We start from the raw sequence: 72,089 nt of genomic DNA on the forward strand, positions 1-72,089 counted from the left end.
AATTGTAATTAAAATAAAAACACCCAAATATTAATTTAACCAAGGAAGTGAAAAACATGTACACTAAGACTATAAAACATTAATGAAAGAAATTAAAGACAATGCAAATAATTTAAAATATATTCTATACTCATAGACTAGAAGACATAATTTTGTTAAAATGTCCATTGTACCCAGAGCAATCCATAGGTTCAATGCAATTTCTATAAAAATTCCAAAGGCATTTTTCACAGAAATAAAGCAAATAATCCTGAAATTTGTATGGAACTACTAGAAGAGACCCCAAATAGTCAAAGCAATCTTGAGAAAGAAGAAGAAAGCTGGAGTCATCAATGCTTTCTAATTTTAAACTATATTATAAAACTATAGTCATCAAAACGTTTTGGTAATGGCATATTTGGTAATGGAATGATATTCCCAGTCTGTATTTTACAACCCCATAACTATTTTGTAACTACCCATTTGTGGCTCTTAATACCTTCACCTTTTTCACCTAGCCCCCCAATTCCCCTCTCCTCTGGCAACCATTAGTGTGTTCTCTGTATCTATGAATCTGTTTCTATTTTGTTGGTTAATTTATTATGCTCTTTAGAGTTCACCAAGAAGTGAAATTATATGTTATTGTAGTGTAAGGTAGTACCAAGAGAGGCAGACTCAGGTTATAATTGTTAAGGTCATTGAGCTACAAAGACTATTGAATGCTAGCCTAAGCAGGTCTGGAATGCTATGTTTAGGACCCTGGCTGAGAAAACTTAATATAGAAAACTCTGTATGGATGGATCCTTTCTAAGATTCTAACTCTGAACCCTCAGAGTCTTTAGAGGAAGATTACCCTTTTCTATTAAGCATTAGCAATTCCCTAATTTGGGAACACTGTGCTAAGGCCCCTTCTCTGCAAGGCAACAGGTGTCACATCCTCTCTTCTGGCAGCCAGATTGATAAGTACATTTAAATTCTAGAGTAACCTAGATGGATATACGGCCATTTTGATGACCCATGAGGTCATCATCAAATTGAGCATCTCTAGCAACAATTCCTTGTAGGATAAAATGATACATCTAGAATTGAGCCAGAAAAGGACCAGAAGGCATAAATAAATTGCATGAGCATGTACCTAGATTCCCATGTCACTCACTATATTTGCATTCCTCGCTCACCTTGTATCTATGGGTATATCGAGGGGATGTAGAAATTAAACCTTGGTGTATGGATAGATTGGCTTCATATATAAAGCAAAGCAAAAATAAATAGAGGTTATCCTGCAGCCACATTCAGTGGTAGCTTTTAATGACAGCGAGTGAAAATCTTCCCAATAGACGGAACTTCTATTGTTACAACTGTTCCTTACTTTAAGGGAAAGGAGATGTGGCCAGAGATGAGAATACCTGTGAGATTATTGGCAGTGGTGAATGGCCTGAAAGTTGAAGGACTGGAATATCAGATGAAAGTAGGTCTGGAGAGAGGCATGTGGATGGACAATTGTAAATGGGCATCAAGTGTAGAAATTGTCATGTCTGGTATGAATGTCTACCAAAGAGCACTCCCCTTGGAAGAGCAATGAACAATTAAGTAGACAATAACACTCAGTTGATTGATATTAAATAGCCATTATCATTGGTTATACCACATCTGGCATGGGATGTAGGTACAGAAATATAAATATTGGGTTAGAGATGGAGACCACACATAAGCCCAACATCATGGACTTTCATCATCTAGCTTCTGCCTCCTCAGAATGTTCAATCTCTCAGAAAGAAAGACCAATTTTGAAGTACCCAGAAGGCACTTTTCCTTCAGAAGAAAAAAACATTCATTTGGTGGCAATTTGATTCTATTCGATTCTTCCACCCTGGAAGGGGTAACAAGTCATTCTTACAGGGATTGACATTTATTTTGGGTTTGGGTTTGTTTTGTTTTAGCTGCAGAACCTCAGCCAGCACCACTATCTAGGGTCTTAAAGTGCCTGATATACAGACATAAAATTTCACAGAATATAACGTCTAGCCAGGAACATATTCACACGGAAGGAGGTTTAAGACAATCCAACTGACACGTACACTCAATAGAAAATAATTAGTGTAGTTATTTCTTGGGGAAGGAAGCCCAATAAAATTCACATTACCATTACACACATCTTAAGCTTTCCCAGTGGGCCCATGAAAATTCAGAATTACAGTGGAAGTGCCCTCTACATAATAATTGTAGTAGAGTTTTAAGTGCTAGATAGAAGGCTAAAGATAGAATCCAATTGTGCAATTATGTTTTCTAAATAGAGATCATGACTTAAACTTTATTAAATATTATATTAAAAATTTAGATGGATGAGCAGAATTAAACATATTGAACAGTATATAAGCAAAATAAATATGACTGTCAATTGAGTCATTAAATATATTTTCTGTTAGGAAAAAAAGGTAACCAAAAAGATAAACTATCAGATTAACAAACATTTTCACTCTCAATTCTCACAGATAATACTGGACCAAAAAATTGTGTGCCACAGGAAATAGGAAGATAGACAAATGTGGACATACAATGAATTAACTAGAAACTGCATAATTTCAGGTCTGAGGAACTTTAGAGAAATTATGTTTACCCAAAATATATAGCAAAATGTGCTGAAATGCTACATGAAGTTTCACCACTTGCTTTTTGTTTCAGAGCAATACTCTCTATATGCATACTATATGCATATTATATTTAAGTTCAGTGTTTTTAGAGATGGATTAGAGGTAAAGGTACTGCTTCCAAAAATAGTTAGAGCCAATCACATGCATGTATACAGGGTGTCCCCCAAAATGTATAAACATTTTAACAGTCCCTGCTGGCATGTCTCAGTGGTTGAACATCGACCTATATACCAGGAGATCAAGGTTAGATTCCCGGTCAGGGCACATGCTCAGGTTGTGGGCTCGATCTCCAATGTGGGGCATGCAGGAGGCAGCCAATCAATGATTCTCTCTCATCGTTGATGTTTCTATCTCTCTCTCCCTTTCCCTCTCCCTTCCTCTCTGTAATCAATATAAATATATTTTTTAAAAAACCACACACTTTAACAGCTGATAGGTCAGTTTTGAAAGTGAAACATATTTTAACAAACACTGCCTTTATAATTATTCAAAGTGCGTGTATACATTTTTTGGGACACCCTATATATTGTTGAGAAAAGTACATAATCCCATCAACAAAATTCCTTTTCCTACCATTGCAGGAGTGGACAATTTTATATTTGAGTAAGTAGTAACAGATTACATGCAGGTAAAGTAAAACAAGAATGGTTACAAAATAGATCCAGAGACAGAGAAGCATGGAACAGACTGCAGAATCTCAGAGGGAATGCGGGGATGGGTGGGTGGGTGGGAGGACCTCAACCAAAGAACTTGTATGCATATATGCATAACTCATAGACACAGAAAATAGTGTTGTGAAGGCCTAGGGGGTGGGGGTGGGGTAAGGGCAAGCTAGAAGGGGTCAATGGGGAAAAATGGGGACACATGTAGTACTTTCAACAATAAAGATTTTTTAAAAAGAATGCTTACAGAATCTGGACAAAATTTAATGCAATTCATACAGAAAAGCGAAAACAGAAAAAGAAAAGAATAAAAATTTCTCTCATTTCTTTGAGAAACAAAACACACTTTGTGATTGCTTCTAATACCCCTCTTGGGGGCCTTGTACATTGATCTTAGAGATTTGTGTTTACAGTTCTAAGAATCAGAAGGCCATGGGTATTATGTTGTAAAATTCAAGAAGACATCCTAAGAGAAAAGAGTGGGGGGAAAAGTTATTCCCTCTTCTTTAAACAAAAAAGGTTTAGTCACCATCCACTTTACACACACACATTTTTACTAAGGCTGTGTAAAATATAGGTATAAAAATATTAAAATATTTATGCTTTTTTCACTCCCATATGTCTTTTTATTGTGAGTCAATGCTCTCAAATTCTCATTTGATATCCTTTAAATATAAAAATAAAAATTTTATTAATATGAACAGATGGCATGGGTTTCCTCACCAGCTATGTAGTTCTGTTTCTTTAAGAGATCTCTCCCCTGAACGAAAGAATTGACTGAGAATTCTGTTTAATGAAGTTGGCTCATTTAATAGATTGGTTCATATCGAAATAAAAACCACTCTTCAATGCCACAGGAAGGGTGCCTTTTTTCTGACGAACCTCTCCCACAGAGCCCAGTCCCTTCCCAGGTAGATCATATCTTTATGATTGCAACCTGAGGACCAACACTGATGTCGCCAGTGTTCTTATTTTGCTAAAATTGTGGAATAGGCGAACGATTAGTTCTGCTATTCGTATTCAGTCCTTTGTTTAATCGTCTGCATTTCTGTCACCCAGCACATTCTGCTTTCCATACCAAACGTAACTCTCACAGTCTCTCGCCACCTGCATTATCAGTCAGTGGCACTTCTGTCTTCTAAAATGAAAACAAACAGAAAACACGGGTCTCCTCCTCTTTCTCCTGTTTCTGTTCTGCATAGGGTTATACATTTACCAGTTCTCTCTGTCATATTGTCTGTCATTTCCTTCAGATTTTGGTAAAAGGGAAAGTAGGGGTTGGTAGTTGTCATCTTAAATCAGAATCCTAAACTATAATTCCGATGTGTGTGCCCTCTGGTGCTTTATTTCCTCTGCCTGGAATACTTTTTCTCCCCTGCCATTTCCCTAACACAGTGGTCGGCAAACTGCAGCTCGCGAGCCACATGTGGCTCTTTGGCCCCTTGAGTGTGGCTCTCCCACAAAATACCACGTGCGGGTGCACATGTACACTGCGATTGAAACTTCATGGCCCATGCGCAGAAGTCAGTTTTCGGCTCTCAAAAGAAATTTCAATCGTTGTACTGTTGATATTTGGCTCTGTTGACTATGAGTTTGCCGACCACTGCTTTAACATATACCTGAGAAAAGTCTTAGGTAAATTTGAAGACACAATGAATTCTCCCTCCAGAGTGACAAATGATTCCCATTTCCTCCCATTTTTGAGGAATACACTCCCTCCAGAGTGACAAATGATTCCCATTTTTGAGGAATACATCAGCGTATAGTTCTTAGGGGGAAGCAGCACCCTGCTTTCTACTACGAAAGCCAAATGTCTCAGATGCTAGACTTATTTTTCCCTTTGACAACTGATACATATAGGATGGTATCTAACCTAAGATTAGGCAATTTATTATATTACCTAGGGCTTTGAATTCAGATAATGGTACATGGAAGCATCATATCAGCTACAGAATATATATCTAATAAGTTCATGTTCTGTGTATTTAACACTAGTTGATTTCTGATATATTCAACCAAGGTTGAACACAAACACTGGTACAGGGCTTCCAGCAAGGGATCCTCAGGAAGTCCCTACTTTGAGATTGGGTATTCTGCTTAATTCAGACTGAATGCAGTACAATTAGTGTCAGTATTAGAACCTGACAGTCTAAGACTTGCACTAATGAAAGAATTCATTAAATCGATATAGAGGATCTACTAGAATGAGGCGCTCATTGAAGCCTTTGGGGTTTTCCTTGGCTACTCCTTACATAGAGAAAAGGACAGGAGAACTTTAATAACTGCGGGATGGATTGGCTGCCACCAATGACATAGAAAAAGACAATACCAAGCTAAAATCCTTTTGTTATTCATCAACCGGGGAACTACCCTGTGACCTGTCTAAATAATAGCTCATGTAGCCTCAGGGTAAAGAAAGCAAATGAAAAATTTTATCTTGTAATTTGCTGAATTACTGCTCCATTCATCCAAGTGAAGACCCTCGTCACTATTAACATACCATTGTTTTACATACCACTAGGAAAAAAGAAGCGAAAATCACTGACCTCAATTGCTTTGGAAAGCTGGGTGTGTGTCCCCTGTCACACTCAGGACCACAGGGAACACACACCCAGCTTTCCAAAGGATTCTCATTGGGAGCAGTGGTGAGAGCCAGGAGATGCACCAGACCCACATGACTTTTGGGGCGTCCAGCAGGTCAGGCCCTAGAGAATTTCCACAGCTATTTATTGACCATGTGCACGAGGGCATGAACTTTGTTCCTGCGCCCAACAGAAGGGGTGTCAGCTGTTCTTAACCACTGTAGGAATAATTGAAGGAGGGCCACTGAGAGGCTCTCCTGTTCAAAAGATTAAAAAAAAAAAAGGTAGAAAATAATGGTTAGTCTGTAAAAAAAATAGAAAGAACATAATTTATGTGGAGAGCTTCATCGACTACAACCACAAGGTGGCTGAAGTGACAGCTGGTCCTGAAAGAGTGGGATGTCGTTGGCACCTGGCAGGTCTTCAAGCTCCTGCAGACTTCAGAGCCACCCTCAAAGCTGAAGCTTTTCCCCCAGATGATGAACAGCTGGTGCCGGGGAAGCACCTGGGCATACCCCGGGCCTTGGGCACGTCCACAGCTGCTGCTGCGTGGAGGAGAAGGAGCGGTTCCTGCACCTTCATCATGACTCCTCCATTGACCACGTTTGTCACTGGGAGATGATCTGTGGCACCAATGTGCTCCAGAACCCCTTCTCCTTCAAGCGGTGGAACTTGCTGCCCCGAGGCCATCCCCTGGTGTCACCTCTATTGGAAGCCTCCTGGCTGGAGGCTCAGGTCCCCTGCAGTGTGGCTGTGTAGAGGCTCTTGGGGACATTTTGGCTCCCTAGGGGTGGCCCTCCTCCTGCCAGTGGCCTGTTTCCTTCCACTGTGCCCTGACCCCTGGGATCCCCTCCTGAGGATTCCTAGAAGAGCCTCTCATGGCACATTCAGTTTTGCTGTGATAAGCAGCAATGAAGTTTTATTTAAAATACAACTTAACTATGGCATCAAGTTCGGATATAACTTATTGTTTTATACTTATGAAAGAGGTATAGATTTATTTAGACAAAATGTTTTCATGTATTAAGGCCTCTTATAAGTCCATAGAGGAAACTGTAATGGAATAGACTAGGTAAGGTGTTTCAAATAAATCTTTAGATTCATTGTCTGAATTTTTGAATCACACTTCAGCTTGGAGTCATTAATATATTGGTGTTTTGTTTTTTTTCATGCAATATTTTTTCTTGTGTCCACAAGACTAGTAACGGTGCAGCAGCATTTCTGTTTTTGAGAGTGTCTATTGCAGCCTCCTGGTATTCTTCCTAGCTTCTGACACTCTCCTTCAAGTTTTAAAGCTGGTCCATTCCAAATTTACAAAGCTCATACATTTGTTCGGTTGAATCGCATGGAAATTAAACAGCTCTGTGTAGAATGCAAATTTTCTGACAAATTGAGTGTCAACAAATGAACGATGATTCTACCTGTCCCATGAATTTACCTTACTAACTTCTTGGCTCTTTAAATATTAATTTATCTCTTCTAAAGGATTTGGCAATTTTCGTCTGCCTCCAGTTGCATTACACTGACTTTGATAGGCTACCCCGTTGAACCCAATTTGGTACTAAAAGTTAGCAGAGCTTCTACTTGTGGGATGCATTATTTGTGATAGCTTAAACTAGTTTTTCTCATGTGTATATAAATTATGAGTTGATGCTAATTTTACATGTCCACTTGACTGGGCTGTAGGGTGCCCTGATATGTGGTTAGACATTATTTTGGGTGTGTCTGTGAGGGTATTTCTGGATGAGATTAACATTTGAATTGGGACACTGAGCAAAGCTGATTGAACTCCTGAATATTCTGGGTGCACCTCATCCAATCTGTTAAACACGTGTATAGAATAAAAGGCAGAGTAAAGGAGAGTTTACTCTCTCTGCCTGATTGTCTTACTAGTAGAGCTGACACATCTGCCTTCTCCTTCTGCCTTTACACTGGGAGTTGAACTGGAACTATACCATGTACTTGCCCAGGTCTTCAGCTTGCTAACTGCAGATCTTGGGACTTTTCAGCCTCCATAACCACATGAGCCAATTCCTTCTAATAAATCATATACATATTGTATAATAAATTATATATACACTAGAGGCCCAGTGCATGAAATTCGTGCACGGGGTGTGTGTGTGGGGGGGTCCTTAGCCCAGCCTGCAACCTCTTCAATCAGAGACCCCTTGGGGATTGGGCCTAAACCAGCAGTCGGACATCCTACTTGCAATCTGGGACCGCTGGCTCCTAACTGCTCACTTGCCTGCCTGCCTGATTGCCCTTAACCGCTCTGCCTGCCTGCCTGATTGCCCCCAATTGCTCTCCCCTGCTGACCTGGTTGCCGCCAACTGCCCTCCCCTGCCTAAACACTCCTAACTGCCTCTGCCTCAGCCCCCACCACCATGGCTTTGTCTGGAAGGAAGTCATGGATGTCCAGAAGATGGCCAGTCGACCCGGTCTAATTAGCGTATTACCCTTTTATTAGTATAGATAGATTATATAGAATAGGATTGCTTAAATGGGGTGGGGGATCCTTTTTCAGCAGGAGGAGATGCTCTTGGCAGACAAAAATACATAATCCCTATATCTGAGCTGATAGCCAGCCATATGCCCTATACTGCCAAACTGGTTATTAAAAAATTGAACCTCTTTCTTACACCTTACACCAAACAGCTGTTGCCCTTAAAACCCCTCCTCAGCCCCCACCTTAGGTTCTGCCTTCACAGTTCACCCAGATTAGGTTCTGATTGGTTGGTTTCTATGCCAGTCAGCGTCAAAAGCTCCGCCTCCTAGGCAGCCATTGGCTCCTTGCACTTCACCCAGATTTGGTTCTGATTGGTTGGTTTCTATGCCAGTCAGAGTTTCCGGGCCTATCTCCAGGCATGATCCACAGCCTCACTGCCAGCTGCTCATCAGGCCCCACCTCTCTCTCTCTCTGGGCCTTACCAGTAGCCACCGTGGCTACAGATCAGGCCCTGCCTCTCTCTCCAGGTCTCTCTCTGGGCCTGATCCATAGCCGCCATGACAGCAGTGAGGTCTTTAGGCCTCTGGCCTGGCCCCAAGCCAGAGGCTAATGACCTCTCCATGCTCGCGTTGCCCCTCCTACCCCCCCATGTCCCGCCCACCTGCTGCTGCCAGCCTTGCTGTGATAGGGCTGTGGGGGAGGGATCTTGAGGTGCTCCATGCACTTCCTGGTGACTGGTCGTCCATCTGGTCATTTAGGTCTGACGGCCCCTGGCCTTTTATAATGTAGACTAGGGGCCCGGTGCACGAAATTTGTGCACGGAGGGGGGGTTGTCCCTCAGCCCAGCCTGTACCCTCTCCAATACGGGACCCCTTGAGGGATGTCCGACTGCCCGTTTAGGCCCGATCCCTGGGATTGGGCCTAAACGGGCAGTCGGACATCCCTCTCACAATCCAGGACTGCTGGCTCACAATTGCTTGCCTGCCTGCCTTCCTGATTGCCCCTAACCGCTTCTGCCTGCCAGCCTGATCACCCCCTAACCACTCTGCTACCAGCCTGTTTGCCCCCAACTTCCCTCCTCTGCCGGCCTGGTTACCCCTAACTGCCCTCTCCTGCAGGGTTGATCACCTCCAACTGCCCTCCCTTGCAGGCCTGGTCCTTCTCAACTGCCCTCCCTTACAGGCCGGGTATCTCCCAACTGCCCTCTCCTGCTGGCCATCTTGTGGTGGCCATCTTGTGTCCACATGGGGGCAGGATCTTTGACCACATGGGGGCAGCTATATTGTGTGTTGCAGTGATGATCAATCTGCATAGTACTCTTTTATTAGATAGGATAGAGGCCTGGTACAGGGGTGGGGCCAGCTGGTTTGCCCTGAAGGGTGTCCCTGATCAGGGTGGGGTTCCATTGGGGCGTGGGGCGGCCTGAGCGAGGGGCCTGTGGTGGTTTGCAGGCCGGCCATGGCCCCTGGCAACCCAAGCGGAGGCCCAGGTATCTGGAATTTATTTTCCTTCTACAATTGAAACTTTGTAGCCTGGAGGGGAGCCAAGCCTGGGGCTCCCTCCAAGGCCTGCAGCCATTTGTGTTGGGGTTATAATTGAAACTTTGTTGCCTTAAGCGGGTGGGCCCGGCCAGGGTGTGTGGAAAGCTTTGCTTCCCCTGTTGCCGGCGGCAACCCTGGCCTGCTCTCTCAAGCTCCATTCTGCCGCCATTTGTTTGAATTTGTTTACCTTCTATAATTGAAACTTTGTAGCTTGAGTGCAGGCTTAGGCCTGCAATGGCTGGCAGAAAGCTTGGCTTCCTCTGTTACCTAGGAAACCTTGCTCTCTATGGCTGTAGCCATCTTGGTTTGGGTTAATTTGCATACTCGCTCTGATTGGATGGTGGGTGTGGCTTGTGGGTGTGGCTTGTGGTGTGTCGGAGGGATGGTCAATTTGCATATTTGTCTATTATTAGATAGGATACACACATATACATATATATTATTGGTCTGTTTCTCTTGAGAACCCATACTAATACAAATTATGATCTGTTTCAATGCACGTTTTGATTTATTAATGTTGAGGGTGGAGAGATGGCAGCTCTGAGTATGCATTTGCTACAAATCCCAGATGATGCCCATGCTTGAGGAACAAGAAGCAGGGATTTCAAGCTTTTGCCTTTTTCATAACAGATTATGGAATTGTAGTAATGTCCCCATTAGTATAAAATATACACTTTCTGTGAACAGTAAACTTTAGTTTTAAAAACAAATCGAGATAACCTATATCCCATGATTTTAAAGTTTGTTTCAAAAAAGGTAAATCTGTAAACCCAAAAATTACTTTACAATTTGTTTCAGGAAATTCTTTTGTTGTTTGTTATTTTTTTTGTTAATCCTAACCTGAGGATATTTTTCCATTGATTTTTTAAGAAAGAGTGGAAGTGAATGAGTGAGATAGAGAGACAGAAACATCGATGTGAGAGAGACACATTGATTGGTTGCTTCCCACATGTGCCCCAGCCAGGACCTAGGATCAAGTCTTTAACCTAGGTATAAGCCACCACTGGAATAGAACCCGAGACCCTTCAGTCTGTAGGCTGACTCTCTATCCACTGAGCCAAACCGGCTAGGACATGCTTCAGGAAATTATTAAAACCCAACATGAATAAGACAGAAGCCTCACAAACTTTGCTCTGTCCCAATCACTTCTCTGCCTTAAAAGATATACCTTAACCCATGTGAGCCAAGACTCCCCAGAACCCTAGATATGCCCCACTCTGACTTCCCCCTACTGAGATAGTTCAAAGACTCTGTCAAGGTAGTCTTTCCCCTTACTGCAGTGAGGTCAAATAAACCAAGGTTTGCTTTCTAACAAGCTGTCTGGTGATAATTCATAGAGTTTTGTTTTGTTTTGTTTTGTTTTTAAATCATAGCTTAATCTTTTTGAAAACATATTTGTGGTAATTAAACACAACACGAGTTGTTCCAACAATGTAGATAACTTGATTTAATGATAATAAGAAAAGCAATGATTATCTCTGCACAAATGTAGATAATAGCAACTAAATTATGACTACTACCTGACCTACAGTGAATGTTAGATGCCATTTTTTTAAAGGTGCTTTAGGAAATCAATGATGTTAAGTCCTGCCAGCGTGGCTCAGTGGTTGAGCATCGACCTATGAACCAGGAGGTCATGGTTCAATTCCCAATAAAGGCACATGCCTGGGTTGCAGGCTTGATCCCAAGTGTGGGGCATGCAGGAGGCAACCGATCAATGATTCTCTCTCATCATTGATGTTTCTATATCCTTCTCCCTTCCTCTCTGAAATCAATAAAAATATAAATATAAGAAAATCAGTGATTTAAAGTATACATTCAGAATCTCTGAAATGTTGTTCTCCATAATCTATTACTAGATGTCATGTGCACATATATGCTTTGTATAGTAAGGAATGGAAACCTGAGACTAGAATTAAACTATTTAGGAGAATTCCAAAGGCTCAGAGCAGAACTGGCTACATAATTGGTAGGGGCATACAAAACTAATCTATATTGAAAAATTAAGATTTAAAGAAGCATTAAACCAATCATGGGACCCTTTTAAATTTGAGGTCACATGCCCAGGAAAATGGCCCTGGGTCACCACATCTGACACTGAAACCTGAGTCTCCATTGCTGCAGGGTAGCCTTGTGGCTAAGAGCATGGGTGGGGGGCCAGTCTACCTCTTTCAAATCTCAGCTCCACCATTGACATTTTCATGGCATTGAGCAAGTTAAGTAACTACTGTGAGCCTCATTTCCCCGTGTGTAAGTGATAAATGGGGATAATAATAATACCTATGAAATAGTGATGTTGAGAGAATTAAATCAGTTTAAAATACACAAAGTGCTAAAAGGAGATAAACTGATGGGCCTGGGAGACTTATTTCTTCTCTTCATTCGGTCATTTAGCAAAAGGCTAGTTAAACAGAATCTCTGACTAATAGCATCAATATTACTATTTCAACTCTCTAGTTGAGCTCCACAGCTCAATTTCCTGAAGATTTATTCCTGTGCCAGGAGTGTTCAGTCCATTATTACATAGTTGGATGTATGGTCTATTTTTCACAGTGAATATTATAAAAAATCTGGGAATGGCAGATAGGGGGGATTCAAATTATATAATTACAGATATTGTTGAAATAATATTGTCTTTGTGCTAGAGTTTCTGGATTCACAATGGTAGTGTAAACAACTGCAGGTGGTTCACCTTATTAATCAGGTGTCACTGATAGCTATGCTAAATTAAATGAGAATGCCAGCAAATCCAAGTATTCTGCTGAGAAATATATCCAAAGAATTTTGTTAGAAAAAAAATGTTGGGGTGAATTTAATATAGCCCACCCACTTCATAAAGACACTCCATGGGAGGGCCCAGAGGACATTCTCTTCACCAAGAGGGTTGTCGTCATCTTTGAAAAGAGATGCCATGCAATTTTGTATAGCCTGGTAGGATGTTCTGTAGTTGAAATGCATTCCATCCAACTGCATTCAAGAGAATGAGAGGACCCCAAGGGGGTAGAGATCAAATAGTGTAGTGTAAGTCCTAGGCCAAGTGGGTGTGGTTGCCACAATAGATTTCAGAGCTGGCATAGTCACCACAATAGCCTGCCTGAAAAGGGTCTTTGTAGAGGCTAATTGTTCATGACCCAAAGGACTGAAATAGTGGGCAGGCTCACAAAGGTCATCTTTATATTAGCTACAAATTATTTTTTTTTTATTGTATAACTGAAAAACATGTATGTGTGTGTAAGATCCTAACTAATTTTAAGGAATATGTGAATTCAGAGCCTCATTTCTCACTGAATGAAAGGGAGATTAGATAGCCCTGTGAGACTCTCCTCTAATAAGTTATGCTGCATGGACTTTGGTACTTCCCCTTAGCCTTTCTCAGTGAAACCAGGGGACATTCTTCAAGGTCACTATGCATACAGAGAGAGAAATGCTAAGATATTTAAAGGAATTTTACACTCTCAAGTAACATTTTAGATATTGTCACATTTTTATGTGAAACAGCTGTATTATTGTACACATCACCAGAAATATAAACTAGGTACCATTGTTCCACATACTTTTCAACTTATTATTATGATTATTATGAATATTATAATTAATGTGGTGAAAAACATGGAAACACTTTAGAAAACATGGTTTTGATTCACATTTCCTCTTGAGAAATAGAATATTTTTTATATTCATTCATCTTTCTTTTTTATGTCTTGTCTAATCTTTTTGATCGGGTAGTTTGTCTTTCTAAATTTACACTTAGAAAAGTTTGATAGATTCTAGCTATTAATTTATTTTCAGCTATATTTGTACTAATTATTTTCTATAATTTAGAGATTGTTTTAATAGGCTCTTTTCTAGAATAGCTTCAGGTTCACAGCAACATTGAACAAAAATTGCAGACAATTCCCATATACTCCTTACCCCCATACACAGCCTCTGCCACTATCAATATCCCTTACCAGGGTTGTACATTTGTTACACGTGATGAATCTACATTGACATGTCATTATCACCCTAGGTCCATAGTTTGCACTGAAGGTTCACTTTTGGTGCTGCACTTCCTATGGGTTTTGACAAATGTGTAATGTATATCAATCCAACATCCTATATAATAAAAGCCTAATATGCAATCGACTGAATGGCAAAACGACCAGTTGGTGGGGGGTGGGGCCTGCCAACAGGCAGCACCAGGCTAGCTAAGGTAGGAGCCAGCAGGCAGAGGAAGGGGATGATGATTGGGAGGGGTGGTGGCAATCGGCAGTGGCGGGAGTGGGGTGATAGAGGGCAGGGCCAGCCGCTCCCTGGCAGTGCTGGCCCCCAATCAGCCCACCAGTTACCTCCCGCAGACGGAGGCCAGACTGCAGCTTAGGCCCACTCCCCACCTAAGCTGTCAGTTGGACATTCCCCAAGGGCTCCCAGACTGTGAGAGGGCGTGGGCTGTGCTGAGGGACCCCACCCTGAGTGCACAAATTTTCCTGCACCAGGCCTCTAGTTATAGTATAACACAGAATAGTTTCACTGCCCTGAAAAGCTTTTTGTGACTTGCCTCTTCATCCTCCTTTCTCTCCTTGCCCAAGTGTAGTTTATTTTTCTTGTAGAAGAGAGGCAAACAATAGAAAATACATGTAAAGGAGTAATTGCTACTTGATGTTTTCCTTGGAATAAAATAGAGTGGGGTGAGTGAATTAGGAATTTCAGGGCAAGAGGGCTGATTGTATTTTGAAACTGCAGAGACTTGAGGGAGAAGAGGGAGTTAGTCCTGTGGACATCTGAGGAGGAGCATTTTCTGAAAGGGCCTAGCAGTGAGAGGCCTAAAGGGAGCATGCCTGCCTTTATGCAGGAATGGCAAGGACACCAGTAGGACTGAAACAAGGTTGGAACTGAACAGGAAACCAGATTACTCAGGCCCCGGTGTCCAGCAATTCCATAAGCTTTGCCAAGGATTTGGGTGTCTTCTGAGAGAAATAGCAAGACATTGGAGAGATTTGAGCAGAAGAATTATATGATTAGACTTATGATTTAAAGGCTCATGCTGGATGTATCATTGAGGATAGACAGCAATGCATTAAATGTAAAAGTTATGAGATCACTCAAGAGACTAATTGAAATCCCGGCAAGAGATCTCAGCACACTTGGATTGGGATGCATGGAGATAGTGAAATGTGGTTAGATACTGCATAGATTCTGAAATTAAAGACAACAGAATTTCCTAAAGATTAGATGTGGAGTGAAAGAAAGAGAATGACTCTGTCTTTCTGAATTCAGCTTGGAATGATTGATGCAAAGAACCTGGGACTCTTTAAAAAAATATATATATATATATATATATATATATATATATATATATATATATCTCCTCACTGGAAGATATTTTTCCATTGATTTTTTAGAAAGAGTGGAAAAGAGAGGGAAAGACAGAGAGAAATATCGATGTAAGAGAAACATATCGATTGGTTGCCTCCTGCACTATCCCTGACCAGAGCCCAATCTCTGACCAGGGCCTGGACCCTGGAGGAGCCTGCAACCAAGGTACATGCCTTTGACCAGGATCAAACCCGGGGCCCTTTGGTCCTCAGGCCAACACTCTATCCACTGAGCCAATCTGGCTAGGGCAGAAAATGGGACTCTTTAATGTTCATTTCATCATCAGGAACACCAGTGTCCAGTAGCACCTGTACCACCAGGACTAACACTAGTGATGGCAGAATCCAGTTGCAGTAGAGAAAATGCTAACAGTGGAGCTCAGTCACCCGTAAGAGTCAGCACAACTTGACTTTTATCTATATACTAGAGGCCCAGAGCACGAAATCGCGTGAGACCCAGACCCGGCATGCTGCGGGACAGAGCATCAAGTCCCCGCCCACCCGCGTGCACTTCGCCACGCACGCCTTGCCACATACGCAGTCCCGCCCACCCTGAAGACAGTTGTGGACGGAGATAAGAATAGTTTCCTTCCCTAATCTTTCCTTCTCAGGAGCATTTAAATTGACCTTTGTTGGAAGATGAGAATTGAATAGAACAATTCTTACTTGTTCCCATGAAGAAAGCATATGACGTTCAGCAGGTGCCTTTTGGCGTTTGGTCGTTAGTGTGATGATGTCATGGTCATGGGGTTTTTATAATAGAGATATAAAAGCTGGTAACTGTGATGTGGACTGACCACCGGGGTGGGGGGGGGGGCAGACGCTCAACACAGGAGCTGCTGAGCTGCAGTAACTTGGCAGCTGAGGTTGTCGGGTGGCGCACCTGGAACCAGAGAAGAAGGAGCCTGATTCCAGGGTGCATCACCTGAGAACTGCCCTCTCACAATCCAGGACTCCTCAGGGGATATCAGAGAGCCGGTTTCAGCTCGATCTTCACAGGCCAGGCCAAGGGACCCCACCAGGTGCACGAATCTGTGCACTGGGCCTCTAGTTTTAGTCTGATTTGTTTGTGTCTCAGGCTATCTTGCTACTCTTTTTTTTTTTGTTTTGTTTCTGCCCATGTCTTAACCACTATTAGATGTATAATATGTTATTTTTTAGTTGTTGACATTATTATGAATGTCTCCCTTCCCCCCCCCCACCTCTTATCCCCCTCCAACTAGCCCCCACCCCACCTCTGGCCATCACCACACTATTCTCTGTAAGTGAAATTCATTGTCACTAGGTTAACTAGAATTGGTTGCTGTTATTCTAAAAAAGAAAGTTGAGTTATGGAATGATTCTTCTGAGTCTCTAAGCACAAAGTCAAGAAGTAGATCTCATTTTGTTTGTGTGTAGTATCCAGTAATATAGTCAGGATTCAAATATGCACTTCATTTAATAAAGGAATAAAGTATTAGTAAAGATGTAAATCAATGGATGCAGTGAATTCATTCAGTAAAAATATTTGGTGTTGCATTATCTTTTAAAATGCCTAGGAATTTTATACCACAGAGCTCCTTATTTATTGAAAACTATATATTAGTTCAATGTAGGGTGTATTTGGAAGGCAAGAGGGCAGTACATCCAATTAACAGTAAGGGGAAAAAAGCTGTCTGCTTTCCAGAGTAGGCAATTACCTGAAGCCTGTATTCTGCATGTATTCTTGATATTCGTCTATTAGAGGAACAGTCTTAAATTGTGGTTTATTCTCTGAAAGATCTCACTTTATGGTTTTGTCATTCTGATTTGTATGCCACAAAATTAAAAACCCAATTTTATAAATGTTTCCTTCTTTGTTTTATACATAGACACAAATGGTGTAATTTTAATGTGCTTTGGTAACTGTTGAATGCTGAACATGACATATCAAGTGATAGGAACTTAAGCCAATAGTGTGATATTTATATGAATCTGGGTGGGAACCGGGCTGTGTTTAAAGTTGGTTATGACACTAGGTGCCAGGGGCATAACAGTTATTTCTCTGGTTGTCTATGTGTTTCCCTAAAAACTTTTTCCTAAATATAGACTGTTCCTTGCATTGTTTGTAGCTATAATTCTCTTATTATATTCAAGTAAGAAATTGGGGAAGGTAAGCATTCTATTATCTTTTGATTAAATCTCAGTCTTTTAGTGGGCTTATTTCTCTTGTCTGTGACCTTGAAAAGTGTTTTGTTTTGTTTTTAACTTTTTTCTCTCTCTAACTCACACTGAATGGCCAGATTACTATGATCTCTGAATGCATAATAATCTGGCCACTCAGTGTATACCCTATATAATAAATGGCTAATATGCAAATTGTCCCCTTGACCAGGAGTTCAACCAGCAGGCAGGCTGGCCAACCACCCATGATCCCTCCCCCTGGCCAGGCTGGCCGAACCCCACCCATGCATGAATTCATGCACCGGGCCTCTAATATATATATATTCTGAGTGGCCAGGTTATTATGCATTCAGAGATTATAATAATCTGGCCACTCAGTGTATACGAGATTGGGAGACTAAGAGGTACCTGTGTTAGGTAATTAACACACACCTATGTGGAATAAAGCTCTGGTAAAGTTTGTTCACTGTAGGAGTTCCCACTAGGTATATTTCAAAATGGTTATTACCTAGTAAAATTTTTGTTAAGGCAACATAGAACTATAATAAAATATGCATATAAGCCCTTCAAACAACAATGAAAATTATATGATACTTTGATTTGTGGCCTGAAAATTATTTAAATGTTTTTTTCTATATGGCAGATATGAATAGTTTTATCTTTCCATAATTATAAACTTATTCCATATTTCCCTAACAATAAAATTAATATAAAATATTAAAATAGCAAGATATTAAAATATTGCAAATTATAGAAGAATAGAATACTGTTTTCTTAATTAACGAATTGATCATGATTTTATAAACATGAGACACTACTCCATTGGCAGTTCATTTAAAACCACATAAAACACAATCATATATCCTATTTAATTCTGTTGATTAACATTTACTTTTTAGAGTTCATTTGATTTTCATTGGGATGACAAAGAATTTTAAAACCCATTTAAATACCCAATGGACTGAAAACAGTTGAGAATCACAAATAAGAGGAGAAAAATGGTGCACTAAAATTTAATAAACTAAGCATGACAGTAACTAAAAAGCATAAAAGAATAATACATTCAGCTACATCAAAAATAATATATATGATGCAGCAATAAACACATACATAAAAGGGATACTATTTTCAAGTCATGAAATACAGTGTTAATATAGCTTATATAGAGTGAGCATTTACAGATAAACAAGAGCAAAGATAGATAAACATCCAAAAGAATAAGTGGGTAAGAAGCTTACACAGCGTTTTATAAATGAAGCAATTATGGTAAACGTAAAAATGGCACTGTCTCTTGTATAGGCAATGAGAGAAATAAAAACTGAATAAAGTAATATAATGTGTTTTTTTTCCTTTTAGAATAGAAGTCTTACCAAAGTTTCAATACTAAGTCTGCATTAGCATGTTGCAACATAAATATTTTTATGCACATAAGGATGAGTCATTATAAACTTATGGAGGACAGTGTTGCTATAAATTTGAACATTTAAAGTATGCACATGGCTTGACCTGCATGTCATACTTCTAGCAATTGTCCTACGGAGTTAATAAAATAATTGCACACAAAGGCATGCCAATATTTTATTACTACAGAATTTACTATAGTGACAAAACATAATAAGACAAAAACGAAATATTCTAAGTGTCCATTAATAGGGACATACTGAAATAAAATAAAACATCCATCTGCACTATGCTCACTACATTTTTATGAAAACTGAAACTAGGTATTTAAAAAACAACAACCTATTAACTAATTTATCTATTTTGAAAATGGCATATCAATTGGATCAGCAGCAAAGCTGGTGCCTGATTTCCAGAAGCACAGCGGCTTTACAGCCTGGGGGGCTCGGGCTCCCACTATCCAGGGCTGTTTCCAGGGAAGTCAGAGACACTGGTTAGCAGTGGAAATTCAGTCGTCCCCTAAGTGGTCCCGAAGCTCAGTTTTGATCTTAGCTCTGATGTAAAATCTCCTTTGTTCCTCTCTGTGTTCCAAGCCCAGCTGTCCAGTTTTCCTGTTAGTAAAGTGACCCAGTACATAAACTGCATTTGCACTGATTGCCAGAGGGAAAGGGGGTGGGGGAGGTGGAAGAGAACAAAGGGGGAGATAAATGGTGGAGGAAAGAGGCTTGACGTTGGGTGGTGAGCGCAGGATGCAGATGAAGTGTTATAGAGTTGTACAATTGAAACCCATGCCATCCCAATAAATTCAGTTTAAAAAATATAAAGTTTTTAAAAACATCTGCTTTAACCAGTGTCTGTTTGCAATCCAAAACTGTGACAGACAGAGAACACATGCAATGAAACGGAAGAGGGATTTGCCCCGCAAGGAAGATATTCAGACTTTGCATATCGCAATCTAGATAAGGCTCCAGCACACCCTCACTTATAATTGCAAAGATGTCTTTTGTGATACTTGCAGAATTTAGCATAGAAATGGCACCAAATATTAGCTCTAAGTTCAAAAAGGTTCTCAAAATTTGGGTTTTCTACAGAGAACACAGCTATGGCATAAAAAGACAATTGTCAACTTTCTGAATGTTGATACTATTGCATATTGGATAAGGGAGTTCTATGATAAGGGAGTTTATGCTTAAGAAAGGACTGCAGAAACACCAAACCATTGCAGTGGTGTGCCTTTATACAAAGCAAATGTCACCTTATGGTACTGAATGTGACGTAATCCTATCTAATAAAGAGGGAATATGCTAACTGACTGCCATGCCCTCAAAGATGGCGGCGCCCACAGCCACATGATGGCAGCACCCAGTCCCCTCAGCCCTGTGGGGGCAGCAGGTGTGCAGCACAGCCAGACCCGACCCCAGGCAGGTCCAGCCGCTCTGCATGACTATCTCCGGTGTCCCCCAGTCCCCTCAGCCCCCCAGCTTCCCAGGGCCAGACCAAGGTGCAGGCAAACTTTGGATGGTGGCTGCCCAGCCACCCAGGGATGCCCAAGGCTCAGGTCATCAGGGCTGGCTGAGGCTTGTGCTGCTGGCAGTGGCAGCAGCAGAGGTGTGATATGGGTGTCACCTTCCCCTGATCACCAGGTCACCTCCTGCCCCTGAGGCCTCCTGGACTGTGAGAGGGGGGAGGCTGGGCTGAAGGACCCCCCACTCCAGTGCATGAATTTTCATGCACCAGGCCTCTAGTTAAACAATAATGCTTTCAGCCTCAACTACTTAGAGAGCCTTGTGATATTCCACAGGAGGCATTAAGGTACCTACATTCCTCATCATTGAGAAACGTTATGTCTGTTTTAAAATTCAAAATGGGGAGCTCCACTGAACCAGGAGATTTAAAAATTCTCTTCCTACAGTCATAGTATCTGAAAAAATATTACTCTGATAAAAAAATTATAGGCACCCAAGAAAACCATCCTTTGTAAACACAGTGTGCATTGGTTTGAGAGTAAGAACAAGAGCCAGACACAGCAACTGAGAGCATAACAAAAGCATAAGTGACATTATTAACAATGATCAAACAAATCAAATTCTACCAGTAAAAGCCTACACACTCACTTTTTACAGGCTTTTCTCAGAGCAAGTGTTCTCAGGATAACAAAACAAAACAATTTAATGAGGAGAATTTAGAAAGAATAATTAGATATTCAAACACAAATGTGAGAGACATAATGATAGTATTTACTATGTGCCAGACATGCTTGTAGCTGTTTTCAATTAAATGTATTAGCTTATTTAATTTTCCCCCAAATCCCCTGAGACATACAATTATTTTCTTTAATTTTCAGATTTAGAAACTGAGGCATAGTGATTCTGAGTAGCAGCTTTCAAGGACACACAGCTGGTAAAGGGGGCAGCTGGGGTTTAAATAAGTGCTCTAATTCTACCACAAACTTGACCATGTGTAAGACCATAGGAAGGCATGGAAAAAAATCTGTAAAATATTAGGGAACAGAATGAAGACACAGATAGAAAACATTCTTTTTCTATTTAACAAGGCATGAGATAAGATATATATATATATTAACCAAAATTCCATGAGAAACAACATCAATAGCCCTAAAGTGAACTATGAATACATCATAGAATGTGTTTGTTAGTATATAACACAGGTAGCTGGTAGAAACAGTCAGCTCTGGGATTTCCTATTGAACATGGTTTTGCACAGGACAGAAAAAAAAAACATCACTATTACAGTACACTAAAAATAAGATTGAGGCAGATTATAAAAACATACACAGTAATTCAAGAAATGCTAACTGTTGAAATTAGGTTTATAAGAACATGACAAATGAAGTACGTGCTATGGGAACATTTTCTTCATTGACTCAGTAAGAGTTGTTGGAGCTACCACTGTGCCCATGCACTTGGGCTTGCCAGTGAAGAATTTACAAAGAAGCAAGAATTAGATACTCTAACACAAATGTGAGACATAGTAATAGTGAATACTTACTATGTACCAGACATGTTTATAACTGTTTCAAAGGTACTTAATTTTTCCATAAGCCTATCAGATGCACAATTATTATCTTTAAAACCCTGCACTTCTAGACTTGTCCTATCTAATAAAAGGGTAATATACAAATTAACCATCACTCTGTCACAAAAATGGCAGTGCCCAAAGCTACAAGATGGTGACGCCCAGTCCCCTCAGCCCCGCCGGAGTCCCCCAGTCCTGGGGGGGTGGGGGGGCGGCTGCTGAGAGTGGGCAGCATGAGTGGCCTGGCGGAATGTTTGCTTCGCCATGGCAGCGACGAGGCAAGCATCCCACCCTGGCCACTGAGGGCCTCTGGGCCGCGGAAAGCCTCTGGGCAGCGGGTGTGGAGTGGCCAGGCCCAGCAGAGAGCAGAGAACCATGAGGAGTGGGTCTAAGCCGTCAGGGCTCCCGGATTGGAGAGGGCTCCTGGATTGGAGAGAGCTCCCCTGAGGGCTCCCAGATTAGAGAGGGTACAGGTCAGGCTGAGGGACCGCCCCCCCCCCCCCATGCACGAATTTCATGCACCAGGCCTCTAGTAGTTTAATAAGAGACAATAGAGTATCAATACTTCATATATAGTGTGTCACAGGTGATTTTCAAATGGATAGGGCAAAAAAATATATAGTTAATGGTAAAGGAAATTGGGTATGAGGGATGAATTTTTTTAAAGGAATATTTGAGCAAATCTTGAAGAAGATAATAGAGTAGGCCATAAAAAAATACCTGGCAAAATATTGTGGCATTGATGGCAGCACAAATACCCTAAGGCAGGGGAGAATTTTACATGTTCAAGGAACAGCAAGAAAGTCAGTACAGCAAAGTGATAAGATGAATGGGGCTAGAAATAAGCTCAGAGAAATAATGGAGGGCTGAATCATCTAGGTCCTTGTAGGCTGTTTTATGAACTTAATGTTTTACTTTTAAGTGGATGAGTGCCATTGCAGAGTTTTGATTAGAAGAGGAATATGATCTGAGTAAGATTTTTAAAGAATTATTCTGGTAGCTGTTGACTAAGTAATGTGTGTGTGGGGGTGGAGGAGACAGTGAGAGAAGCAGACATTGCAATTAGGAATCTATTATACTAATTTAGGAAAGAGATCATCATGGCTGTAATCAAGGTGATTGTAATGGAAATATACCCAATAAAAAAGGGGTTTAAGAAAGGCAAATAATGTAAAAAGAAACAAAATGGTGCGGTATTCTGAAAATCAAGGGAAGAAAAGCGTAAAGGAAGAGAGAATAATCAACTGCTGGTACCTCAAATAAAAGGAGATCCAGAAGTGATTATTGGAACCAATAATGTGGAGAATGTGGCTTTGAAATAATGCAATTTGTTTGGAGTGCTGGGCATGAAATCCAGAGGGGAATAGATTTAAGAGAGCACAGGAAAAGAGTAATTGGAGAAAGCAAATACAGACATTTTTTTTTCCACGAATATTATTGCAACATCAAGTGGTAGCTTAATAAGATATGTAATCAAGAGTTTTGTTTGTTTTTTCTACCTTTTTTAATGGAAGAAATTAAGGAATTTTTGAAAGATAATGATCCAGTAAAATGGAAAAAAAAAATTTAACGTAGGGGAAAGAAAATTATTAGAGGCACTATCTTTAGGTAAGTGAGATAGGGTGTAGTGAGTGCCACAGAGAGATTGGAATGATCTAGAATCATGGAGCGTTCCTTCTTGATAATAGGTAGGAAGGGTGAATACATAGCTCAGACTCTGAAAGGTGGGGGGATAAGGTGTTTCAAATCTGAAAGGTGGGAGATAAAGTGTTAGAAGTTTTCTTCTGATTGCTTTAAATTCATAATGCAGTAAGAAATAATACCATTAACTGTAAGTATATGTACGCTTCTGCATATGTGGGTGGTAGTGTGTTTGCTCATGTGTATGTTGGTGTTTGGGAGAAGAATAGAGGAAATGTGTCATTTTGATATTACATTTTATTAATTAATGTTAATATGTAGTCTGATAGTATAAAAATTCCTCAATATTAGCATGTAGTTGTAGCTTTCTTTCCTAGCATTATTAAAACATATGGGAGCCTATTCCATAAAATTTTAATCAGAGAATGAGAAAATTGTTGGTGAACTTGAAAAATTACCTTTAAATTCTTGACCTTAAGTAAGTTTGTTCAAACTATCCTGAGAGAAAAATTGCTATTTTGTTCAGATTTAGTTATATTCAAACTGAATCCACAATGTTTACTCTTAAGGTTCATTTACATATTAATAATTTCTACTAGTTTTATGGCATATTTTTATGTTGTAAATAAAAATTTGACATGTTATTTCAGTTTCCATTAGGATTTTAAGTACTACACACATATGCAGATAAAAAACTCAGAAATCAATAACTTCTGAGCACTTTATGATAGAGAATATTATCACTTAGGGTAAGCAAACATTACAGAAATGAAAATTATGAAACTCTCAATAGTTTAGGTTTGCCAAAATAAAACCAACTATTCTTGTAAATGGCATAGCTTTAAAAATGTTTTCAGAAATGGAAGAAGAAAATATTTGATCTACCATGATTGAGTTTATGTGGTATCAATATAAAATATAGAAGTAATAGACATTCAGAGTCTTCTTCATTCATTAATACATTTTCATGTACATGTAAGACACATTTTAGAAAAGTTCTTTGATTTTAATTTATCTAACACCTAAAATTAAGTTTACTTAATTGAACAAATACTTCAACACTTTATATACTTGAAATATCCAATTATATTAATCCTTCCCAATTCTTGATTTTGTGCTAAACAATTTGCATGTAGGTGCCTGTGTGTGTACATGTGTATATAATTATTTTAGACTAGCAATCTAGCACACTTAAACATTGAAATCTTGATAATGTCAAATGTAGATGGACATTTGCAGTAATTTGTAATAAAGATAATAAAAAATAAATTTTAGAGAACTATTCCCGTCATCCATTCATTCAATCAATTAATAAATTTTTATTGACTTCCTACAACATACCAGATACAGTGATGGTACTAGAAATATTAAAAAGAATAAGTGCAATCAATCTATAACCTCAGAGGAAGTTCATTTTAGCAGAGTTTCTATACCAATAGCCCTAGGCTAAACCAATTATCCAAATGCTTTCTTTGGCTGACAGACTGTCCAAATTAGTGAATTATATTGTGCAGGTCATGCACTCACAAATATGTTATTGACATCACCATTCTCTGTTTTTATACTTAGCCTGGCCCAGATATTTATGAAACCTGCTTAACATTTGCACTATGTGCTTGCAAATCCTGGTATTATACATGAATTCAAGATTGTGGCCATAAACTTGATTTGAAGGTCACTATACAGTTTACAAGTGGCATTTGTATCTAAATATTGGGGTTTCTGTATACCCAAAATAATTAATTTACTCTCTAGATTTTAAGTCATTTGAAAAATGGACACAAGAATACAAGCATAAAAAAAAAAAAAATCAAAGTAAAACAACGTTAGAAAATCTGACTTTGTGTTCAACATGTGCTTAGAGTTTTCTTCTCCTGAATTAAAATTACTGCCATTCAAGAGATATGTCTGTTGAAAATATGCTGAGAATGTGAATGAGGAAAATTATATAATACAAGTGTCTTATGCAATTAAATACCCAAAGTGGTATACTGCATTAATTATTTGAAATTATTTCTGTCCAAATAATTATTTGCTTAATTATTATATCATTTATTTATAACAATATGGATTCAATGATATCAATTTTATCCCTTGGCTTATAATTCAATACTACTTTATTTTATTTCTCAAGTTGTCACAATTTTGGCCATTAGGAACTCTTTCAGTTGGCTCTGTGTCACTTTGACATAAGTTCCATCAATGTAATTTGTTTTTCATAGCACTTTCTTACTTCCTAGCTCTATAAGATGCTCTAGGCTCATGATTTCTATTTCCTAGAAAAAGACATTGTCCCAAACTTTGTAGTTCTTTTCATTGGTATATGGTATTAGAAAACAATATCTATATTTGAGAGCTAGGTGTGTTCATTGCTACTGGAGTATGATTGCTTCTAGGACCTCTCAGCTAGTAGATGAGTAGAATATATTCTAGTCATGTATACTAGTATATACATATCTGTAAAAACTTCTATATGTAAACTTCTATATCTGTATTAAGCTAAACATGACCTCATACTAATGTTTCCAACTCTAATCCATTACTATATGAAACATTCTAGCATATTCCTAATGTTTATACATAATTTCCCACTCCAGTAGTAAAAAATCTGATTCCAACTATCGACCATCCATTTACTTAATTATTGAATTCTATTATACATGGATAGTGCTATCAGAATCTTAAACCATGCCATTTTAGGAAACAGCTTCATCAAGTATAGTACTTTTGTATAATATTTATGTACAGTTTCTTTTACCATTAGTCTTACAGACTACTCATTTGTAAAACTACTTAGATTAGCACATTCTTCTCATCATCTTCAGTGTGGTTGTTTTATATATTTAAAGATAATTGTGTCATATTTTACATTCCAGTATGGGATTATTTGACATGCTAAATTATATTTTAAATTTGCATTTATTAAGGTTTACTCTGTGCTTGAAAGTTCTATGGATTTTGACAAATGCATGTGCAATAAATTCACTATCCTATATAATAAAAGCCTAATAAGCAAATCGACCAAATGGTGGAACAACCGGTGGAACGACCAGTTGCACTGACCACCAGGGGGCAGATGCTCAACACAGGAGCTACCCCAGCCCGCAGGCCCCAGGCCAGCCATGACGGGTGCCACCGGGGGCCCCCAAATTGCTCTGCTTGTTGCCCTGCAGAGGGAGGTGACCAGTGGTGGCAGTGGGGGAGGGGTTGATCGGTGAGCCATCCAGCGCCAGGCCGGCCAAGGTGGGTGCCAGCAGGGGCCCCCCGATCACCCTGCCAGTTGCCCCACTGATTGGCCCTGATCACTGGCCAGGCCTAGAGACCCTACCTATTCATGGATTTCGTGCATCAGGCCTCTAGTCATAGTATAACATAATATAGTTTCACTACCCTAAAAAATCCCTGTTCTCAAGTTTTTGATCCCTCACCCTTAAAATCCTGGCAACCTGTAATGTTTTCACTGTATCAGTTTTGCTTTTTTTAGGATGTCATGTAATTGGAATCATACAATATGTATGTAACCTTTCAAACTGGTTTTATTTACTTAGCAATATGCATTTATACATCCATTTTTTATTCACACCCTGAATGCTCATTTTTTATAGTCGATGAATAATATTTTATTGTATGTTTATACCAGAGTTTATTTTTTATTCATCTATTAAGAACATCTCATTTGGTTTTGCAACAGGAAGTGCAATAGTCAATTCTTATGGTAAGACCCTGTTTGACTCTATAAGAACATTCCAAACTGTTTTCCAAAGTTTTTGTGCTCTTTTGCATTGTCACAATGCAAAATAAGTGTTTCTGTTGCTCCACATTTTTTCCAGTAATTGGTAGTGTTGGAGTTTTGGGATTTTGGCCATCTTAGTATATGTTAGTGGTATTTCATTACTGTTTAATTGGAAATTCTCTAGTGACAAATACTGTTGAGAATCTTTTCATATGCCATTTGCCATGTGTAGATGTTATTTGATAAAATATCTGTTCTGATTTTATGTCCATTTCTAATCAGTTTATATTTTTTAAAATATTTTATATAGGTTTTAAATGAAGTGCAGTATTATATTTCAAATTTTATTTTAAATTACTTTGTACTTAAGTAAAAGTTTTTTCGGTCCATTTTTAAAAATGTTTATGCTGGATGTAAAGCAACTTCTAATTTTATTTATTTTTTTTTCTACAATGAGGGTGATTGTATTATTATATGTTTACCATGCAAATAAACCCAGAGAAAATTGACTTAAAAAAAAAGGGTAAGTAAAAGAGAATCATAATAATCCATAGAAAGATATTTAAATAGATGCAATGAATTACTTTTATATCATTTAATTAACTTAGAACTCTATAAATACTAAAGTTATAACTGCATTCATATGAATGTATTAACCTTCAGGCATTTATACAGGTGCCTAATTTGTACAGAGCAAAATATAAATATCAATTTAGGTGTCGATTAATTGATTTAAATATCTTATATTTAAGTAGCTATTTTAAATCTGACATTTAATAAACACCTATCAAAATTAGGTGAAGTTTTGATCTGCATTTTCTCATCTATTTTGAGTCAAATTTTAGTTGCCATTTATTCAGCTCCTAGTATGTGCCAGGTGCCATGTGTTGTTCTCACTCCTCCTTAAGAAACATTTCTCTAATTTTGACTCCTACCAATTATGATCAATTCTGTTGCCAGATGTTTGTTTCTCAAAATAAACTTGAATGAGGTAGTTCCAGGTATAATTTAATAAGGTTAACATTTTTTGTAGTATTTTTAAAGTTTATTTCTCCCAATCAATGTCTACTTTATTCCAATTAATCTTAACTTTATTCCATCACCTCTGTATAACTCAATATTAAATTAAATGATACTACTGTGGCATCATTTTCTTTTATAACAGTGATTTGAGAATGATTCATTCTTGATTCTCTTAGTGAAAAATTATCCACTAATATTCTATGGATAGGTATATAAACTATATATATATATTTATATATATATATATATATATAAGTCAGGAAGCTTTTCAATTTGGTTCAATATTTATTAATTATTTTATTAATGTATTTTATGTGCTTTAGATAAGATCTGCTGATTAAATTAATACAAATATGATTAAAATGCTAACATTTACCAAGTGTTTTTGGATCTCAAAATGATATTAACCAAACATTATGCTCAGATTAACACAAAATAAATTTGGATTACTTATTTAAACAACATATTTTTTACATAAATGGAAATATAATGGTAATAATTCATCACTTAACTTTTTTCTTTCCAAGAATTCCTCACATATGTGTAGTCATGCACCACCTTAATTGATATTTATCCAGCTCTCTTGCTCATTATTACAATGCAATTCATGAGAGGCAAAGGTTAAGTTGTATAAACTGACTTAAGTGTAAGTTGTATTTTATAATATACCATGAAGATATCTCACTGACTATTCAAGAAAATCAATTTCAATTATAAATTCTTTTATTTTGAATGATTTCGGGACTCCAGCAGGGCTGAGAGGACTGAGCACCACCATCTTGTGGCTATGGGCACTGCCATCTTTGTGACTGAGTGACAGTTAATTTGCATATTACCCTTTTATTAGATAGGATACAATAGATGGATCATTTAGGACTAGAATAAAGATATATTTCTGGTACAAAGCATTTACTCTAACAATACCACACATTTAATTATATTTAGAGCAGGTAAGAGGGGCTTGTTTAAAAAAATATTCATATTTTATGTATATTGGGCAGTTTCTCCCCACTCCCACAAACACCAAATCATGTCATTTTGCCCAACTTTCCTTAGTTTCCTGTGTTTTTTAAGCCAATCATTTTATCTACTTATTTTGAGAGAGAATTTGAAGACTCTCACATTGATACAAATAATAGATTCTCTTTTAAAGTAAAATTAAACCTATAGGAAAAAAAAATGATTATATATCCAAGGCAAACAGAAATAAATTTGTTTTAGCTTTATTTTTTTTTATATTACTGATGCGGAATTTTTGGACTGGAACCCGGATTCTTTGTTCACCAGAGTGGAAGAATGACTCCAAGGAAAGGGGCAGTATAGCAAAGGTGGAGATTTATTGAAGAACAAGTACAGACTCCCAGGTGGGAAGAGGAAAGAGTCCCATAGAATGGACTCCCACGTGGGGAGGGGGAAAAGGTCCCACTGACTTCCTGTTTCCATGGTTTATATAAAGGCTACAGTTCCTGTGTCCTGATATCCCCTCTGAGTGGTCAATATTCCTTTTCTAATTGGTTACTGTAGTGACTCCTGAAGCCCTCCTCCCTCATTATCCTCCTATTGCTTCTGGGCTTTCTTCCTTCTTTATTTTGTAAATACAGACTTTTTTTCGGCAAACCCCAGTTCCCTTGTCTTATGGAAATATACCTGTTGCCGCTCCCTTATCTTAGGAAATGTAACTGCACCTGGCTTCCTTATGTTATAGAAATGTACCTTCTCCCAATCTGTAGCCCTATGTTTTTTCCAGGGACCCCAATTCTAAAAATTACCTAAGCCTGCCTATGTTCCCCTAAAATTCTTGTTTCATTACCATATTTTGCAAAATAATGTATATACAAATATTAGACATTTATAGTCTCCTATACATTTCTTTAATTTAACAAAATATATTAAAGAATACAAAAATAGGAAAATAATTGTAATAAGTGTGATAGAGAAATGATTACTGTCTTTAATACATGAGTGTTCAAAAATATATAACCAATCACTTCTTTCCCATTAGAAAAATAAACAGGTGTAATGACAAGATTATATGTGGGAGGAGAAATATAGATAGTCAGTAAACTCAGTAAAATATGCTTGTACTCATTAGGAAACAATCAAGAACAGATATTTTAAAAGATATTCATAAATCAAATTGACATAATTTTGTTTATTACTAATACTTATGGCTGGCAGGGCTGTGCAGAGATAGAAATTTTCATGGAATGGTGAAAAGCCTTCTGACAGTAAATATATTTGTGTTTTTTTATTCAGAAGTTCTCCTAGTACATTATCCTAATGATGCCAAGAAATATTAATACATTAAAAATGTCCATTGCATTTTTCAATGGCACAATATTGGGAGCATCACACATGCCTAATACTAGGAGTTTTGCTTAACAACTATGGTGTAATTATGTGATGCATATCACACTGCCATTAAAAGTAAATATTTAAAGAGTATTTAAGAGTATAAAAATGATAGTATAATAGTAACAAGGCAGAACATAGAAGCGTAAACACAATATTACTTTAATTTTTATGTTGGTTACATTAGAATAAAATGTAAGAAAGGGAAGTCACCAAAATTTTACCATTGGTTACCTCTTTGGTAAATGTGCATGTTTTTAATATACATATTTATTTGTCAATATTTTCAACAATGAGATAATGTATTATTTAAAATTTAAGTATTTCAAACTATTGAAAGAGAATGAACTTCAACCATTTTAACTACTTTATTAATGTAGTTAAAATTGATAACATAGTTCTACATTTTCAATATCAAATTCTTAATATATGACTTAACATTAACATTTTACTAGTTTCAAAGAGAATAATTTACTTTTTTATTTTATTTATTTTGATTTTTTTCATCTTTACCCAAATGACAGATATAGCATTTTATTTGTAAATATATATTATATATCTATAGATAATAATTTACTTTTTAAAATTATAAAACATTTGTATATACATAGATTTCACAACATTAATGAAATCAATTTGCATTTTCCTAGACTGATAAAAATGCTTTAGTAGATTTTAGCTATTTGTTTCTCTGAAATGCTATATGTAAATAACATAGATATGTATATATATCATATGCCTCAAAAACTTCATTCATATCATTAATAATTGCATACCTTGCCCTGGCCTTGGTCCCCTACACCAAAAAAGGCTGAGGTTTTGATTCCAGGTTGGGGTGCATGCCCAAGTTGTTGGGTTCAATCCCCAATCGGGGCACATACAAAGGCAGCCCATGCAAGTTTCTTTCTCACATTGATGTTTCTCTCTCCCCTTCCCCCTCTCTCTAAATATCAATAAACATATTCTCTGGTAAGGATTAAAAAAATAATAATTGCATACTTTGATGTTGTAAAAAAGGAGCCTTTTGGTAGAGTCATCCTACAGAAGTGTGGAGGTATATACAAATACATATACACAGTTTGAAATTAATTGCCTACATTTTATATAACAGCTGTTTCATATGCAAAATTATCATTTCAAAATTACTTTTAGGAAATGAGAAGATATGACATAACTCAGCTATATGGTTTTTTGCATGTCACCATGGATGATTGATGGCATTTGCTTTATTATTTTATCAACCATCCCAGCTGTTCAACTTTATCAGTTAGGTCACTGGTCGGCAAACTCATTAGTCAACAGAACGAAATATCAACAGTACAACAATTGAAATTTCTTTTGAGAGCCAAATTTTTTAAACTTAAACTTCTTCTAACGCCACTTCTTCAAAATAGACTCGCCCAGGCCGTGGTATTTAGTGGAAGAGCCACACTCAAGGGGCCAAAGAGCAGCATGTGGCTCGCGAGCCACAGTTTGCCAACCACGGAGTTAGGTTATTAGTTTGAACCATGTTGACATTTGCACTTGAAATCTAACGACTAAACTATCATGAAGTAGCAGTTTCCCTCAATAAAACTGAGCCCTACATTATCAAGCTTGTGATCTTAAAATACCATGGTTGTGAGTGTGTTTCTCAGGACAGAAGTAATTTATTTATTCTTATTTGTGTTCAAGCTATTCAGCAATATCATAAAATAAAGGACAATGAAGTAAAGTTTAATTTAAAAGTAACAGATATGTTAAAAGAGAAATGCAGTGTTTCCTTTAGTATTAAATAAAGTTGGAGGTTATTATTAAACATTGAAAGGTTTCTTTGCAGAGCACTTATGTGCCTCACATATTGTGTTTGCTCTGCCACATTTTCCTGCCACAGTTCTCTGCAAAGTAAATGAATTGCTAGTAATGACTGAAATCCATAGCTGATGAAAATGTGGTCATGCAAAGTAGTTTGAGTGAATTATAGCTTATAGTACTTCTTTTATTTGATATAAACAAAGTGCTTTTCCAAGAGGTGTATAAGTAACTCAGATTACAACACAGTCAGGACTTGTAAGAGTGTTTCAACTCAAAACAGGCTGATTGCCTTTGCGCTAGTCTTCACTCTTCCCTTTCTATGTCTCACTGCGTGAATTCTTGCCTGATGGACAGCATGCATGTGCAACCAGGCTGAGGAAGCTCAAGCCAAGTTAAAGCCATTCATCTTCTCTGAATGCCTGGATGACTATACTCAGAGACATTTTGTGTTCAACAGAGAATTACACTGGGAAGACTGGTAGAGCACACAATTGTTTGATTGTCAAAACTGTATATGCGATCCTTCATATACAATAGTTGTGTTCTGCCACTGAGTTAAATAAAATCAACAGAGAGTTCCTAACTAGACTAAGCATTTTATTGCTCTACCCCACCACTCCTGCAAAGTGCTTTTGTGAAATTCTTTATCAGTCTTTACAGGAGAAAATGCTAAGACAGGTGGTCAGGAAGCAAAGCCACATTACAATGCCATGAAGAACTTGATTATAGTAAACATTGTCCTGAACGAATAACTATTGTTCCTCCAAGAACATATGTAATCTTATGGTCACTATATAAAATGTCTAAATGAGTAAAATACATTTTATAGGAGTTTCTAACAAACCTCAAGACAAAATTATGGTGCATGAAAGTATGGAGGTAAAGGTCATGAATGTATTCAGTTTATTGTTAACTAATTTCTGTACTTAATAGACTTTTCCTTTCTGTTTTTTTTTATCTTATGAAATATAAATATAGACCATACATTTATGTATTGTTATATCAAACATTCTTTCTGGAACCATGTGTATAGTAAACAAATATATGCAGAATGTGAAATTTACCAAAATTACATGAGTGTGTGTGTGTGTGTGTGTGTACGTGTGTGTGTGTTTTAAATTAATGAACTTTATTTTTAGGGCAGTTTTAGGCTCACAGCAAAATTGAGCTTAAAGTATAGAATTCCCGTATACACTCTGTCCATTTCCCCACACCCCAGGGCGACCCCTCTCCCAGAGCACACAACACACAGTCTTCCCTACTATGGACATCCGGCACTACGGTGGCACATTTGTTACATGCAAGGAACCTATATTGACACATCATCACCCAAAGTCCATAGTTAACATTGGAGTTCACTCTTGGTGGTGTACATCCTATGAGTTTTGTTAAATGTCTGACACACGCTCCATTATAGTATTATACAGAAGCGTCTCACTGCTCTGAAATCCTCTGTGCTCTGCTTGTTCATTCCTCTCTCCTAACCTCTGGTGATCACTTATTTTTTTGTATCAACAACAAAATTTTGCCTTTTCCAGAATGTCATAGCCTTGGAGTCATACAGTGTGTATTCTTTTCAGATCTGTTTATTTCATTTAGTAGCATGCATATATTTCCTCCATATATTCCCATGGATTGAGAGCTTATTTCTTTTTTAACACTAAATAACATTGCAAATGTGGATGTACCACAATTTATTTATCTACTCACCTAGTGAAGGACATCTTGGCTGCTTCCATCTTTGAGCAATTGTGAATAAAGCTGCTATAAATATCCATGTGCAGGCTTTGGTGTGCACATACATTTTCAACTCCTTTGAGTAAACACCAAGGAGCATGGTGACTGGATCAGGTAGTAAGAGGATGTGGATAGTTTTGTGAGACACTGCCAAACTGTCTTCCAAAGTAGCTGTGGAAGACACTTCCCATCCCCACTAGTGGTGCCTGAGCGTCCCTGTTGCACCAATTTGTTCTAAATCGAGCCCATCTTTCATCACCACCCCCCACTACCATAAAGCTTCTCCTGCCAATTGCTTGTCACATCACAGAAGGACACTGTTTCCACTTGCTCCAGCCAGAAAGCCATGGCTCTCCTTTAATTTCACCTTCTCTTCAAGGGCCTCATTTTCAATGCCATTGACTACGGAGAAGTCAAACTCTGAAAAAATGTATGGGATCTATATTCTTCTCTCCAATGTGATTATTTTCCTCCAAACCAAGCAGTATTCTCTTAACTTGTCCTCTTGACTCCAACCTCATCTCCCCTTCATATATTATCCACACTGCAAAGTATAATTTCTAAAATGCAAATTACACTCTTCATTGCTTTCTCGATAAAATCCAATAACTTTGCATAACCAGTAAGTGCCATTATGTCCTCCCACATTGCCTCACTTTCAAAATATTGAAATTCTCTTCTAAATGGTATCCTTTTTTTCTGTGAAGTCATCTGGCATTTGCCTAAAAAAAAAAAAATCCTAATAAAACCCACAATATTGAGCTATATTGCAGTTGCCTGTGCTAAAGTTCATACTCCTGGTTTTCAAAGTTTCCACAGCCTGACAAAGTACTTTCATCATCCCCTTTTCTTGCTACTGCATTATAAGTGATATTTTGTGTTTCTTCTACTTGTCTATTCAGTATCCTCCAAATTCTTACGTGTATAGTTCCTCTCTCCTTCACCTCTCTGAGACTCTTACTTGCCTAAAATGTGTTCCACATTGCACCTCTGCCTCTATGCATAGACGTGAAGCTTGAACACTAATCCCTAGCTCGGCTATTCCAACAATGTCCTGCCATTCAGATCATGTAGGTTCTATTTTCCCCCTCTGGGTTTGTAAAATTAAATGAAAAATAACTATCTCAATTCTTGTCTCTTAGTTGGGTGCACAGACCTACGCATTCACATTGGCAGAGGGCAAGCATTTGGTGATGGCAAGCATATGTCACCTAGATATGGCTTCAAGACATTACAACAGACCTTGGGAACACCATACATCTACCCATTTGCTGTAAAGTTCTCTAAATCTTCTCCAGTCACAGCCATCTCCACATGCATTCTTTAAACCTATGAAATATATACCTTTACTACAGACTGCCAATATCTTACGTTTTCATATCAATTATAATGGATTTTGAAATAACTTGTATTTGCCCAACAGGAGTGGCTCAGTGGTTGAGCATTGACCCATGCACCAAGAGGTCACTGGTTTGATTACTGGTCAGAGCCCATGTTCAGGTTACTGGCCCGATCCCCAGTAAGGGTCATGCTAAGGCAGCCAATGGATGCTTCTCTGTCATCGATGTTTCTATCTCTCTCTCCCTCTCCCTTCCTCTCTCTGAAATCAATAAAAACATCTTACCTAATAATAGAGAAACATGTAAATTGACCATACCTTCGCTATGCCCACAGCCAATCAGAGTGAGTATGCAAATTAACCCAACAAAGATAGCGGTTAATTTGCATACATACTGGGTCCGGGGAACCTCCTCGGCACCCAGGTCACTCCCAGCCGGCCATCAGGCAGAGGCTTTAGGCTTGGGAAGGGGCTGAGCCTGCGATCAGAGGAGTGGGGGTCCCCTTCCCAATCCTAAAGCTTGGGGTGGAGGCTTTAGGCTTGGGGAGGTGCTGGGGGGAACCCCTTCCCAAGCCTAAAGCCTGCAGTGGAGGCTTTAGGCTTAGGAAGGGGCCAAGCCTATGATCAGAGGTGTGTGTGGGGGGAAACCCCTTCCCAGGCCTAAAGACTAGGGCAGAGACTTTAGGCTTGGGAAGGGGCCGAGCCTATGATTGGAGGTGAGGGGGGAACCCCTTCCCAAGCCTAAACCTGGGGCGGAGGCTTTTGGCTTGGATAGGGGCTGAGCTTGGGATTGGAGGGAAGGGGAAAATATCAATGGAAATATAGCTTCAGGTGAGGATAAAAAGAAAAATAAAGAAAGAAATGTCTTATCCTATGAAAGACACATCTTGAAAATGCTTAAAGAAAGTTGTCATTTTTTCATGGTGAAGGGACTGGAATCCGTGTTGATGAAAATACCTTGGCGGCTGCGCTGACTGGCAGTGGCTATAGCAGTGGGGTGATGGGGCTGGCGCCTTCCCCTGATCAGCCTGGTCGCTTCAAGCAAAGGAAGGCCAGACTGCGGCTTAGGTCTGCTCCCAATGGGGAGTGGGCTTAAGCCATCCGTAGGACATCCCCTGAGGGCTCCCAGTATGTGAGAGGGGGCAGGCTGGGCTGAGAGACCCCTCCCTAGTGCATGAATTTCGTGCACCGGGCCCCTAGTATTTAAAATAAAATAACTTGTATTTTTCAATTAATTATCTCTATGAAAAATAATAACAACTTGAAATAAACATGTCTCACAGGAGTCCGGCAGATTATAACTCAACAATTACTTTTCACAGGAGGTATTTCTCTGAAATCACATGGTTTATTTAACATTTTATTCAAATTTTGCATCCTATTGTATAGCAAGATAGTATTGTTATTTACCAGATAAAGATGTAAATCACTTACTATTAACTAAAGCAAGCAACCAAATTTATCCTTAACTTTCTTACCTATGTTTTTGATTGATAGTTGATGTGGTTTAATTTATCTGCTTTATAAAATATGAGTGTATTTATTGTTCTTTCTTGTATAAAAACAGCAAAGCTTATGGTCAGTGTAGTACAGGGTTATAAAACTCATTTAAAATAAATTTCTAAATATGTTCTGTGCTTTTTACAGTAAGTTATACTTAGTATTGATTTACTATCATATATAATAAAGAGGTAATATGCAAACTGACCCTCACACCCTCACAAGATGGTTGCCTACGACCAGGCTGGTAGGGGGGTTAGTGAGGGACAACCAAATGACTGAACAGCAGGCTGCGTGGGGCGACCAGGCCAGCAAGGGTGGAAGTTAGGGACGACCAGGCCGGCAGGGGGGGGCAGTTAGGGGCAATCAGGCTGACACACAGAGGCAGTGAGGGGCGATCAGGCTGGCAGGGGGGTGGGCAGTTAGGGGTGACCAGGCAGGCAGGAAGCTGAGCAATTAGGAGCCAGCGGTCCAGGATTGTGAGAAGGATGTCTGACTGCCGGTTTAGGCCCAATCCCGGTCATCCCCCAAGGGGTCCCAGATTGGAGAGGGTGCAGGCTGCGCTGAGGGGACCCACCCCCCCCCCGTGCACAAATTTTGTGCACCAGGCCTCTAGTACTTGTAATAACTTTACTGAATAGCTTTTTTGTGGTTTAGACAATATATTGTTTGATATATATATATATATATATATGGCTAATATGCAAAGTGTCCACTCGGGAGTTCAACCAGGAGACCGGGAGTTCGATCACTCACTATAACGTGAGTTGACCACCAGGGGACGGCACAGAATGAAGGAAGGCCCTGGCCGACAGCCGGAAGGCCCTAATCGGCCCTGATCACTGGCCAGGCCTAGGGACCCTACCCATGCATGAATTTTGTGCACTTGGCCTCTAGTATATTAATAATTTCAAGTTTAATATTAATCTTTAGATTAAATAATTCATTTATATCAGTCTTTGATATTGCAAACTTATTTTTAATCACCAAAACGTGTTTCTACTAGTGCATAATTCAAACATTGTTTTTATACGTTTATATATTTTGAATGATGATGTTTTGATAAGTTTACCAAGCCAACCAATCATAGAAGCAAAATAATATTTCTTAATTATCTTTCTCCCTCTGCTGGGATATGGAACATAATATTAATTTAAAAGTTAAAATTATTTGTAGCAAATATATTTAATATATGTAATATTACTTCAAAAATGATAAACTTGTTTTTTTAAAGTTAGCTTTTTAAAAACCCCTAAGGGCTGATGATGTAATTTTAAATCATCAAATTTTTTATGTGAACAACATTATCTGATCAGATAAGTAACATTAGATCTATCATCTGCTCTCCCTGGAGAAACTCATTGAACAGGGGCATGATGGTGGCATTAGTAACACTGATAATAACAACAATAACACAAAAACAATAGAAAAAGAAAGAAAACAAAAAATTCTCTCTATGAAAACCCTATGAATTTCCCCCCCCCCCAGCTCTTTCAAGATTCTTATATCTCATGTAAGAACCTGATATCTGGAACTGCATATTTTTTAATTTTTTTATTGCCTTCATTATGGAATTCTTCTGTATAAGACAAATTTTCATAGGGTGTGTTTTTCCTGTAAGCTATTTTATAGAGTTGGGAAAAATATATTATCATTCATAAAAAGTATTACTTCATGATAAATTAATCAACCCCTATGTTCTGGCTTGATACAATGATTAAGATGAAGCACAATTTATTTTTTACAAATGTAGTTTCAGCTTATTGAGGTTTTTGAATGATGCATACATTTATATTTCGACTTGTTGAGAGCACTTGAACTAGCTGCTTGCCCATTCCTGCAGGTGGCACTGTATGGACTTGATCTAGGTTAATGTCCTTTAGTTATTTCAGCCTTTGCTTTTCCCAATTATTCTAGATCAGCTTTTGAAGCAAAGGTGCCCTTGACCCTTTTTTTAAATATATATTTTTATTAATTTCAGAGAGGAAGGGAGAGGAAGAGATAGAAACATCAATGATGAGAGATCATTGATCGGCTGCCTTCTGCACGCCCCGCACTGGGGATCAAGCCCGCAACCCAGGCATGTACCCCTGACTGGAATCAAACCACAGACCCTTCGGTCCACAGACAAACATTCTATCCACCAAGCCAAACCGGCTAAGGCTGACACTTCCTTTTTTAAATTGCTCTCAAACTGAAAGATATATTTGTGAAGTACAGCCCTACTTAGATCCCACCTAGGAAAGAGTAATATTGTATCCAATCGCTTGATTCTGTCTTCCTGTTAGGTCTGCACCATGTCTTACGAATTATGCCCTGCCTGAGCCTCCTCACACCCACAAGATAATTGTACTCAACCGAGGGCTAACAGTTCATGGACAGCTTTTTACTCAAACACAATAAAACTTAAAATAAAAAATAAATAAATAAAGCTTACCTTCTTTTTACTTTGATCAATTACAGAACAGTTAATTATATAGAACATTTCTAAATGTTAAGTTGAATATTAGATTCTCAATGATACTACCACACTGAGCATAGGGTAATGGGTAATTGGCTCAAAGTAAATATTTGTTGAATGAAAGAATAAATAGATTAATGCATTTCTTAATTCAGCACGAAGTACTTACCGTCCCAAGGTCATCAGTGGTCGGTTGGTGATGCGCTGTGTGCTTTATGCTTATCTTTGAATGTTAGTTAAATTTGCCAGCCGTTTTTGTTTGGAAAACAGATGGAACCATAGATAAAATATTGTCTGGGCTTGAAACTCATATATGCCCACAGGCGATCAAGAAATAGCTGGATATCATATTTTGAAAGATTTGCGCAATATGTGATCTCTATAGATATTTATTTTAACTAGTGTGTAGGGCATATAATCTCTAGGCCTGAGCTCACTATTTATGAGTTTTTCTTAGTCTATTAAATTTGAGGAAAATATTTTATTATTATTAAATTATAATTGCTCTCTATTTCAAATTGTTAAACTCCATTGCTGGATTTTTTTTTTCTAAGAAAATAAGCCATTGGTGTAAATTACAATAACTTTAAAGCATTATTTAAAATAAGAATTTAAAAATAAAAAATATGAATCTGGATGTATATTTTTATTTTGACAGGTGAGCACAACTAGGTACCTGTAGAATATTCAAAAGCTTACCAATAGAGATAAAAAATTGTTCTGGCCAATAAATATAAGTGAGAATTACTGGGGCTGATTTGCAGGATAGACTTTAAAAGGAAATTGGCCAAAACCGGTTTGGCTCAATGGATAGAGTGTCGGCCTGCGGACTGAAAGGTCCCAGGTTTGATTCCGGTCAAGGGCATGTACATTGGCTGCGGGCACATCCCTGGTAGGGGGTGTGCAGGAGGCAGCTGGTCGATGATTCTCTCTCATCGATGTTTCTACCTCTCTATCCCTCTCCCTTCCTCTCTGTAAAAAATCAATAAAATATATTAAAAAAAAAAAAAAGGAAATTGGAACATGCAGCTTGTCCTTTGCCCTGTCTTTCCCTTATCCTTCCTACAACATTGTAATGATATTGGAGGTAGAGTAGCCATTTGTAGCTACCAGGTGATAACCCTTATGGCAAAGGTGACCGGGCCTGAGGGGAAGCAGCATGGGTATTTCATGACTCTACCAGGACTATTTGCTTCTGGAATTCTTTTAGGTAAGAAACATTCAAACTCCAATTGATTTAAGCTAATTGTTAGTTATATTTTCTATCACTTGCCGTAAAAAATGCAATCCCTAACTAATGAGGATGTGAACATTTTAACAGGAATATATGATCTTACAAATACATTAAAAAAATTATTAGGTTCATACAAATTTCTTGACTTGAAAGCTTTACTGTGAATACAAATTTAAACAACAATATATTTTAGTAATATGAAACACTACATTTGAAAATGAGTATTATCTAAAACAGTAGCCTCTTTTAGATAATAACCTAAACTCAAAGTGGAATCAGTTGTTATAGTGTTTCTCTAGCGATTTAGAGTTTTGTGGTGTAATTTTTTTCCTGGCAAAAATAAAAATCAGGTTTTATTATTAAAATTATTTCAACTTCCCATTATTTTTCTTTACTTTAACTTTCTCTAACATTTTTATAATTATAATATTGTAAATCATTTATTTTTTATTTTTCATGTTGTAAATGAGAGAGCAAAGTAGTTGAAGATATAAATATTTTCTATTGAGATAACTGAAATTATATACATTTTACCTTTATTGAGAATTTGTATTGATAAACTATATATTTAATCGTTACAAAAATCACAACTGAGTACACTTACACTCTCCATTTTACAGAATAAGAAACTGAGGCATGCTGAGGTCAATGAGCAAGCTTAAGGTCACAGAGCTAGTAAGGGCTGAAGTTGGGATGCAAATACAAATTATCTGCTTCATATTTTGCTCTCTTATACCAAATAACTTATACCAAGGGAAGTTAGATGACATGCTGTCCAAAGTCAATATCATATCCCCTCTAGAAATATGTATTTATTGGTCAATTTGACTATAATAGCAAACCCTATATATTGAGTTTTCATGAAGAAATATGCTTTAGCTTCCTGGACACAGCAATATATCCATTAACAAAAGTCTTAAGAAGTAAGGCAGATGTTCACTAAAGGTATAAGAGGGACACAAAAAGCCACTGCAGTATTTTCCTTTGTGTCATGTAGAGAAATGTAAGACTTTGCCTCCTCATTCATTATTCTACTGCAACCTGCAGTATAGCTAGACTCTCCACTCTGACTTTGCTCTGTGTGGGTGTGTCCCTTGATGTTTTGCTGAAGTAGAGAATATATTGTAATTTTTTTCTGTATTTCTAAGCCCTACTTCTATGGTGTTTTTTTTGCAAGAAATAACAAGCTTTTCTTGGGACTATTTTTTGTTGACACCAATTGGAACTCTGGTTGTGGGCTTCTTCAGCAATCAGAAGAAGCCCCCCAAACTCATGACTATATTTTCCCTTGACTCCTGGGATCTTCAGTGACTCTGCCTTCTTTAACAGTCTTCCTTTGTTTGTTTTGCATATCATATCCAGGCTTTTTAGCCTTACTTAGTGGGAGAGATAGATAGAACTTCATTTACTCCATAATTTCCAGAACTAAAAGAGGTATTACATTTTTGATTGCCTGGCTTGTTCTGTTGTCATCTAAAAGTCATTTTGGTTGATTTAAGATTAGCTGGTTTATTAAAATAACTTATACCAAGGGAAGCTAGATGTCAGCTAAAGGAAAATGAGAAGTATGGTGCTTGATATCCTCTTGAAGCAGCTGTATTGGTCACCAACTCTTTTTTCCTCTACAAGTGTCTTAGTCAGTACAGAACAATTATTTTTATATCTTTTCTGCTTATAATAAAGATCCTCAGGCATCTTTATTAAGATGCTACTTCTTCAGGTGCTTAATGGCTTGGGTCTGTTTTTGTTATAAGCCTTTTAAAAATGTTTTATGAGGAGTTTGGAATATGACAATGAAACTATGCACCAACCTAATTTTGACTCACAAATGAAAACCACTTAATTTTGGCTTAAAATTAATTTTGATCATAGAAAGTTAAAAGAAATCCAATATCATATCTGCTTCAGGATTCACATTTGCAAGTGTTATTACCTTATTCTAAGAGTTTCCAATGGACTTACCTTTTCTTGCCTGCAGAACTGAATTAGAGTTCAATCTATTTTTAGAAGAAAGACTCTGAGTAAAGCCTTCAAAAGATGTTGTCAAATATTTAGATTTACCTAAACTACCTGGTGTTCTATGCAGTTTGAAATCTCATAAATATAACTCTCAGAATCTTCTCACCTGATTTTATACACCAATATTTTTTCATCTGAAATTATATAAGAATATAAACCTATTGCTATAGACTGGGAAATGTTGAATCATATATTGTCAGAATTTTGAAAAATTTTGATATTTCTTAGCAAAATAAATGAAACAAAGATGTAAATTCAACCATGAGGAGTTTGCCTGTTTAGGAGAGAGATGAATTTTAAGAAGCAATTAAATTATGGGTATTCCTGGCCTGAGAAAATGAAAGTAAAGTGGGTAGAAAGAGGATTGTTTTATAGGAAGGTGTTAATAAAAGTACATAGTAGAGAGTAATAAGGCTAATAAAATAAAGGCCATTGTGTTTAAGTTGTGATTTGGTGGCATGTACAAGGATACAAAGATTTTATGTTTTTAATTTTCTTTTTAATTTTCTTTAATTTTCTTCTGGCCAACAAATATCTTATAAAAAATATTGTGAATTTCTTTAGAAAGATTTCACATATTAATCAAAGACTCAGACCATTAGATGTTTAGAATTTTACAACTCCTTTCTTTTATAGGTAACTAGTGGTCCGGTGCATGAAATTAATGCACAATGAAAGGAAATTAATTAGAAGAAGTATTTTAATATCGCTATTTGCCCTTTCTCTGTAATAGAAGTATCAGAGATGAAAGAAAATTAGTAAAATGTATATGAAAATAATACATAAACTGATTAATAAATAAACAATAACATGATATAACAACAAAGACATGATGTAAAAACAACAAAAACATGATATAAAAACAACATTAATAAAAACAATGACTGACAAATTGATTAAACTTATTCTAATAGCTCCCTGTACTTTCAGAGTGCTTGACTAATTTGTCTTGTGATGAAGTATTTACAACTTTAAGGTCAAAAGCTCTTCAAACTTGAGAGAAAGCAACATATAACTGACCATGTCTGAAAATGGGTTCAGGTAGGAATAGTCCTACTCTATCTAGAGTTTGTCCTTGTGATTATTAATAGTCATTGCAAATGCTGGCATCACAGGAAACTGTCTTCGAATTAATTTAAATGGGAGGCCAGTGTCAGATGGGGACAAATCAATTATTGGAATCAGAACAACCTCTCCTTCTGCAGATCCTGGTAATACTTCAGCTTCAATTATGTTAGGTCGCAATCTTTTGATAATAAATCTAGTACCATTACAAAGACCCCATTTACTATTAAGATTTATTAGTAGCATGATGATTGCACCTACTTTCAATTTTAATTTATGACACAGCATTCCTGAAGGAGTAATACTATTAAGAAATTCAATGGGAAAATTTTTCTTTTTGGCATCATCCGTTGAATTGATGGAGTCATCACTCAAATAGGTGTGAAAATCTTCATCGAGTATATCCAAAATTTCTTCTGAATTAACTTATGAATGTGCTCATTCTTTGTACAAAGAATTGACCATTTAGATATATTTTTAATATTATCTATAAATATACGATTTCCTAAGGTAGCTTCAATAATAGATCCTTTACAAATCATTTCAGCTTCAGAGGTACATTAAGCCAACAGTTGGTCTTCAGACATATCCTGTCCATGATGCCACTTTCTTTCAGCTTCAGAATGTCAACAAAAACAACCAAATTCACGATCGACAATGACAGATCAAAACACAGGCGTGTGATTGGCACCAGTGAGAGCTTTATATGTATCATGCATGTGTGAGTCAACATATATTTTTAAATTGCCAGTGTGCATCATATGTACCTTCCGGTTGGTCGGTAGGTTGGATGGACGTATGGTCAGTCACTTAGCCTTTTATATATATGTAGATTCTCAAATGAATATTTTGTTAATATTGAAAGTTTCTTACGTGACCAATTAATTCTCAATTATCCTTGGGGAAATTGTACCATTTTTAAAGATAAGGACAAGAATTAGGGCCATAGTTTGAATAACATAAGAAGCAGTAATCTGACACAGAGTGTACACAATTTACCATGATACAGACCTATGAACGTCTGAAAATTGTTCATTGACTATGGTGTTTGTGTACCTTATTTCTAAGGCCCCTGACCTATTGACTGACTCCCTTTGCTATAGACCTGACAGATTTTCAATTCCTGGCAGGCAGAAATTTTAGAGGAGATCACTTCAAGACGAGACTCATTAGGACAAAACCAGATGAGATTGGTTTTGATATTGGAACCAAAAAGAAGAAAAAAAAATTGTCAAGACAATACTCTGTTGAAACCTAAATGTATCAGTTTTTACATCCAGTTTTAGAGATGATGTCATTGACCCTATGTCTATCTTCTTCCCTATGACTTTCCTTTAAATGACTCACAACAAAATGTGGCAAGAACAGACAGTCATGTTTTTATTGAAGCTGTCCAGGATAAGAGTTTTCATTTCTGACCAGAAAAAAAAAAAATTCCTAAATGTGCTGCTCACTTCTAAAAAAATATTTGGGAGCTTGACAAAAAGAATTCAGAGTCAGCCACAATACTACATCTATTTCATTATAACTACTGGAGGAACCTCTGACCAAGGGGCTAAAGGGCCTTATGACAAGGGTACTGTTTTCAGATTTGGTGGTTTAAATATAGCAATGAGGACATATTGGCTGCATCTCCCTGTGACTTCCAGGGTTGTCAGCTGTTTGCTTCTTCCAGAAAACCACATAGGTAACTGATTACACAGGCAAAATTACATTTATTAAAATTATTTTAGTGAGCGAGAACACCATTTTGTTGGTCTTAATTGTTTTTGGAAGATACTGGGTTATTCATCAAAGATGTTTACACATCTTTGGATCTGCACTCAAGTAGCTTAAAAGCTTTCAAGGTAAGAAACAGAATAGAATTGGGCCAAGTCAGTGACATAATAGTGTAAGATTGAAGGGCATGATGAAATGAAGATTGTGAAGCAAATATTGATGAGTACATTATTATTTCATAAATAATTTATTTGCTCAGCTTAGCTTTCTATTCTTTTGATAGGAAAGAGTGTGTCCAGATATACAAATTGGTTTGCTGACAATAAAGTTATGTATTGGTTTATAGCCTTAGCTTTCTGGGCAAAAATTTCCTGAGAAAAATAGTTGTCATGTTGACATTGATGGTTTATATAGAATCACTTTTTATAAAATAAAATAAAACACCAAAAATAATTTGAAAGATAACCCTAGAGTGTGAAAAGGTATTTGCAACAACTAAAACAAGTAAGTGATTACTACCAGGTATATATAAATAACTGCTAAAGTCAGAAAAAGAAATATAGATAAAATATATTTTGTAAAAGAAACCTTCTTATTAGCCACTAATATGTGAGAATATATTCAACTTCTCTAGAATCTGAAAAATTAAAACAATGAAGTACCAATTAATGACTATGAAATTGTCATAAATTCAAATTTTATAAGTTTCATAAAATAAAATATTAAAAACTGATAATAAAAATATACAGAAGCATTGACTCCCATAACCAATTGTGGAACTGAAAATCAGCTTTATCACTTAGGAGAGCATAAAAATAATATGAACACATCTATTTTAAAGCAATACTACTTTCAAGTAGATATACTGAAAACACTCTTTTTTAAAATTTCTTTATTGATTACGGTATTACATATGTGTCCTTATTCCCCCTACTCCCCCATGCCCTCACTCCCTGTTGTCTATGTCCATTGGTTAGACTTATATGCATGCATACAAGTCCTTTGGTTGATCTCTACCCCTTACCCCACCCTCCCCTATCTTCCCTCTGAGGTTTAATGGTCTGATTGATGTTTCTCTGTCTCTGGATCTATTTTTGTTCATCAGTTTATGTTGTTCATTGCATTCCATAAATGAGTGAGATCATGTGATATTGATCTTTATTTGACTAACTTATTTCACTTAGCATAATTCTCTCCAGTTCCATCCATACTGCTGCAAATGGTAAGAACTCCTTTTTTTTTTTACCACAGTGTAGTATTCCATTGTGTAGATGTACCACAGTTTTTTAATCCACTCATCTGCTGATGGGCACTTAGGCTGTTTCCAAATCTTAGCTATGATGAATTGTGCTGCTATGAACATATGGGTGCATATATCCTTTCTGATTGGTGTTTCTAGTTTCTTGGGATATATTCCTAGAAGTGGGATTACTGGGTCAAATGGGAGTCCCATTTTCAGTTTTTTGAGGAAACTCCATACTGTCTTCCACAGTGGCTGCACCAGTCTGCATTCCCACCAGCAGTGCCCAAGGGTTCCTTTTTCTTCGCATCCTAGCCAGCACTTGTCCTTTGTTGATTTGGTGATGATAGCCATTCTGACAGGTGTGAAATGGTACCTCATTGTCGTTTTGATTTGCATCTCTCAGATGTTTAGTGACTTTGAGCATGTTTTCATATGTCTCTTGGCCTTCCTTCTGTCTTCTTTCGAAAAGTATCTATTTAGGTCCGTTGCCCATTTTTTGATTGGCTTGTTTATCTTCCTTTGGTTAAGTTGTATGAGTTCCCTGTAAATGTTGGAGATTAAACCCTTATCGGTGATAACATTGGCAAATACGTTCTCCATGCAGTGGGCTTTCTTGTTGTTTTGTTGATGGTTTCTTTTGCTGTGAAAAGCTTTTTATTTTGATGTAGTCCCATTGGTTTATTTTCTCTTTAGTTACCATTGCTCTAGGAGTGAAGAAATTGCTTTGGCATATGTCTGAGATTTTGCTGCCTATGGTTTCCTCTAGTATTTTTATGGTTTACTGTCTTATGTTTAATTCCTTTATCCATTTTGAGTTTATTTTTGTGTATGGTGTAAGTTGGTGGTCTAGTTTCATTTTTTTTTGCATGTATCTGTCCAATTTTCCCAACACCATTTATTGAAGAGACTGTCTTGACTCCATTGTATATTCATGCCTCCTTTGTCAAATATTAATTGAGCATAGTGGCTTGGGTTGATTTCTGGGTTCTCTATTCTATTCCATTGATCTGTATGTCTGTTCTTGTGCCAGTACCAGACTTGAAAACACTCTTGAATGTATGCAGAAGGACACATATTCAAGGTAAATCAGTGGAAACTTTTTTATGGTGAGAAATTTAAATACACTAAATGATCATAGAATAATAAGTACAATGTGAAATTTCTGAAATTTGAATATCTTACAACATTTATAAATTATAAACTTGATCTCTGTATGTCTATATAAATGACTGATGTGTGAAAAATAACTGTTAGAAGGATATTAGAATATTTTGCAGTTTATATAAATGTTTAAAATGCCAAATAATAACAATTTTGGGCGTGTAGTATATATTGTAATGAAACATAAAACCCTAGAGGCCCAGTACATGAATTCGTGCACCAGTGGGGTCCCTTGGCTGGCCGGCAGGATAGGGCCAAAACTGGCTCTCTGACATTCCCTGAGGGGTCTCAGATTGCAAGAAGGCACAGGCCAGGCTGAGGGACCTCACTGGTGCATGATCAGGGCCAGGGAGGGACATGGGAGGTTGGCCAGCTGGGAAGGGGCCATGGGAGGGCTTCAGGGCATGTCCAACCCATCTCGCTCAGTCCCGATCAGCCAGACTCCAGCAGCATGCTCACCTACCAAAGTGACTGCCCCCTGGTGGTCAATGCATGTCATAGTGAGTGGTTGAGTAGCCTTAGCATATCATTAGCATATTATGCTTTGATTGGTTGAACAGATGACTGGATGACTGGACACTTAACATATTAGGCTTTTATTATATAGGACTAGAGGCCTGGTGCATGAAAATTTGTGCACTGGAGGGGGTCCCTCAAATCCAGCCTGTCCCCTCTCACAGTCCGGGAGCCCTATGGGGATGTCCTACTGACAGCTTAGGCTCGCTTCCTGCAGGGAAGGCTTTCCCTCTGCGGGAAGCGACCTCGTCGATCAGGGGAAGGTGCCACCCCCATCACCCCACTGCTGCTGCCACTGCCAGCCACTGGCCCTCCTGGGCCCTCACCGCCACTGTGGCTTTATTTGGAAGGACGTCCTGTCAACGTCCGGTCTATCAGGCCTAATTAGCATATTACCCTTTTATCAGTATAGATGATAAAGCATATAAACTTCAGGGTCAAAGTTTCCTTGGTGGAGAGAAGGGAATACATTTCAATTGAAAATCTAACGCATTTTAAGAGATCTAAAAATATTGCTTAAGGCTAACATTTGTTAAATCTGGATGTTAAGGACATGGCAGCTATTGAATTTTGCTCTTCAATTTTTTGTTTAAATATTTTAAGATGTGAAATAAAGGTCATTGATTTGAGATACAAAAATAAAGAAAATGAAATTATCTTTGTATATATGGAAAGATGTATGTCCAAAGATGTTTATAGCTTGTTGCTACTTTGTAAGAAGGAACTATTTTAAACATTTATCATTAAGAAAAGCAAAATATATTGTTATATATTATATATATTCAAATAATCTGCAACTATTATTAAGAACTATGTGGGGAGAGCATTATGCTAAGCGAAATAAGTCAGTCAGAGAAAGATAGATACCACATGATCTCACTCATTTGTGGATTATAATGAACAATATAAACGGATGAACAAAAATAGATCCAGAGACAGAGAAGTATCAATCAGATGCTCAAACCTCAGAGGGAAGATAGGGGAGGGGAGGGGTAAGGGGGAGAGATCAACCAAAGGACTTGTATGTATGGATATAAGCCTAACCAATGGACACAGACACCAGGGGGGGTGTGAGGGCATGAACAGGAGGGGGGGGGGCGATAGGGGGATAAGGACACATATGTAATACCTTAATCAATAAAGAAAAAAAAAGAAAATTGAAAAAAGAATTCTGAGATTATGCAATGTGTCATCCTCTTTAGGTAAATTTAATACCTATTTTTAAGAAAATAGTTATTGAAATGTTGTTTAACCAGGACCTAATATGAGAATGAGTGTATATTTTTTTAAGCATTTGGAAGTAATACAAAAAGCTGTTAACAGTGCTAACTTTTGGAAAGTAGGTGGGATTCTGGATGTAGAGAAACAGTTATGTATTATTCTTGTAATAATAGTGAATAAAAAGTTTTTAAAAGACAGAAATAAATACAGTAAAATTGGAGTATACATTTACAAGGGAAGCATAAGTAGAGGTTTTGGGCATTTTCCTAATTTTCACTTACAAAGATGAGAAGGCTTTCAGTTACTCTACCATTAATTAATGATCCATTAGAAAATTTATTCTGAATTTGTATAGAGAAAAAGACATAGAAACTTAAGTAAGGATTTTTATAGGACATGTTGTCATGTCAAAATGCTGTGCATGAGCTTACAGATACATTGAATCCAGAGTAAAAAAGCCAAATTATTCTTGGATACCTAATGTAGTCATTTTCATACAAAACTATGTTAGTTTAATATAATTTGCCACATTTTAAAATAAAGCAATTATTTACTTATTACTATTTTTAACTTGTACTTGCAGCTGTAAGATTTGTATGATGGAATTTATTTTATTTTATTTTTTTAACCAGGACCTTCAGAGAAGTGTGTTGAGTAATTAGCTCATGATAGTTTCAGATGCTGGGCTGATTCTCAGGTCTTAGTCTTCTCCCCTGAGGGAAATTTGATCATAAAATGTAAAGGCAGCTTTGGTTCTGATTTCATAAGGAATATTATATTCAGTTCAACCTTCACAATCTAGATAGGAAAAAGATGAAAGGATTAGCTGAAATTGAACACTATGCCTACAGTCCAGGAAGAAATAAAAAAGTTAAACTTTCAGAGTCATAAATTATACATGAGAAGATATATGCTAGTAGTATAATCTCAAGTCACCAGAATTTCTGCATTATCTGAAAGTATAGGTATTTGGTTAGTTGAATAATAATAATGGCTTTAAAAAAACAGTGAAGCCTGGCTAGTGTGGCTCAGTGGTTGAGTGTTGACCTATGAACCAGAAGGTCATGGTTCCTTTCTTTCTTTTTTTTCTCTCTAATATTTGTATTGATTTCAGAGAGGCAGGGAGAGGGAGAGAGAGAGACAGAAACATCAATGATGAGAGAGAACCATTGATTAGCCACCTCCTGCACGCCCCCTACCAGGGATCGAGCCCACAACCCGGGCATGTGCCCTTGACCGCAATCGAACCCGGGACCCTTCAGTCTATAGGCTGACTCTCTATCCGCTGAGCCAAACCAGCTAGGGTGCATGGTTCATTTCTTTATCAAGATGCCCTGGTTGCGGGCTCGATTCCCAGTGGAGGGTGTGCAGGAGGCATCCGATTAATGATACTCTCTCATCATTGGTATTTCTATCTCTCTCTTCCTCTCCTTCCCTCTCTGAAATCAATAAAGATATATTAAAAAACAAAAAGGAAGTGAAAACCTAGGTAGAAAAAGTATTTTCTTAATTTTACAATTCTTTATCGTATAAAATAATTGCAAATTGTCAATAGAAATGATAATTATAATTTCCAGGGTTTTAAATCCCATTGAAATTATTCTTGTACACTACATTATTTGTAACAAATTTTATAATTGTTGAAAAAGTATTTGTATATATCTATGTATAAAAATCATTATAAGAAACATTTGCTAATTACTTCTATTTTTTAAAGAAAGTATTCTTGGTATCACTTGACTGTCCTTTGACTAATTAAAAAAATGTTTATTTAAGTTAAAATTCATTCTCATTCACTGTTATAGAGCATTTAAATACAGATTTATAAAGTATATAATGGTGATTGGAATTTTATAAGAAGCTGACAAATAAATGCATGGTATAGTAAGTATATCATGCAGTATTTGCAAAACATCTTTTCAATTTACCAAAAAATGATATATTGTCACATTTCTAAGGAAGACTTTTTGTCTTGGACCTTTGGGCTTTAAATACAATGCTGCTGGTATCCTTCAAGTCCATTTACCATTGATCAATGGCTTTATGCCTTATTGTATTTATTATCAAAGTTGTTTTCTTTGAGAAAGGGTGAAAGAGCATTATCTACATACCACAACCCTCTTCTCTCGTGGGTGTACCTGTGTCCAGAATTATGGCTATGTGATGCCAACAGTTTATGCTTAAACATGAAAAATACTTTACTTCGTTAATTAGCAAATCCACTATTTTTTAGAATAGACCCTTCACTTTCAAAATGTTTTGGAATTTGTGAGTTAGTACAACTTGATCATGGGACAGAGTATATGACCAGAGAATGACAGTGCTTCAAGAATTATACTTCTATTTTCTAATATTTGAATTTACGTGAAGCCAGAATCATAAGAAGTCAAGTGTCTAGAATGCAAATAAATAATGTCAAAGTCACTTTGGCCATGAACAGCAAATGGACTTTGATTGATTTGATGCCATGCTCTTCAGTTTTTAGTAATGTTCATCATTGTGACAGGATGATTTAGTAAAATAAGCTGGGTTCTGTTCATTGGTACTAGGTATTTTTTTCTTATCAATTCCAAGAAGATAAAGATGCAAATGTGTTCTTTTGCCTCAGGGACTATCATATTTTACACCTGAAGGAAGAAATTGAGGAAATTTTTTCTAATCCTCAAGTCCCTCCAGATTTCTCATATCAAAACCTATCATTATTCATTTTTAATAGAATTAAATGAGTGCTTAATAATTTTCAAATGGACTTATAACAGCAGAAAACAAAATATGAGACATACAAAAAATAAAAATTCATCTTGTAAGTTACTATGAAAAATTAAGAGAAAACTTTCACATATAATATATCTCTCTCTTATTTCATATTAAAATACTAGTGGCCTAGTGCATGAAATTCATGCACATTAAAAGGGGATTAATTAGAGGAAATAATTTAATATTGCTATTTGCCCTTTCTCTATAATAGAAGTGTCAGAGATGAAAGAAATTAGTAAAATGTATATGAAAACCTTCCTCCTGTCAGAGTCTGGGGTGCACCACAGGACCCAGAGTCAAGTCCCTGCCCACCCACATGCACCTCAAAATCACATGAGACCCAGACCCAGCTGGCCCCCTCCAATTGGGCTAGATCCAGACCCGGCCAGTCCCACCCTTGTCAAGCCCAGCCCAGCAGGGGGTGTAGCCTCAGGTCCCTTGGCCCGGCATCAGGACGGGGGGCATGGTCTGAGGTTCCCCCAGATCAGACTGGGATAGGGGGCATGCCTTGAGGTCCCCCATCAAGCCCCACCAGGTGGGGGGGGGGCACAGCCTCAGGTTCCCTGGCCCAGCACTGGGAGGGGACACAGCCTCAGGTCCCCCTTCAAGCACCACTGGGCGGGGAGCCCGGCCTGAGTTCCCCCGACCCAGCACTGGGGCTGCACCTTGAGGTCCCCTGTCAAGCCCCCCTAGGTGGGGGGCACAGCCTGAGGTCCCCTATCAAGCCCAGCCAGGCAGGGGAGTGTAGCCTCAGGTCCCCTGGCCCAGTGCTATGGTGGGGGGCTCAGCATGAGGTCCCTCGCCAAGCCCCACTGGGTGGGGGCTGCAGTCTGAGGTCCCCCGGCCTGGTGCTGAGGTAGGGTGTGTGGCCTGAAGTCCCCTGTCAAGCCCCACCTGGTGGGTGGCATAGCCTGAGTTCCCCCGACCCAGCACTGGGGTTGCACCTTGAGGTCCCCTGTCAAGCCCCGCTGGGTGGGGGGCACGGCCTGAGGTCCCCTGTCAAGCCCATCCAGGCAGGGGGGTTTGCAGCCTCAGGTCCCCTGGCCTGGTGCTGGGGGGATGCGGTTGGAGGTCCCCTGGCCTGGTGCCAGGGTGGGGGCGTGGCCTGAAGTCCCCTGTCAAGCCCCACCTGGTGGGGGGCACAGCCTGAGGTCCCCCGGCCTGGCACTGGGGTGGGGGAGCAGCCTGAGGTCCTCTAGCCCAGCACCAGGACGGGAAGCGCACCTTGAGGTCCCCCATCAAGCCCTGCTGGGTGGGGGGGTGAGGCCTGAGGTCCCCTGTCAATCCCCGCTGGGTGGGGGGCATGGCCTGACATTCCCCGTCAAGCCCCACCAGGCATGGGGGGGGGCGCAGCCTCAGGTCCACTGTTCCAGCACTGGGAGGGTGCAGCCTCAGGTCCCCCATCAAGCCCCACTGGGTGGGGGCATGGCCTGAGTTCCCCCGACCCAGCACTGGGGGTGTACCTTGAGGTCCCCTGTCAAGCCCCTCTGGGTGGGGGGCACGTCCTGAGGTACCCTGTCAAGCCCAGCCAGGCAGGGGGGGCGCAGCCTCAGGTCCCCTTGCCTGGTGCTGGGGCAGGGGGTGTGGCCTGAGGTCCCTGTCAAACCCCATGGGGGCAGGGGAGGGCGTAGCCTCAGGTCCCTTCTGATTGCTCATTAAGGCTCCTTATGGGAACTTGGCCTCAGCTGTGAGTGCAGCCATCTTTGTGATGGAGTGATGGTCAATTAGCATATTCCCTCTTTATTAGATAGGATTAGTGGCAATGAGTATAGTAATTGTTAATATGTTGTTTTACTGTGTGTCATGCCTTGGGCTATATAGCTTATGTATACACATATTATCTATACAATGCTCAAAATCATACTCTGATCATTATAATTGTACAGCTGAGATAAAAGTGAAACTTTAAGAAGTGAAGTAATTAAAAAAATAAATGCTAAAACCAAAATTTCAATTCAAAATCTGCTGATCTCAGAGAGTCAAAACTAATCATTGAGCTATTATACATATACATAAACATATTCAGATAGATCAAAGAAAACAATTCCATGTTGGTACAATATACAGAACTCTCTCTAATTTTAATAAGTTTTTAAGATGTGTAAAAAAGAATAGGTTACCCACAGAGGGGGAGGAAAGGGATATTAGAACTTTAACTCAAAGGTGCAGTAGTGGCTTTAGGTGAGGTTGGTTTTTAGATATTTCCTCAAGACTGAGAGGTCCATGTGAGATCAGATTTATAATCCACCATCTTTCAGTGCCCCTAGGACTTATTGAGAATCAACTTTAATACAATCAAGGAGTCTAGAGCACAGATACCTTACAAAGTCTATGTTTGACCTAAATATCCAAGTTTGGCCCCAAATAAGAGGAGCCACCTGACATTAAGGAAGATGGACTATTTGGAAGCCCAAAACACAGATGCTCTCCTTCTATGTACACAATAGCATGAGACTCCTGAAAATAACACCTTTATAATGGGGGAGAAGGTTCCCTTCAGGACAGACATTTAATTTCTTATTGGAATCATTTAAATTTTACTCCAGCTTAGTGGAACGATTTAAATTTTATTTCAAAAAGTAAAAAAAAAAATGAAATTTTTACATCTGAATGATGGGGCAAAAATCATACTTTCTAATATGGAGGCTTTATTACCAAATGATGAATTATAATTCTTGCATAAAAAAAACCCACCTAAATTATATCCCAAGTACATGAAGACAATTAATTTTGAGACACTGGTCATGACCTTGGTGGAGAATTTATATGTAGACATTTTATAACTTTTAGTGACTGGCAGAATGTCAATGAAATATGAAAAGAGAAATGTTTAACTTTTACTACATAATGCTTTACAAGCCATAAAGGACCATAGGCTGATGATCAGAACCAACGTAGAAGAATGAGAAAATGGTAAATGTGGTCTTTTACAGTTATCTGATGTTATATAATTTTGTGATTCAAGGTAGATTGTCAAGAAAAAAAGAGATGAGGAGGATACATTTTAAGTTTTCCATATGGGCTAAATTTAGAAACAAACAAACCAACAAACAAAGCCCCACTTTCTTACAGGAAATATAGGGACATATACAGGGACGTAATGCCTAATGTTGCCAAAGTTCTGGAAGGAAAAGTCACTTTTTTATTTTCTCCCTGGAAATACCACCCAAAACAGGGCTCACATGCTGGGACATTCTGGGAAGATCACCAGGCTAGTAAAGGAAATAACAAAATACCAGAACTGCTGGTGTATTATAGGGATAAAATCCCTCCGCTTAACTGATAGACACTTCAGTCTTCATTGTGGTATTCTGTGATGAGTCTGGAATATTGGGAAATTTCCAGGAAGTACTGTGTTTTCTGTTGTCAGGGTGGGAGTGTGTGTGGGTAGGGAGGGATGACAATTTGGTGAGATGTTTTTAGAAGTGGAGTTTTAAATTTGTAATCTAGATACAAGTACTCAAAATATAAAAATATTCAGCAAAGTGACTGAATATGAAAACACTTTAAAATAAACTGTTTTGATGCACGGTAAATCTGGGATATCCTCAGGTTAATTTCCTAAAGTTTTACCCTAAGCAGGAGAAATGTGATTATCTTTAATACATAAAGACTTATGGAGGGCACTGGACCTGGAAGGTTTAGACCCAGGAATATTAATCACATATAGAATGTGCGTGTCTTCGGATACTATTGAGCACAATAATTCTCTTTAAGCTCTATTTTATTGAAGGATGTCCTCTGCTTTTTCCAGTTGCTGGAAATGGTGAAGAAAAAAAAAACAATAAATAGTGCCTCTCTGAGTAAGGAAACCCATGGCAACTTCAGAGGCACTAGAAAACAGTGCACTAGTCTCAAAAGTTAGAGTTTAAAGGCATTTCTAACCCATCAGAAGTCAACTGCTTAGATGAGTGGATTCTGGTACCTTAACAAATAGTTAAGACTCAAAGATTTGAGGCAAAAAAATGTGACCCATAACTGTGTGAGCATCTCAAAGTCAGCAACTTGAAGTTTAGGGGTGTGTGTATAATTCTCCTTACTGTAGGGAAAATAAATTTTTTAGTAACCCACATCCATCAGGAGAACCCAATTTTAGGAAAGGGATAAATGTAGTTGGTGGTGGTGTCAGGGAGATACATTATGTTTAAGGAAGGTGGCGGGAGGATAAAAAGGGTAAAGGGAGTCAAATGAGAGGTGACAGGAGGGGACTAGATTTTGGATGGCGAGAACACAATAGAGTATACAGATGTTGTATTATAACGTTGTCAGATTGTCCAATCTCAGAGGAAAGGCAGGGTAGGTGGGTGGGTGGGAAGAGATCAACCAAAGAACTTGTATGCATGTGTGCATCACCCATGGACACAGTCAATAGGGTGGTGAAGGCCTGGGGCAGGGGTTGGGGTCGAGCTAGAAGGGGTCAATGGGGGGAAAAGGGGAACATGTGTAATACTTTCAACAATAAAGATTTAATAAAACTAAAAAAGCAATAAAGTTGTATTTCTGAATTTAATAAAGTCAAGGAATATTTAAGATTTAGGAGGGCTGAAAGCTTGTTGGCATATTTTAAAATAGTTTCAAAACAACTCAGAGGGTATTTGTAAAGGATTGGATAATGAATGCTAGAGCTCCGAGAAGAAAAAAAACAATGTTGAAATATACTCTTGTGAAGCAGCCGCATAAGTGATATCACTCAGGGAGGAAGAGAGAGACAGTGCCTGAGAGCAGCATCTGCAGTGTTCAGAGACAGGTCAGCTTGGTGTTCTCACTCCTGGGAATGGATTTTCAGCCACTGTGGGCCCTCTTTCCCCAGGACTGCAGAATCCCCCACGCCACTTCTCCCGCAGGATTTTTCCCATGCTCCAGTCTCTGTGTTGTCCAAACTGTTGTTCCCAAAAGTTTAGGTTTATCCGTTTGCTTTCTCAGGGACGTGAGGCTTCCAAGGATAACCTGAACAGAACTCCTGGAATATCTGCTAATCAGGCCCCACCGTTACTTTTTATTTGATTGCATTTATTGGAATTTGACCTTCATGGAAATGTAGAAGCGATCAGGATTCATCAGCTGTCTTTGTGTGTTGATCATCATAATGATTAATTAGAAAGTGAATGCTCCTCAAATTGCCACCTGCTTAGGGTCTGACACTGACACAATGCTGATACAAAGGGGAGAGCCCAGTGAGAGCCTGATCAATTTCCCCCTAGAAACCATATTATATCCATTCTTGGTCCACCTAGATCCGTGGTTGGCAAACTGCTGCTCGTGAGCCACATGCGGCTCTTTGGCCCCTTGAGTGTGGCTCTTCCACAAAATACCATGGCCTGGGCGAGTCTATTTTGAAGAAGTGGCATTAGAAGAAGTTTAAGTTTAAAAAATTTGGCTCTCAAAAGAAATTTCAATCATTGTACTGTTGATATTTGGCTCTGTTGACTAATGAGTTTGCCGACCACTGACCTAAATGCTAAGGCACCTAGGACCAGCTACACAAACATTTCAAGGAGAAATGAGCCTTTGAACAACTTAATCAGAATTGCTTAGAATTACACCTGGGTTATATACCCACACCATACACATGGGCATTTTCCTATTGAGTTATTTTCTACTTTTGTCCCCTAAATTTGAGTGACATGTTTAGGGGGAATCCTTCCATTTTTAAATGTGTCCATCAGAGATGTTTCATTACATAACTCTTCATCTGTGTTAGTCAGCCCCTAGAATAAGGGAATTGTGGGTTATAGATCTAGATCCCCAACCCCCATTTGATTTATTTTTTTCTACAGAACCCAGAACTCCAGTACAAATTACATACTCGGCTGGACATTCTTAGTAGAACTAGTAAACTTGCAAATTGAAATGTAACAATGACCATGTTTCTATGTCTTAGAAGGATTTATTGTCGACCAAGAAAGTCAATATTTAATTTTTGTGTTAATAAACAGCAAAATGTGGCATACCTTTTCCTATATTCTATGATAAAATTTTAATCCTACAATGCTTTATAAATAAATTTTACATTTACTTGTGGACTCGATCATTCTCCAGACTTTCTCCTGCATTAAGAAAATTTTGCAGTCTCTTTAGCTGCTGTAAGAAACAAATCCTAGATTACAAATTGTGTAATTCAGCAGGATTCTCAATAAAGGAAGAATGCCATCTACTTGGATCTGGGGTTCAGCCTGTTCCATCGGAATGATAATACCGTTACAGCTTCTCAGTCTGTAATATGTCCTCCTGCTGGTCCTCATTATTACCACCTTCAGTGATGCCTTTTCAGGCCTGTTGTCATATAGCATGCAGTATCTCAGTGCTCTAAGGAGCATCATTATCGCCTCTGTCAATAAGAACACAAGCATCTGACCCCAGAACCTTCCTAAGCTCATTCCCTGTGAGGGATTTTGAGAGGGGAAAAAAAGTGTGTGTATCTGTATCTATGCAAACATTTTTTTTCTCAAACCATATTCCTCTCTCACTCCCCCACAAACTCTTTATATAATGATACAGAGATAAATAAATAAATAAGTATATATGGAATGATGCAATTTTAATAAAAATACATTTTTATGTCATCATTCTTCAAAAAAAGTAAACATAATTGGGAACAACATTTTGCAAAAAGGCACATTTTCCTGACTTTTATTATTTTTTATTATTTTTATGGACAGCATACAATTTAATAGAAAATAAAATAAGCCTATCTTTAGAGAAATAAACAATCTTAAGTTTGCTTTCTGTTTTAAATTTTAAGTAAGAAATAAAAGGAGGGTATCTCAATCGTATTTACCAAACTAGAAAAAAATATTATGTTTTTAAAAGATATAAAATTTGTAGTGGCTTTTTAGCAGCATCTGTGTAAAGAAGACAAATTGTGATTGTCTGTAATTAAATTTATAGATGTAGGAGTAACTGAAAATTGAAAAAGTAGACAAACTTGCTGACATTTCCAATGGCGATAAAAATAATTCTTTATGAAACTCTAGCACTCAACTCAAAGAAACACTATTTTGGACTAGAAAATAGAATGTGAACTGAGAATTATAATACTATTTTTATTAAAAAGAAAATGCTTGTGAAATCTAAGGTTTAGAGTCTATAATTAATCATATCAGATTTTTATTTTTATGATATTAATGTATATAAACTAGAGGCTTGGTGCACGAAATTTGTGCATGGGTGTGGTCCCTAGGCCTGGCTGGCAATTGAAGCCTGAGCTTCTGGCATGGAAGGGCAGGTCCCAGCTGACCTCTTGGCCCTGGGCAGCACCTGGGCCCCCAGGCCCCTGCGCATCCCCCTCCGTTTGAGTCACTGTGTCCAAGTCCTCATGCAGAGATGCGGTGAGCATAGCTGGACACCATGGCAGTGTGGGCCTCTGGGCTGCCCAGTGGCACTGCACGGAAGCTGGGTGGACAGTGCTCTCTCTCCAGGCTGGCTTCACAGACTGGCTCCTGTGCAAACCCACGGGGAGCTCGACGGGCCCCTGCAGTCCAGGTGGCTGTGGCCTGGCTCACCCAGAAGAGACCACACAGGTGTTGGGCGAGCTCCTTGCAGGTGTCTGGTACCTGAGCATGGGGGCTTCCCTGGCACATGAGCCCTGGCGTCCCAGGGGAGGGTAGCAGGGGGAGTGAGAGCGAGCTTCGTGGACATCCCACATTCTCACCATACCTCCATCCCTGTCACCCCCCTCCCCAGGTAGCCGGCGAGAGGTCGCAGCACGTCACTGATGCCCGCCATGTTCCGTGCCACCCCCTGGTAGTCAGCGCACATCATAGTGAGCGGTCAAACTCCCAGTCTCCCGGTCGAACTCCTGGTTGAACAACTGCCCAAGGGGACAATTTGCATATTAGGCTTTTATTATATAGGATATACTTTTTTTCAAAGTTATAAACTTTATTATTTTTCTATTTTATTTTTGTTCTTAAAGTAGGAAATCTTTTATTAAAAATTTTTAATTTAATTTATTGGGGTGACATTGGTTTACAAAACCATACAGGTTTCCACCTATCTCCAACCCCCTGTTTATCTCTGGCTATCATCACACTCTGGTCTGTCTCTATATTATACATACATATATATATATTTTTATATATATTTTTTTTTTTGCTTAATATCCTCACCTTCTTTCATCCAGTCTTCCAATCCCTCTCCCATCTGATAGCTGTCAGTCTGTTCCATGTATCCATGACTCTGTTTCTATTTTGTTTGTCAGTTTATTTTGTTCATTAGATACCACACATAAGTGAGGTCATATGGTATTTATCCTTCTCTGATAGGCTTGTTTTACTTAGAATAATAATCTCCAGGTCTGTCCATGTTATCTTAAGGTAAGATTTTATTCTTTTTCACAGCTGAGTAGCATTCCACTGTGTAAATGTACCACAGCTTTTTATCCACTCGTCCACTGATGGGCATTTGGGATGTTTCAAGATCTTGGCCTTTGTAAGTAACCTGCACTGAACATAAGGGTGCATATATTCTTTCAAATTAGTGTTTTATATTTCTTAGGAAATATACCCAGAAGTGAGATCATTAGGTCAAGAGGCAGTTCCATTTTGAATTTTTTGAGGAAACTCCACAGCAGCTGCACCAGTCTGCATTCCCACCAACACTACAGGAGTGTTCTTTTTTCTCCACATCCTTGTCAGCACTTGTTGTTTGTTGATTTATTAATGGTAGCCATTTTGGCAGATGTGAGGTGATATCTCATTGTGATTTTAATTTGCATCTCTTTGGTGATTACTGTCCTTGAGAATTTCTTCCTATGTGTATTGGCCATTTGTATGTCCTCTGTGGAGAAGTGTTTATTCAGGTTATTTTCCCATGTTATAATTGGGTTGTTTGTCTTTCTGGTGTTGAGTTGTATAAGTTCTTTCTATATTTTAGAAATTAACCCCTTATCAGATTGGTAAATGTTTTCCCATTCAGTGGGTTTCCTTTTTGTTTTATTGATGGTTTCTTTTGCTGTGCAAAAGATATTTAATTTGATGCAGTCCCATTTGTTTATTTATTCCTTTCTTTCCTGTGCCTGAGGAGATATATCAGCAAAAATATTGCATAAAAGTTCTAGAAGAAAACATAGACAATAAAATCTCAGGCATCTCTTATAGCAATATATATTCTTCTACCAATGTGATATTTAAATAAGTCCATTATGACTTGAAAAATATTGAATACATATCAGCACTATCTATGAATACATATTTGAAAGAGTGAGAGGCATTTGCATGGGTCAGAGGAAAATAAATATCTAATAAGAAGGAACAAATTGTTCAAAATATCTTACTTTGTATACATATTTTTATATAGATCTAGATATAAATGTATGTTTTAAATGTGTTGCATATCTGTCTTTTAGAGTAATGACTATGGCAGAAAACTTCTTATCTATGAAAGACAGCTCTGTTTTCTATTTAGGTCATAGTGCTCTTTAATAATCTTCATAATCAAGTTATAATTAAATAATTTTATTAAATCTTGCATTGCATTGCTTTATAAATACACTTATCATATTATCTAGAAATCCATTGTCAGCTAAAATGTTCATTTGTTTATTACAAGAATGCAACTTTATAACATATATTAAAATATAATTTGTATAGTGTTATATTACATCAATACCAATGTCAAAAATGAAGTTGACTCATTAATAAGAGCAAATTTTGATACTGATTAAGAATTCTCTATTCTTTTATTACACTTAAACACTTGTTTAATTTTTCTGGATAAACAGGAGGCATGTGGATAATTAAAATTTTCATATATATATATATGTATATATATACATATAAAGATTATTTTATAGCAAAAGTTAGAATAGTTTTCTTTATTTTCCTGAAATAAACTTGGTTTAGACTAATTTATCCAATATCACAATTATGCTAACTTAAAAATTTTCACCATATAAGAGGAAATCATATATAATTTTCCAATGAAGATAAAAATGTTCCATTTTTAATTTTTTTAAATTTATTTTTATTGATTTCAGAGAAGAAGGGAGAAGGAGAGAGAGATAGAAATATCAATGATCAGAATCATTGATTGGCTGCCTCCTGCATGCCCCACATTGGGGATAGAACCACAACGCAGGCATATAGCCTAACCGAGAATCAAATTGTGACCTCCTGGTTCATAAGTCAATGCTCAACCACTGAGACACGCCAGCCGGGCCTGTATCCATATTTTTAGCTACATTCTCAGACTTATTATTATTTTTAAAATATTTATTGTTGAAAGTATTTCATATGTCCCCTTTTCCCCCCATTGACTTCTCCCAGCCCACACCCACCCCCACCCCAGGCATTAACCACCCTATTGTTGGTGTCCATGGGTTATGCATATATACATACAAGTCCATGGGTTATGCATATATGCATATATGCTCTCTTCCCACCCTCCCCTGCCTTTCCTCTGAAGTTTGACAATCTGTGCAATGCTTCTATGTCTCTGGATCTATTTTTGTTCATAAGTTTATGTTGTTCATTAGATATCACATATAAGTGAGATCATATGATACTTACCTTTCTCTGACTGGCTTATTTCACTTAACATAATGCTCTCCAAGTCCATCCATGCTGTTGCAAATGGTAAGAGTTTGTTCATTTTTATAGCTGCATAGAATTCCATTGTGAAGATGTACCACAGTTTTTAATCCACTCATCTGCTGATGGACACTTGGTTGTTTATCAAAACACTATTACAAAAGTTAAAAATTAAGTGATGTGCCCTGGCCAGTTTGGCTCAGTGGATGGAGTGTCGACTTGCAGACTGAAGGGTCCAGGTTCGATTCTGGTCAAGAGCACATGCTCGGGTTGCAGGCTTGATCCCCAGGAGGCAGCCAATCAATGATTCTCTCTCATCATTGATGTTTCTATCTCTCTCTCCCTCTTCTTTCCTCTCTAAAATTAATAAAAATATATTTTAAAAAATGAAGTGATGTGATAATAGATAAATATATAGATAAATCATATCTGCAATAATGAGTATTCATTCTTATACATGCAATATATTTGATTATATTCTTACAATATTTATAGGATTTAATAAGATTGTTGTTTGTCAACACAGGTACTTGTGCAGAGAACCTGTCTTAGTCCTGGGCAGTAGGCCCTTGGGCTGTCTCTTCTTTCTGTAGGCAATGATCTCATACTGCCTTCCTTATTCTGGCTCACTTATGAATTTCATTTCACAAAATGAAGTTCGTTTACTTTTACTTCAATGTGATTTATTTTTTAACATTAAAAAATCAAAGTCCAAGAAAGTAGTATTTATAACAACACGCATCCTTTTTATTTTTTTTTAAGTTCCAAGAGGAGCATAGGGAAACATAGAAATAATTGGATAAAACCCTGACATATTACTTTTGTAAGCCATTTTAAGTGACTACGTGATGCAAAGATGCAAAAATAATGTCATTGTAAGAACAACACGAGATGTGTGGAATTTTAATGAGTGTTTCATTTTGGAAGCTGTATTAATGAATGTTTCTTTTTTGGAAAGTGTTTTATTTTATTGCTGAGATTAAAATAAATTAATTTAAGACTAAATATTTAGCAAACATTTTGGACATAAAATGAAGTTGATTTCAAACTACTTTTATCTTTTCCAAAAGAAATGTATTGTATCATTTTTCCCAAAAATATAAAACTTGAGCATGAACTAACTATTTAGCCTCACTGAAAATTTTATTATATATTTGATAAGGTGGAACTCACATATTATTACTGTACTAGAGGCCCGATGCATGAAATTCATGCAAGGGGCTCGGCCCTCACAGCAGCAGTGGCTGCCTCTGCCCTCGCAGCCCTGGCTTCATCTGGAAGGTCATCTGGAAGGTCTTTCGGCTATAGGGTCTAATTAGCATATTACGCTTTTATAGATGGTCAATAAATATAAAAGCACTAGACTATTGAAAATGATTTCAAAATCAGTATCATATTCTTTAAAGCATTTTTTTGGGGATGATGTACACTTATTTCACCAATTCCAATATTATAATTATATAGAGTATTTTTTAAAATTTACGTTTGCACTATAAGATAGATTACACATTTTGAACATATAGCAGCTTTAAAAACAAGCAATAATTAGATGCTTTAAAAAGCAAACTACTTCTAAAGGATAATGTTTTCTATCATAAAGATATTTACATTCTCTTTAAAATTTATTTCAAAGACTTGCTAAAACTTTTGGACCAATTTTATTTTATTTTGTTAAAATATATTTTTATCAGCCGAAACCGGTTTGGCTCAGTGGATAGAGCGTCGGCCTGAGGACTGAAAGGTCCCAGATTCGATCCGGTCAAGGGCATGTACCTTGGTTGCGGGGCACATCCCCAGTAGGGGGTGTGCAAGAGGCAGCTGATAGATGTTTCTCTCTCATCGATGTTTCTAACTCTCTATCCCTCTCTCTTCCTCTCTGTAAAAAAATCAATAAAAATATATTTAAAAGTGTTCAAAACCCCTGCTTTGAAGGGAAAAACTGGGTTTAAAAATAAATAAATAAAATAAAATATATTTTTATCAATTTCAGAGAGTAAAGGAGAGGGAGAGAGAGAGATGGAAACATCAATAAAGAGAGAGAATCATCCATTGGCTGCCTTCTGCATCATGCCCCATGATGGGGATCAAGCCTGCAACCTGGGCATGTGCCCTGACTGGAAATCGAAGCATGACTTCCTGGTTCAGAGGTTGATACTCAACCACTGAGCCACGAAGGCTGGGCTGGACCAATTTTAGAGGTGTTCTTGAATAAGCCGATACCCTCACATAGTAAGCACTTAATTAGCATGTTTGATTTAAAAATCTAGTCACTTTCATTTCTATTCATGCTTTGAGTTTTCTTTATTGTTCTGACAATGAATTTTGTTTCTTTTCAGTATAAATGATCAATGGTAATAGCAGATTGTCAATAAAAGATAAAAGGAATGGAATGTGAAATGCTATCCCTGCAGTCTACAAGACAGATATGCCGCTTGTGCAAGAACTGACAATAGATACTCTGCTGAATGTCAATGAATATTGGAACTGCTTGAAAGATTCTATCGCACCCTGGGCAGTAGAAGTAATGATTTCTTGGTCATAAAGAAATAACCAGCGGAAATATTGTTTAGTACTAATAAAACTTTCCTCACATCTCCTTGAGATATGCTAGTGAAAATGATTGAACATTTAGCTTATTTCCATAAGTTTAGAAAAACTTTTCACTATCAACAAATTACTTGTCTTTCCCAGTAGCAGGTATTAAAGCTGAATTTGTTTTCTATACCAATTAGGTGCCCCTTCTCAAGGAGTTTTTAAATTATTAGATGCCCCAAACCTTAAAATGTATTCTTTCTTTTAAAAGCATGGTCAGTCAACAAGATGTTGAAAATCACTAAAGTAAAATATTTAAGTTACACATGTTTTTTTATTTTAAATGAGAATGTTTTTATAAATAGCAATGCCTATCCTTGGTAGCACTTTCCAACCAGGTCTGATGTAACATTTATCATATTTATTATTCACACTACTTTACCAACCCCTTCACAGCTGGCTGCTGGCAGAGCTGGGTTTAGAGTCTGGTTTCCTTTTACTCCTTGTGTGTCTCATCAACTATAAAAATAATATAAAAGATGCCTAGTGTGCAAGGAAGACCGAAAGTTATAACGTGTGTGTCATTAGCACAATACTTGGCATGCTGTAGCCTCTCAATGAACATTTATTGCTGTTTTCTCAGGACCTGGGAGTGCGTAGAAGGTACATAAATATACTCCTCTTTAATGGAAGTGGTGCACCAACCCAACAATATGCAGGGAGACAAAAGCTTGAGGAGGGCCAATGCAAGGACATAAATAGAAAGTAAATTTTTGCCCAACTGGTGTGGCTCAGTGGTTGAGTGTCAACCTATAAACCAGGAGGTCAGGTTTGATTCCCACTTAGGGCACATGCCCGGGTTTTGGGCTCTATCCCCAGTGGGGGGTATAGAGAAGGCAGCCAATCAATGATTCTCTCTCATCATTGATGTTTCTCTCTCACTCTCTGAAATCAATAAAATATTTATTAAAAAAGAAAATAAACTTTTATTATTAACCTTTAACTGCACTTTTAAATTTATGAACTATAGTAAACTGTGTTAAAAGCAGTATTATCATTATTAAAGCCATGACTTTGAGTTCAAATATAATTATTCAAATGAGGTAAGGATACATCCATAACCCCAATGTACTAAAAATACAATAATATGTTATTTTAATTTTGGAAAAAAACTTGTTCTTTTTTATTTTATCAACTTTATTTCCTTTCAAAATAAACTATATATTTTGCTAACAGAATTAAACTAACTTGGCATAACAAAATAATAAAATTAAAAAAAAAAAAAAGACCAGAATGATCTCATCTGTTATGAAGATAAATGAATCACAGGTCATTTGGTTAACTCCTTTCCCCCCAGCAATTTCAAATGTGAGAAATTAGAAATAAGCTTTAAGGTAATATGATATACTGTAATATCTATATAATAAAAACCCAGTGGTCATAATGACCAGTCACCAGGAGGTGCATTGATGGGTCCTGCGGCACCGGCAGGACTTGACGCTGGGTCCCGTGGCACACCAGTCTGGGTCTCACGTGATTTTGCACACTGGGCCTCTAGTATATGATAAGTGTTTTAATTACAGTGTACTGCATCAATAAGTATAAAATTCTTGAAGAAAATAGATAATTTCCCCCTCTAATTAAACAGGTTATTGCTATAATGTGAAAATTTTTGTCAGCCTCCAAATTCATATTAGAAGGTGGAGCCTTTGGGAGGTGATTAGGTCCTGCAGTCAAAGCCCTCTGGAATGGGATTACAGGTCTGCCAGAGTTCCCTAGACCCTTACACCATGTGAGGACACAGCAAGAAGTCAGCGGTCTCCAATCTGGAAAAGAATTCTCACCAGAACCCAATTATGCTAGCACACTGATCTTGGACTTCCACCCTCCAGAACTGTAAGAAATAAATGTTTGTTCTTTATAAGGCAGCCGGTTTTTGTTATTTTGTTATAGCAGCCATAAAAGACAAAGATAGTTATTAAATCTTTTCATTATTTAATTGCTAATTTATTCATTTAAAAAATTAATACTAGGCATCTTCCAATTTTAAATACTTTTGAATAGCATTATACTAATGGAATGGAAACCCAACATTCCTAAATCTATGGAACGCAGTGAAAGCAATTCTAAGTTTATAGTGATACAGGCCTCCCTCAAGAAACAAAATAAATCTCAAATAAACAATCTAAACTTATATTTAGAGGAACTAGGAAAAAATACTCAAAGTTGGTAGGAAGAAGGAAATAATAACAGTCAGAATATAAATAAATGAAATAGAAACTAAAAAAATAGAAAAGATTAGTAAAACTAAAAGCTGACTCTTTGAAAAGAGAAGAAAAAGTGGTAAACCTTCAGCCAACTCATCAAGAACAAAAGGGAGAGGGTTCAAATAAATAAAATCAGAAATGAACAAGAGGAGAAGTCACAAGACACCATAGAAATACAAAGGATCATAAAAAGAAAAATATAAGGAATTAAATGTCAACTAACTGGACAGACTGGAAGAGATGGACAAATTCCTATAAAGATACAATCTTCCAAGACTGAATCCGAAGAAAAGAGAAACATTTTACCTTTCACTTCTTTCACTTTTCCCCCCAACAATACTTTCTAAGGCAGAAATAGGAAACAACTGTTTCATTTATGCCTTTGAAAAAAAAAAAAAACTTAAAAAAATTACCATTAAGTATATTACTAATAAATTTTGACAGACTCCTTTTATATAGATACTAGAGGCCCAGTGCACCAATTTGTGCATGGGTGGGTACCAGCCAGGCCTGTCGGGAGGAGGAGACAGCAGCGGAAGGTTGGCTGGCCAGCCCACCCAATCAGGATCAAATCAGGGGCGGTCTGGCTGAAGGGAAGGGCCACAGGCGATTGGCCAGTGGGCCCTGCCCCCGATTGGGGTGGGGGGGCTAATTGAAGGTGGGATTGGTCATAGGGAGGGGCTGTGGATGGTGGACCGGCCAGCCTGCCCCCAAATTGGGTCGGGGAGGCTGATCGAGGGTCAGTGACCAGGGGAGGGGCCATGGGAGGTTGGCCAGCCAGCCCCACACCCAATTGGTGTGTGTGTGGGTTGATCATGGGCGGAGCTGACTGGGGGCAGGGGCTATGGGCTGATTGGGGTGGTGGAGGCTGATCAGGGGTGGGGATGGCCATGGGGAGGGGCTGTGGGCAGTTGGCCAGCTGGCCCCACCCCCTATTGGGGTGGGGGGTTGTGATCAGAAGTGGGGCCGACCAGGGGGAGGATCTGTGGGCTGATGAGGTTGGGCAGGCTGATTTGGGGCAGGGCTGGCCTGGGGGAAGGGCTGCGGGGGGAGTTGGTTGGCTGCCCTTCCTTCAATAGGGGTGGGAGAGGCCAATCAGGGGTGGGGCCGGCCAAGGGGAGAGGCCACAGGAGGTTGGCCAGCTGGCCCCATCCCCTGATCTGGCCAGTTCACAGGCCACAGTGAGTGTCATAGCGACTGGTAGTTCCAGTCATTACGGTGTTCTGATCCCTGGCTTTTTATATATATAGATCCTTTTATTCTCTTTTGCTAAGAATTAAAGCTATAAGAGTGCTGAATATTATTAAGAATATTTTTCTGTGTCATTTTTTATTTATATTTGATTTTAAATATGTTAAAGTACATGTTGATCTGCTAATACAGTATATCACTTTAATTGATTACTTGAGAATGAATCAACTTTGCATTTATGAAGTAATAGTTAAATATTCACAAGGTATTTTTTTACTGAGTGTATTGATTTTATAACATTTTATTTAGGATTATTGCATCTCTGTTTATAAGTGAGATTTATTTAAATTGTATTATTGTCTCTCAATTTTAAAAACAAAAACATAAAACCTCATAAAATGATTGATGGTAAAATATTCCCTATATTTTCTATTATTGAGAACAGTTTGTAAGATATATAAGAGTATTTATATAATCTTCTTTGAATAGTCTATTAATTTTTCTCTATGCATCTGAGTTGATGTTTACATATTATTAATTTTTGTAGATTTTAACTATATTTTAAATTTCTAAATGGTTTTAGATCTATACCCCCTCTGTATTTATTCATATAAAATATGTAAATATATGTATATGTTGTTTATATGTATATTACATATTTGTGTGTTTATTTGTGAAGCTCTAAGATAGTGTAATTTGTATTTCTGCAGAAAAAATTTATCCTCATTACTTTTAAATTAATTATATTTCTTATTAATTTTACTTAAAATATCTAATTATATATAGCCATAATCCATTCATTGATCAACATTATTTATGCATGGTTTATACATTTCTTCTAAAATTTTATTATCAACTCTCTCAAATTTATCTCTGAACTAGAGTGAGAATAATGAAGAGGTAATGTATTAAAACTTGACCTACAAACTCTTAATACATTTGTCTGGGGTCAAATCTATTTCTACCACTTACTTGAGAAATAATCTTGGATAATTTATTGAACAGGTCTGTATCTCACTTTCTCATTTTTAATCTACATAGCAAGGATAATTATATGCCATTTTAATAAGGATAATTAGTGGGGATTAAATAAAATAATTCTAGTGAAGCATTTATTAAACCTCCTGTTACATAGAAAGCAATGAAAAATTACTTATTATAATTAATATTTCAACGAATAATATTGTTAATTTTCTCACAAATCATATTTGTTACCTGTTATAGGGTCTATATATGTAAAAAGCTAAGTGACCATCTGACCATTGGACTGTTCAACCAGCTAGTACATATAATGCACACTGACCACCAGGGGCAGATGCTCGACGCAGGAGCTGCTGAGCCATGGTGACTTAGCAGCAGCAATACTCAGATGACGCACCCCAGCACCAGAGAGGAAGGAGCCCGATTCCTCGCAGGGTCATGCGATTCCACCTTCACTTGTGGGTGCACAAATCCATGCACCAGGCCACTAGTTTATCCTATATAATAAAGAGCTAATATGCAAATGGTCGTCATGCCCTCGTGCCCTTGTGCCTTCACGCCCTCTCACCCTCACGCCCTTGGGCCAGGGTTGGGGGACCTGAGGCCACACCCACGCCCCGTGTCAGAGCCAGGGGACCTGAGGCTGTGCTCCTGCCCCAGCGCCGGGATCTGGGGACCTGATGCCACAACCCCCACCCTGGTGCTAGGCTGAGGTACCTGATGGGGTACCTGAGGCTGTGCCCACCCCCCCCCCCCTGCCCGGCAGAGCTTGATGGGGACTTGACTCTGGGTCTTTTAGCACACCCCAGATTCTGACAGGAGGGAGATTTTCATATATATTTTACTAATTTTCTTTAATCTCTGACAGTTCTATTATAGAGAAAGGGCAAATAACAATATTAAAATATTTCCTCTAATTAATTCCCTTTTAATGTGCATGAATTTCATGCACCAGGCCACTAGTATATAATAAGAGAAGAGGTGATTATATTGATCTAGGATTGTGGAACTTCTGCTTCATTGATAGTTATGCAAATTTTAGCTATTTGACATTTATTTGATGTTATCGCACTAAGGCTTGTTTTCTTAATCTAAAAATGACAGGGTTAGAGTAGATCAAGGGTCAGAAAATTACTGCACATGGGCTAAATATGGTTTGCCACCTGTTTTTGTAAATAATTTCTATTGGAACCCAGTCATACCCATTTTTTGCACATTATCTATGAATGCTTTTGCACTACAATGGAAGAGTTAAGTGGTTGCCCTTAGAGCTAAAAACATTTATTAGTACTCCTTTTTCTAAATTGTTCACTAGATTGTTTTAAGGTCCTTGTGTTCTGATATTCTATGACCTATATATAATTGTATTTCTAAATAAGCCAACCTATTTGGAAAGAAGAAATAATGGAAATGTAGTATAATTATAACTTTCTGTTCTTAAGGAAACAAACTCCAGATTCTTACTGAGAAATCACAATCCCCAGAACTCTGTGTTTAATTTTAATTAATTATTTACAAGCTATAGTGGTAGGTAACTAGTGCTAGGTGTAACACTTGTTCTAATCTTCTGCCCTACCCTTGCAGCACCTTTTCGACCAAGCTTACCATCCACTGCCCCTATAACTTCTATCAATTCTACCTTTTATTTGACTAACAGTGATGCTAGATCACCAACCAGATTTTTTTTTTTAAGTTCATATCTATAATATGCTGCATTATGTACCTGGGTACTATGTCAGACCTACATGGTAACTATCCAATTTGGGGCTAGGATTATATCACACTTTGGTTTTATAATTTCATTTTGATGTCACCTTTTTTTCCTAAAAATGGGTAGTATTGACTGGGAAATTCAAGGAATCTATTTCTCCCAAACTGAAATTGACTCTTCTTGATCATTTTCAACCTTCCAACAAAGTTGATCTGTGTTTCATCAATTTTATCCTCTTTTCATTCTCATTCTATAATGTCTTTGGTAGCTTAAAAATTACTACTGGCAAGTGTGTAAGTGCTTCCATGCCATACTTGGGCAGAAATTGGTATACACTGGAAATGGGCTTAACCAAGCCTTTCCTGTTCCCTTAAGATTGTTCTAAATCTCATCAGATCTGATTTATCAAAGTAATTTTTGAAGTGTTAGAAACCAATTAAATTCTGGGGAAGTGTGTGTTGTTCAAAGCACAAGTTTCAGAGTCAGATCGATCTCTGTTCAACTAACAATTCTACTCCTCATGTCATTCATTTTACTAAATTTCAGCCCTCCTTTTCTACTTTTAAATA

Source organism: Eptesicus fuscus, chromosome 3 (genome assembly GCF_027574615.1).
Source record: "Eptesicus fuscus isolate TK198812 chromosome 3, DD_ASM_mEF_20220401, whole genome shotgun sequence".
In the NCBI taxonomy this organism is placed as follows: Eukaryota; Metazoa; Chordata; class Mammalia; order Chiroptera; family Vespertilionidae; genus Eptesicus; species Eptesicus fuscus.